The sequence below is a fragment of the Trachurus japonicus genome, chromosome 18 (genome assembly GCF_045865225.1).
Source record: "Trachurus japonicus isolate A0001 chromosome 18, Traja_1.0".
NCBI classification, from domain to species: Eukaryota; Metazoa; Chordata; class Actinopteri; order Carangiformes; family Carangidae; genus Trachurus; species Trachurus japonicus.
In genome coordinates, this window is record NC_140924.1 from 10,002,822 (window position 1) to 10,074,910 (window position 72,089).

Sequence of the window (72,089 nt, forward strand, 5' to 3'; positions counted from 1 at the left end):
CATGAGGATCCATACAGGAGAGAGACCGTTTGACTGTGTTACTTGTGGTAGAAAATTTCGACGACTGCATCATCTTCATAGACACAAAAGGACCCATACAGGAGAGAAACCATTTGAATGTGCACCTGGGTCAGGTTTGAACAGTGAAGCCGTTCATGTGAGTGATGGAGAATGTGACACTGGTAAGAAGTCTCGCTGTAAGAAGTCTCACTGCTGCTCAGAGTGTGGGAAAACTTTTAATGCACCCTCGATGTTGAAGATACACATGAGGATCCATACAGGAGAGAAACCATTTGACTGTGCTACCTGTGGTAAACTATTTAGTCGAAGAGCTCATCTTCAACTCCACATGAGGATCCATACAGGAGAGAAACCATTTGACTGTGCTACCTGTGGTAAAACATTTAGTCGAATAACTCATCTTAAACTCCACATGAGGATCCATACAGGAGAGAAACCATTTCCCTGTGCTACCTGTGGTAAAACATTTAGACAAAAAGGTAGTCTTAAACTCCACATGAGGATCCATACAGGAGAGAAACCACTTGAATGTCCTACCTGTGGGAAACATTTTAGACATTCAGCGAGTTTAAATGTGCACTTCAGACGACACATACAGGAGAAGCCATTTAGTTGTGCTATTTGTGGGAAAGGATTTGCCCAGAACTTTCATGTTTTGGTTCACACAAAAGTCCATTCAAAAGAGAAGCCATTTGGTTGCAGTGTTTGTGGGGAAACATTTATGGAGCTGCAGAATTTGGCGACACACATGAAATCCCATAAAGGAGGGAAACTTCAGTTGTTGTCTTGAGCGGCACATTAAAGTCCATACAAAGGTTAAACCTTGTATTGTGTAGAGTACATGTAAGGCAGTAGGTAGTGTTAAGACACCTTAAATCATTTAGTTGCAGTTTTGTGATGAGACATTTTGTCAACAGGAAGATCTTTACGTGTTCACAAGAATCCATGAAGGAGAGTAAACGACAGTTGAAGTTTTTGTTGCCGTCAATTCTCAGATGTTTCTGGCAAGAAGAGACGTATGAATGTATGTAAACTCAGGACTGTTACTGAAGGTAGCAGCAGTGTGTGTGTGAGGCTGCAGTTATTGAACTGTAACAGCTCATCGCAACACAGTGAAGATTAATTTCACATGTAAAATATTTTGTTAAAGTTCATGATTTTAAAATTGTTCATTAAAGTAATGCTACAAATAAATGACAGCAGTAAGTGAGGCTGCAGAGTTGTTGGTTGAGCTGAACTGTAACAGCTCATTCCAACACAATAAAATGTCATTGTTTTTATTAAAGTGTCGTAAATTCTGTAAAAATCTCTTTCTGGTGTAGTGGTACTTGGTGGAAACATCTTTTGTTTTTGGTACTGGTTGAGGATAAAATTTTACTATTTAAAGAGGAACTAAGCAGGATTTTTCCCGTGGTTATGCTACATTTTTACCTTAATTAAAAAGCTCTGGAGTAATTGTGACTCGTTACAGGTGAGAATAGAGGCTCTCTGCCTTCCACCTGGCGTCTCATGACTGAAAACCACACAAACACAAACACCACACAAACACGCTCCGTAACCGGTTGTCTTTTGTTTATCTAAGATGAGACAGATATACACAGAAACAGTGGAAAAGCGACCAGACTTTTGCTATAAATCCTCCACTGTTTCTTGTTTACCAAATTAAAGCTGGAAATCTATACAAAAAAAAATCATCCCTGAGGGGGTGTTTAATTAAAATTCACTAAGGTCCAGTTGCGAAATTTGGTCTGGAACATCATAATGTCTATTATTTTTCAGCGCCTTTAAGTTTGTAAGATTGTAGTTGCATCAGAATCCATCTGTGTATTTGATGTGAGTTTTCCATTTCTGTTCCACACACTCTTAGGCTCTGTTTATACGTACCGGCTATTTAAAAAAATGATGGAGTGACTTTATCACCTTAAAACTCCTGCTAATAAGGCAGCAAAAGGTGTGGTGGAGTTTCTGTAGCACTGCTGTGTACACAAACGTCACGTTGATAAAGTTGTTATTTGGGCCGAGTAGGAACTTTTGTTCTCCTGATAATCTTGAATTAAACCTTTTTAACCTTGAACTGTGGAACTCTGGATAATCAGGATGGTCAGCTTTAATCAGTAAATGTGTCTCTGAACCGTCAGATTGTCCTTCAGTCAGTACGGACACGTCAGTCCAGACTGAAACATCTCAGCAGCCGTTGGACGGACTGAGATGAAACCACACAGAAACCTTTTTGAGTTCAGGAGGAGAAACAGCAGAGGTTTCACATGAAATTTGACAACACACATAGAGACGACACCGTTCAGTGATGTAGAAAGTACAAAGGTTTGATACTAAGCTACATTCACAGTGTGATGTCCTTTTGTCAAACTTAGGTTTTGGTGTTTGTAATGTGAGTTCACTTTACAGCAGCTCACACTAAAACTGTCACTGTTGTTGCTGTGCATTGTGGGAAATCACCGCTGTCAGTCTTGGATCAATGGTTGTTGATAGTTGAGCTGAATCTCAGCGTCTCAAACCAATGGAGCGACTCTGACTCCTTTAAACAGAACATCATGTTTACAGTTCATACAATGAGACAACAGTTAAATATGGCAGAGGACAGTGTGTATAGTGTTAGTTCTGATAGATGGTCAGCAGGGGGCGCTCTAAACCTAAAGCTTTTGAAGTCTTGGTAACTGATCCTTTGACGTTCAGACTTTGACACACAGAAGAGTCAGAACAACTTCACTCTGAAAACTAAAGATTTATTTACAGGATATTTACATTAAAGACTTACAGGAAAGTTTATTGTGACCGTTTCATCAACTCTCTCACTCTCACATAGCCTGACAAGCCAGACTATATCATTAAAATGTATATATAATATCAATATATTTGCTGCCGCTATAGTGCGTCTAGATTTCTAGGCTAACTCTCACAGGCACTGAAAGCCAAAAACGTCGGAAAATATAAAGTGCAAAGCTTCAGAACAAGTGATGAATTTCCTGATTAAATGGAAACATGATTTACAGTAGTATCACCTGTAGATGCTGCTGATGCTGAGGTTCAACACTAAAACAATATGCGTCTAATTCAGTACAGAAGACTATATAATATATTTTATGTCAGTTCATGTCTCCATCAGTAGCTTAAACTTAAAACTTAAACTTAAAAGACTTTTATTGTCCTTACGGAAATTTGTGCTGCACAGCAGCTCAACAATCATCACAATCCCACTCAACACATATCATGCTTAGAAAAATCATACATTAAAAAGAAACATCATACGTATAAATAGAAGTAAAAGTCAAGGTGTGTGCAAGAGTCCAGGGATCCCGTAATGTGTGAATGGGAATGTGTGTGCATGATTAAGGGGAGGGGGGGGTCAGCACGAGTTGTTTAGTAGAGCCGCGGAGTAAGGGACAAAGGAAAACTTAAATTTGTTTTTCCTGCAGCGTGGAACCCTAAAGCGTCTCCCAGAGCTGATCCAGAGTCAGTCCTGGTTCTGTCCCTTGGTTCTTTGACTCAGGTTCTGTTGATACGACAGAGGACGGTGGTTCAGACAGAGACCTGTTAGATCTGATGGACTGAATCTTTTAGAGAGACTCTGAGTCTCTGCAGCTGTGTTGGTGTTTTCTCTCTTATAGAATAAACAAAGCCAGAGAACAAAGAACAGACAGAGAATCAGTAAAACTGCTTCTGCCACCTGCTGTCCTGGTCTCTCTGGTTCTGATCTCTGTTCCTGGTCCTGGTTCAGCAACAGCTTCTGTAAAAGACATAAAAACACTTGTTGGTCCTTCAGGTCCAAAGTTCAGATGTGGACTGTTTGTGTTTGAAGCTCCTGATGTTTGTTTCCATGTGCAGTTTATTCTATGTTGTGTTCATTAATGACAGTCTTAGTAAATAATCTAGAGCTGAGCAGACAAACTCCATCAGGTCTAGTTCAGCAGCAGAGTCTGAACAACACTGGTGGTAACCTCCATCACCAGAGATCTACTGACTCTACTGACTCTACTGACTCTACTCACCAGTGACGTTCAGTCGACATTCATCAGATCCACTCCCATACTCAGTGAGAACTTCACACTGGTACCATCCTGAGTCTTCAGTCCTGAGTCTGGACACATGAAGTCTGACTCGTCCTTCTCTGAGGACGTCTCTGTCACTCTGGACTCGTCCTGAAAACTGGTTATCATGAGACGCTGAGACCTCATCACCCTCACGTAGATGATACAGGACTGAGACTCTGAGATCAGTGAAGAGTCGACACAAGACACCATGCAGCTCTATTGAACCCTGAATGTCTTTGAAGGTCCACTCATCACCTGTGGGCTTCTAGTCCTGTGTGGTGGGGGCTGTGTCTGCAGCGCCCCCTCCCCCTGCCTGTATTTTGGTCTTTTGCTTTGTTTTGTTTATGCACGTGGACGTTTCTGGGTGGAGAGCGAGAGAGTCTGTGTTTTCTCTCTCTCCAGCCAATGACGGAGCTCAGGTGAAGCTACGTGCAGCAGAGTAGGAGAGCTGCTAGCCGCACTAGCTGTCTCTGATGCTGCTCTCTCTCTCTCTCGCTCTCTCTAGCAGCAGGTTGAGTTTGTCTGTTGTAAGCTGATGTACCATCACAAAAGTACTGAAAATATTGTGTAGAGGTTGAAAGTTCTTTAGTGTTGGTTTTAAAAAGAAATTGAAGGTCCATTAAAGGTGTACAGAAAAGAAAATTGAATTTGAGCCCACTCTGGGTCATAAAATTAGTGTAATAACTCATCTATCAGACGATGTAGGCCAAACTTTGTGCAAAATTCTATTTTTGAGTAAATCCGTGATGAAAGTGTGTATTTTAGTGTAGTTTTTTTTTTTCGTATTGGATAATGCAGGCGCACGGATTATACGTCAGCCTGTACACGATTCACTAGCCACTGATATTGGATCCGTAATCCGTCATTCAAACGTCTGAGACACGCACACACACACACGGAGCTCGGTCTCGCCCCAAACTTTGAATGTCCCGCCCGCTCGATAACGACCAATCAAATTCATTTTCCTTACTCGGGTAAACTCGTGTTGCAGCTCGTGACAACTCGGCGCGACAAACGGGACAAACGGCCATTTCTGTACACCTTTAATAAATTGGAATACCGTTTTCTCTTAAGTTTTGCGATTAAACGAGCTGCACTGCAAAAACTCAAAATCTTACCAAGAATATTTGTCTTATTTTATGTCAAAATGTCATTTCTCGTCAAGACAAATCTCATTATACTTAAAATAAGACTCATCACATTAAAAAGGAGCTTGACAGTTTTTTTTTCCTTCTTTCAAGCATATTTTCACTTGAAATATGTAGAGAAATCTGATAGTGGAGCAAGTTTTTCTTTGCTATTACAAGCACAAAAAAACTTGTTTTCACTGGCAGATTTTCCTAGTTATTTCAAGTGAAAATTTGTTTGAAACAAGTAAATGATCTAAAACAAGTTAAAGCAGATATCAGTGGCACGGCCGTTTCGGCTAATGCTGTGTTCAAGGCAGGCTTTTGAAACCGTAAGTTACAGCTTCAAGTCACAACTACGACTTGGTAGCGTTCCAGGTAACCCGTAGCTCGTGTTTTTACCGTCCTGTTGTCTGTGAAAGTTCCCTATAACGGCCACTCGTAACTTCCGACCCGTGAACTCGTACCAGATCGAACTGGTATGACTTCACAGGAAGGAAAAACACAAAGTACGAGTTTCCTTGAACGCACCATGAGTTAGCAGCCCCCGCCCTTGTCAGGCATCAATTGGTCCTCGTGCTACGTCACCACATTCACGCGCATCCCTTGGCTGCACACACAGCCCTTCATGCCGTTCTCTCCCCTCATTGGATAACACTTGTATCCCACAAGGAAAATTTTCTCCTCGGGTTACAGCAGAGCAGAGTGACGGAGAGACTCGTGTTTAGGCTGAAATACTTCATGTAAGTGATTGCTGACGGAAAATAGGACTATTTAGGACTTATATTAACAAAAACATTCCACTGATATCTGCTTTAATCTTTAGGTGATGAGTCTTATTTTAAGTGGAAAGAGATTAGTTTTTACTAGAAATGAGACATTGTGACAAGAAATAAGACAAATATTCTTGGAAAGATTTTGAGTTTTGCTTCAGTCAAATTCAAAACACAGCAGTGTGTGACAGTGGCTCTGACGCAATTTATGCATGGTGAGTCCATCTCCTTTGTTAATGTTACAGTGCAGTAAGTAATGAGTTGTGTATAGTTGTAATGGAAATCAATTATGAATGAAAGGTGGCCTTACCTGCTTGTTTAAAATGTCAAGATGCCAAAAATAAAGTGACTAATCTGACTTGATGTAAAGCCACTCGATGGACAGTTGATTTTTCTCCATTTAAAACACAGCTCTGACCGGAAGTGACGGTTTGGTGGGCGTTCCTTCGGTTGCCGTGGTGACGTGCCCAAACGGTATGAGAGCCGAGCAGCGGGAAATGGCTCGGGTCTCCTCACTGCCAGGAACAACAAAGACTTTGAGTAAAATGTCTGAGGTGGAGTTTCTGAGAGGATTTGTTACCGAGAGACTCGCCGCCGCCTCCCAGGAAATCTTAGCGGCCGTGGACAGAGTCGTAGCCGGATACGAGGCGGAGGCTTCGGGCTTCAGACAGGAGATCGAGCGGCAGAGGAACCTGCTGGATGTTCTCCTGCAGCCTCGAGTCGTCCTCAACAAAACCGGTTGGTGATTCAGTTTTACATCATTTCACCTCAAAGTTGTGGTTTGTAGAGAAAGAGGACACGTTGTACTACATTTATCTTGGTAAAGTGAGCCGCTGTTTGATTTCCGTTGCGCCTGATCTAGAGTAATTAACGGTAAGCTCAGTCCTTGAGCAAAGTGAAGGTCCTAAAAGATACATAAAGCCTTGTGATTTTGCTGATATTTGTTATTTACGAAGATTGAGCATTTTTCTCGTGTTTAATCAGGTGCAACTGGGAGTTATTGAGCTTTAACGCTCATATTTACAGTAGGAAATACATAAAAAATTCAAAAAAAAAAATCAAATCGAAATATTAAAGCCCCAGTAAGTAGGAATTCCCCCCATCTAGCGGTGTGGTTGCATATCGGAACGTCTCCTTGATGTTGCATTCACGTGAACTCGGGCAGAAGTCAGAAAACAGATGCTGCACAGGATAAACAAGCTTCTATGTAAAGAAGTGGTCCGCCAGCACAAAACAATACAGGAGTGACAATATGTTGTCATTGTGATGTCGTATTGTTTACCTGACCCACGTTTTATTTTTATTTTTTTTACCGTCGAGTAAAATGACATCTGATTGGTTTGCCGACGGCGTCATTCAGGTGTCTGACTGCACCTGAATGCAACATCAGTGCCTCCGTCCTTCCTCACTCTACACAGTGGTGACAGTTTTAACAGGCGCTACCTGGAAAACTTTCTCCCCGAGCCGACAGCTCCGGTGAGTTGTGGTTACCTACAGTCACGCTGACACTGAACGTAAAAAATAGCAATTCAACATTTATTTTTTTTATTTATTTTACCTTTATTTTAACAGGGTAGATCCATTGAGAGCAAGCTCTCTTTTTCAAGGATGCCCTGTAGCATACAGAGTTCACAGAAATGAAACATCAAACATCAATACAACACAATAAAATACAGTTATGAAAACAGGAGTAGTGAAATTACTAACTAAAGCAAGTGCACGTCTGAGCCCCCAAAACTGCGGTGAGAAGTAGGTTTTTGAAAGCCTCAAGTGAGATAAGTCTATCGATTTTCAGTGAGTTTTGTAATTTGTTCCATCGGTGTGGGGCATAGAAGGAGAAGGCAGTTTTTCCTAGCTCTGAGTTTGTGTAAGGGAGATGGAGTCTGATATGGGACTGGGAGCGGGTAGGGAGACCTGTAGAGCGAGAATGCAAAAGTGAAGTTAAATACGGGGGAAGCATTCCGAGTAGAGCTTTGTAGATGAATAGTAGACAATGCTGTTCTCTGCGGGTGGTGAGTGATGGCCAACCCACCTTGCTATATAAAGAGCAGTGGTGTGTTAAATATGGGTCCCCGGTGATAAAGCGTAGGGCACTATGAAAGATAGAGTCTAGGGGTTTCAGTGCTGAGGCTGAGGCATGCATATATATCACATCATTGAAATCAAGAACAGACATTACAGTGGCATGAACAATAATCTTCTTGCTCTGTGATGAGAAGCAAGACTTGTTTCTGTATAGAAAACCAATTCTGGACCTAAGTTTGTTGATAAGGTGGTCTACGTGGTTACGAAAGGAAAGCCTGGAGTCCAGCCAGATGCCTAAGTATTTGTAAGCGTTGACCGTTTCAATAAGCTGACCATCTAATGTGTGGATACTGAGAGGGGAGATGCTTTCATGGGACCTTGTGAACAACATACATTTAGTTTTGCTGGAGTTCAGTACAAGTTTATAAGCTACAAGAGATGACTGGAAATGGTTGAAGGTAGATTGTAAATTAACAACAGCTGAGGTGAGAGTAGGGGCAATGCTATATAAGATAGTATCGTCTGCGTAATAATGGACATTGCAGGCTGGGGATGGGGTAACAATATTATTGACATAAAGAGAGAATAGAAGGGGACCAAGAATGGACCCTTGCGGAACACCTTTTTGCAATGAGAGCGAGCTGGATCTAAATCCATCTACAGCAACTGCTTGCGTTCTCCCAGTGAGATAATTGGAGAACCAGTTGAGAGACGGGCTATCAAGGCCGATGGACGAGAGCTTGTGTAACAGGATGTTATGGTCTACAGTGTCAAAAGCTTTTGACAAATCAATGAAAAGAGCTGTGCAATGCTGGTGAGAGTCTAACCCATTAATGATGTTATTAATAACAAGTGCTGTAGCTGTGGTAGTGCTGTGACCCGGTCTGAAACCTGACTGTTCTAGTTGAAGAAAGTTGTTTGAGTCCAAAAAGGCTCGCAGTTGGGAGTTTACAAGGGATTCTAAAATTTTGGCTAAACAGCAGAGCTTTGAGATTGGTCGATAGTTATCTAAATTATTAGCAATACCACCCTTGAATAATGGAACAACCTGCGCAGCCTTCCACACAGCAGGGATTTTACCAGATGAAAATGTCATATTAAAGATGTGTGTAAGCGGTGCGGCAATTAAGGGGGCACTCAAGTGCAGAAGATATGGATCAAGGTCATCTTCACCTTTGGATTTCTTGCAGTCAAGGTGAATGATTGCTTTCATTACCTCGGCATGGCTTACCGGTCTCATTGTAAAGACTGCTAGTGGGTTGGATGCAGTCACGAATACTGGGTCAGGAGGAGCTGGGACAATGTTGTTATCAAACAAATGACTAGAGGCTATGAAATGGTGATTAAAAGCATCACACATATCCGATTTATTAGAAATGCAGGAGTTACCACAAGTTATTTGCGAGGGGAGAGTAGAGATAGGTGTGGAATTTAGAGATTTAATGGTTTTCCAAAATTTGGTAGCATCACCTTGGCTGGAAGCAAGAGAGGATAAATAGAAAGTGGATTTAGCCCTCCTGATTGAGCTGATGCATTTGTTGCGCAGCTTTCTGAAGAGCAGCCAATCAGATGGGCTGTTAGAGAGTCTGGCCTTAGACCAGGCCAGATCTCTGACATGGATAGCTTCAGATAGGTCAGGAGTGAACCAGGGATTGGACCGGTTTTTTATACGGAATTTCTTGTACGGGGCATGTTTATCTATGAGAGAGCTAAAAACACTCCGAAAATACTCAAAGGCCAGCTCAGAGTCCGGGATTAAGTCAACCTTTTTTAGGTCAACATGAGACAAGTCATTTATAAAAGCTTGCTCATTGAAGTTTTTAAAGTTGCGCTTTCTGATGGTACGTCCCCTGGAACTCTGACTTTTGGTCATTCTAACACAGGCTATAGGACAGTGGTCACTGATATCCTGAGCGAGAACTCCGCTACATGGATATTTCTGCGGCCTGTTAGTCAGAATAAGATCAATCAACGTGGATTTAGAGTTATCCTTATTATTAGGCCTAGTGGGATAGGAGATCAGCTGGGACAAATTTAATTCGAGGCATAACTCTTTAAGCTTAGATGAACAGGGAGACAACCAATCTAAATTCAGATCACCCAGTATAACTAACTCAGAGGAAATATAGGGAGAGAATAGTTTTCCTAGCTCTTCTAAGGCTGAGATAGGGGCAGAGGGTGGACGATAAATCCCACTAATTGTGATATGACTATCGCCCCCAACACTGACATCCAGAATAATACATTCACAACAATTGGCACAGAGGCAGAGGAAATTACGTGCACTACCAGATGCTCTTTGATGTAGATTATGACCCCGCCCCCTCTTGATTTCCTGTCTGCTCTAAACAGATTGAAACCCTTAATGGCTACATCCGAGTCTGACACTTTTCCAGAGAGCCATGACTCTGATGACTAAAATGTCAAGGTTTGATTCGGTAATCAGCACATTAATAAAATCAAGCTTTGACAGCAAACTCCTTATGTTTAAATGCAGGAATTTAAGCCCATCACAGGTTTGAAATTCATGTATTGACCTGAGTTCACTGAGCTGGGGTGGAACTAATGACTCGGCAGTACTAGAGACTGGAGTGATAGCTGACAGGCAGGTTATAAGGCGAGAAGAAGATCTGACTGGAACCAGGTTGAGTGGATTTCTAGAATTAGTTGTAGGCAGAATGAATGATCTGTGTGGTCTATTTGTCACTCTTACAGGGATGCTCTTAGGTGTAGTGAAGCTGCTACAGAGGTAGGGGGAGCTATACGGGGTTACAGTGAGTCAGGCGGAGCATGATTGGAGAGTCAATTCAATGTTGGAGGCTAGGAGGCCTGAGCCTTCACGGTTTGGATGTAAGCCATCTCTTTTAAAGAACTGCGGTCTTTTCAGGAAGGCTGCGAAGTTATCCACAAAGGGGATACCTTTGTGCATACAGTAGCCTTTCAGCCAGGTGTGGAGCTGACGGAGGCGGCTGACATGGCAGTCAAGGTTCCATGCGCCCCGCCCCCCTTGCATATTTGTAACGACTTGTAACAACTCATTCTTAGGTACAAGAACGCTTTTGTTTGTATGCGGTGTGATTCGACTATAGTGAAATACGTATATGAAAGCAATATTTGATTTTTGCTAATAAAAAGCCAAATAAGTTGCTTACTGGGGCTTTAACTAAAATAAATACAGTTTTATAACACCAAATTAGTTTTGGGACCTTGTTGCTCGGTAGTAGGCTGTTCCCTCTGATCAGGCACAAATTACTGTCAGATACAGATTTCCTAAAGAAACTAACCAGCGTAACGCTTGGATTGCAGCACTCCGACGGGAAAACTGGACACCGACAGCAAACTGTATACTGTATCCCACAGCACCCATTTCGTTACAAAAAGTAAAAAACACTTCTAATAATGTAATGTAATTATAATTTATGGCACGCCGCATCAGGGCCGAGCTGCCTGCTTAGACTGTGCTAGCCTGCACTAACGTCAGCATAACAACCGTTAACTGACAAGACAGCTACTACTGAGCATTGCACAGGTCCAGGATTGTCATTTTTTTGAGCTAACACTGTTGCTAACTGGCGCTAGCTAATGATGAGATTCCCGGGGTTAGTAAATTAGCTAATCGGACTGAAAATCCAGCTGTTAAAAAATACTAATTGGTGCAAGCTAGCGATAATGTTAACTTGACAATCCCTGACAGACCTGAAGATCTGGTCACCGTGTTATTATTTGTCAGACTCAAGAAGTACTGGCTAGTCATTTCATATCGTACATCCACGGGCGAGCTAACTAGCGCTGTCACTGTAACCGGGTGTTTTAACTGTTGAAACAGTCTATAGCCTGTTTTATACAAACATCAGAACAATAGTGACTATTCTGTCCATGAGGAGGTAGTAGAAGTATAAGTTCTGTTCCCTTGATAAAATTTTACTTGAGTAAAAGTTTTTTTGAAGAAGCTCCCGCACATTGTGACTTACACATGACTTCAGTAAAGAAAAAGTGCACTTCTCGACATGTGGATTATGATCAATGAAAAAAAACTAGTCACCACTGAAGTATCAAAAAGACACTGTTGTTGGCCACTAGTGCAGATCCCACTTCACTCAAGAAGGGTCTTCCAAAAATCCAGTTTTACAGACTGAGGAGAGTTTGTCATACAACTGAGGATTTTGTAGAAAAATCTGGACCCGGAGAAACCCCGAAGTGACCTGCTGAACAAAACTCAGAAAAAAGAAAAACAATTTTCGGTCACATGTGCTACTACCTACTCTCCTCATAATCACATAGCCTAGTTAAAGCCACATTTATGAAATACTGGCACATATTAAAATCAGACCCAGAGCTCAGCTCCATCTTTAAAGACCCGCCCCTGTTCGTGCATAAAAGAGGACAAAACATTTAAGATCATTTGGTTCATGCAAATTCTGTTTAAAAAAAAAAGCATAACCAACTTAAACAAACCTGTTTAAGACCGCTCCCTAACGGAAGTTATAGATATGGGAACTGCGCACAGTGCAACAACACCTGTAAATCTACCTATTTTTGTCATCCTCTCACTGGAAAAAAGTTTCCCATTAAGTCCATTATCACCTGTGCGTCCACTCATGTTGTTTATATGATCCACTGCCCGTGTGGCCTTGCCTATGTAGGCAAGACCACTCGGAAACTTAAGCAGCGAATCAGTGAACATAAGAGCGCGATACACCGCGGGGATGAGGATCCAGTTGCGGTCCATTTCAATAAAATGAGACATGATGTGGCCTCCCTCCGCTTCTGTGGAATCAAACAACTTATGTTGCCACCTAGGGGTGGAGACCACGACCTTCTCTTAGAAGGGAAGCGTTCTGGATTTTCACTTTACAGACTTCGTCACCAAAGGGACTGAACGATGAATTGTTGCTAAATGTAATGTTGTAAATGCCTGCAGGAAGAGCACCTGTAGGAAGCGTCTTTTTTGTAGTCTCTCCTCCTGCCCCTGTTGGTGCATCCAGGGACCGCTGGAAATACTAATTTTTGTCATCTCTTCCCGGTGGGACTGGCCAATCAGCAGACCAGAGGGCTCAATCCTTTGCCCCAGCTCTGGATATTCTCCCCCCTCCTTTGTTATTGTATGGAATGCTGACGATTTATTTTTGATATTGTGGCCCATATAGTTGTTGTCTATATAAAAACCAAACAAATAGAACTTTTTAACAATTGGCATAGCTTCCCCTATTTATATATTGTTGATATGTGTGACTATGGTTCTATTTAAGAATGTCTTTAAAAATTTGTTTTTTAAATGATTGTTCTATATTATGTGATATTTCCTGATGTGTTTATGAGTTAATTGAATGTTGTCGCCCTCAGGTGATGCCCATCATGGGTTGAGCCATCTGGTCTGCTGATTGGCCAGTCCCACCGGGAAGAGATGTATATGAATCATGTTGGAAGTCTTTTCCATATGCCCTGATGAAGGTCATACTCCTGACCGAAACGTTGCTGCCTTGATAAAATAAGTGAAGAGTGAGACAGTGTGCGGGAGCTTCTTCAAAAAAACTTTGCATTCTGGGTTATGCCCCCCTCCTACGCACCTGCATCTTCAGGTGTGCTGAGACCTTCTTCTCTTGGAACTTGAGTAAAAGTAAAAGTACTAGTATAAAAATCACCACTCAAGTAAAAGTAAAATTTAGTTCAGAGACTTCCGGCCAATCAGAGGCTCATAGCGGGAGCAAAATTCCTTCAGCTCAGACTAGCGTCCACTAAGAAGATCATTGGGGTTCATAGAGACACCAGTTATATGACAGTGTATGACAGTGACAGTATGAAGACACTGTTGTTGTTCATGATGTGTTTGATTGTTTCTGCAGGTGATCAGCACCTTTTAAAGATTGAAGCAGAAGATCCTCCTGAGTTGACCTCTAGTCTGGATCAGGAGAACCCAGGTAGTCTACATCTTAAAGAAGAAAAGGAGGAACTATCGACCACTCTTGAGTTTCCCCTCACTTCTGTTCATGTGAAGAGTGAGGAGGAGGAGGAGAAACCCCAGTCCCTACAACCTCATCAAAGACAAACTGAGGCTGAGCATCCATCCAGCAGCTCAGCTGAACAGATAGAGGCCGATGGAGACGACTGTGGAGGATCTGAACCAGCCAGGAACTCAGATCAACCTGAAGATCTTCAACCAGATCCAGATGATGAGGTCTCAGAGTCGTCCTGTGAGACTGAAGACAGTGATGACTGGAGAGAAACCAGAGCACCTGAGTCAGGTTTGAACGGTGAAGCTGTTCATGTAAGTGATGAAGAATGTGACACTGGTAAGAAGTCTCGCTGTAAGAAGTCTAACCGCTGCTCAGAGTGTGGGAAAACTTTTATTACACCCTCGATATTGAAGAGACATATGAGACTCCATACAGGAGAGACACCATTTGACTGTGTTACCTGTGGTAAACAATTTAGTCAAAGAGGTACTCTTAAGGAACACATGAGGATCCATACAGGAGATAAACCATTTGACTGTGTTACATGTGGTAAACAATTTAGTCGAAGAGGTCATCTTAAACTCCACATGAGGATCCATAGAAGAGAGAAACCATTTGAATGTCCTACCTGTGGTAAAAAATTTAGTCAAAGAGGTACTCTTAAGGAACACATGAGGATCCATACAGGAGATAAACCATTTGACTGTGTTACATGTGGTAAACAATTTAGTAGAAGAAGTCATCTTAAACTCCACATGAGGATCCATACAGGAGAGAAACCATTTGACTGTGTTACATGTGGTAAACAATTTAGTCAAAGAGGTAATCTTAAACTCCACATGAGGATCCATACAGGAGAGAAACCATTTGACTGTGCCAGCTGTGGTAAAACATTTAGTCACAGATGTACTTTTAAGGAACACATGAGGATCCATACAGGAGAGAAACCCTTTGACTGTGCTAGCTGTGGTAAACAATTTAGTCACAGATGTAACCTTAAGGAACACATGAGGATTCATACAGGAGAGAAAACATTTGACTGTGCTACCTGTGGTAAAACATTTAGACTACGACATCATCTTCATCGACATAAGAGACGCCATACAGGAGAGAAACTATTTGAATGTGTTACATGTGGTAAACAATTTAGTCAAAGAGGTCATCTTAAGGAACACATGAGGATCCATACAGGAGAGAAACCATTTGACTGTGCTAGCTGTGGTAAACAATTTCGTCAAAGAGGTAATCTTAAAGAACACATGAGAGTCCATACAGGAGAGAAACCATTTGAATGTCCTACCTGTGCGAAACATTTTAGACATTCAGGGAGTTTGAATGTGCATTTGAGACTCCACACACAGGAGAAACCATTTAGTTGTGCTATTTGTGGGAATGGATTTACACAGAAGACAAAACTTTTGTTTCACACAAGAGTACATTCAAAAGAGAAGCCATTTGGTTGCAGTGTTTGTGGGAAAACATTTATGGAGCTGGAGAATTTGGCGACACACATGAAATCCCATAAAGGAGGGAAACTTCAGTTATCTTGAGCAGCACATTAAAGTCCATACAGAAGTTAAACCATTTTCATGTAGTGTGTGTGGAGTACATGTAAGGCAGTAGGTAGAGTTAAGACACCTTAAATCATTTAGTTGCAGTTTTGTGATGAGACATTTTGTCAACAGGAAGCTCTTAACATGTTCACAAGAATCCATGAAGGAGAGTAAACGTACAGTTGAAGTTTTTGTGGCCGTCAATTCTCTGATGTTTCTGGCAAGAAGAGACGTATGAGTGTATGTAAACTCAGGATTGTTACTGAAGGCAGCAGCAGTGTGTGTGAGGCTGCAGTTATTGAACTGTGACAGCTCATCACAACACAGTGAAAATGAATTTCATATGTAAACATTTTTTATATATTTTTATATAAATATTTTTGTTAAAATCTATGATTTTGATATGTAAGAAATTGATTGTTCATTAAATTAGTATTACAAATAAATAACAGCAGTAAGTGAGGCTGCAGAGTTGTTGGTTGGGCTGAACTGTAACAGCTCATTCCAACACAACACAAATTTTCATTGTTTTTTTTTTTATCAAAGTGTAGCAGATTCTGTAAAAAACATCTCTTTCTGGTATAGTTGTACTTGGTGGAAACATCTATTGTTTTTTGTTTGGAAAGCAATAAAAATAAACGTTAGACTTAAACAAATGAAATCTTTGTCTTTCATCATCACCTATGGGCTTCTAGTCTTGTGTGGTGGTGGCTGTGTCTGCAGCGCCCCCTCCCCCTGCCTGTATTTTGGTATTTTGCTTTGTTTTGTTATGCACGTGGATGTTTCTGGGTGGAGAGCGAGAGAGTCTGTGTTTTCTCTCCAGCCAATGACGGAGCTCAGGTGAAGCTACGTGCAGCAGAGTAGGAGAGCTGCTAGCCGCACTAGCTGTCTCTGATGCTGCTCTCTCTCTCTCTCAGCAGCAGCAGTCAGGACCGCAAAGAAAAAGAAATACAGTCTGAGTGAAGCGTTGGAGCCGCGGACCGATTCCCGACCGTCACCGACAAAGCCTCAGGGGGTGGGGTGGTGTTATATGCTCTTATTATATGTTACAAATAAGGTCCAGATTGTAAAAAACGGCAATTATCCTTTAAGAACTTTCATTTTTGGTTGAGCTTGGCGGCGCCTGCCAACGGAGGAAACTTTTTACCAAAGGTAAAGTGAACAGAGCTCAGTCTGAGTCTGATTACTGAGAGAATAACGTTAATGCTATGAATGTTATTAATGTTATTTATGTTTGTGTGGAGAATGTTTCTTCTAACCGGCTCCATGTTGGTCTTCAGTCTGATCAGTTCTGTGTCTTCACTTTCTGGTAAGTTGTTCTTGATCATTTATTAAGTGTGAAATGGATAGATATTGTACAGGAGCGGGGCACATCCTAACACGGACATTTCAAGAGGTTACACGGGGTCCCTCTCAAAATGCCTCTGGCCAGTTATTCATACAACTAATGGAAGTAGTGAATAGTGTAGTAGTAGTGTAGTGAATTCCTATACTTTTCTTTCCTTCGATTAGGCCTACTGCTTGTCACCAAATTCAACTATGTATGATCTTATTAATTGTCTTGTTGTCTAAAACACAACGTTAATTTAAATCACGTTACCAACTTATAAATACACACTACTTGTGACACAAGTACCAAAATTATTGTATGACAAACTACACTCCCATTTTGCCCAACACAGTTATTGAACAAGAAGTACATCAGAAGGGAGGTTCATATTGCCGAGAGTGAGAACAGGTATAATTCAGAGAACAGTTGCAATACTACTATTGTATTCCGAGGAATTCTTCTTTCTTTCTTTCTTCTTCCAAGGAAGTCATACTTCCCATGGGCGAAAACTCACCAAACTTTACAGAAACATCCAACCCCATGCCAGATTTACTCCACTCCAAGGACATGTGCCCCCCCTCCATGTATCTCCTCCCACAATTTTTGCTCAATTGACACCAAACTTGCTACAGAGCATCTCCAGACCGTCCTCCACAAAACTTGTTTCTCGGATTTTTGATTAAGCAAAAATTGAGCCTACAGTGCATGAAAACGTTTGACTGTAAACGGTACTGTAAACATATACCATCAAATTCTTGCTAAATACATTTTCAAACTTCCTGAAAAAAAATGAGAATATTCTGGAGTCATGGTTGATGAAGTTTGGCAAATATCAGAATTTTAATTCAAAAACTGAATTTTTGAGAACATTTTGAATTCTGCTCTCATGGGAACAACTGCAATCAATGTGAGTGTGGAATTTTTAAACATCAGATTTTCTCTTATGAAGCAAAACACTTATCATTAAAAACAAATCACCAACATTTCCATGCTGTCAAGATGCAATTTATGTATTATTAGATTTTTGTTTAGATGACTGAATTTCTGAAATTTTGACCATTTCATCACAACAGCTGCCCGGGCACTGACTCACCTGAGTGGATAAATGAAGCTACACAGCAGGTCTCACTACCAGCCAATTAGCTCAGCGAGTTAAGAGCTGGTTCTTGGTGTCAGAGATTGTGAGTTCGAGACCCAGTAAGGGAGATGATGATGATGACATATCAAAATGTGAGATGTCCTCAAGCTGTTTTGCTGTCTAAATGCAATTTATGTGTTAACTGATTTTTGTTTAGATAATAGAATTTCTGACTTTCTTAAATCTGCCTTGACAACAGCTGCCCGGGCACTGACTCACCTGAGTGGATAAATGAAGCTACACAGCAGGTCTCACTACCAGTCAATTAGCTCAGCAAGTTAGGAGCTGGTTCTTGGTGTCAGAGGTTGTGAGTTCGAGACCCAGCAAGGGTGATGATGATGATGACATATCAAAATGTTAGTTGTCCTCAGCATGAAACACAAGACAATTGTCCTAATGGTGGCATCACAGCAAGCCTCTAAATTTAAAAATTCAAATAGCTTGGACTGGACCATGTGCGAAGGCTCCTAACATCTTAGACTCATAGTTGATGTTTGACAAATACATATCATTATTTTACCTCAAAAACTGATTTTTCTTTAGGGTCCGGGCAGCTAAGCTGCCGGGACACTATTGTATTCCTAGGAATTCTTCTTCTTCTTTCTTTCTTCTTCTTCCAAGGAAGTCATACTTCCCATGGGCGAAAACTCACCAAACTTTGCACAAAGGTTCAGTCCCATGCCAGATTCACTCAACTCCAAGGACATGTGCCCCCCCCTCCTAGGGGGGGCACAATAAGCGTTTAAATTTAAAAACTTTAAAAATTCCTACCAAACCAACGGTAGATGCTACAGTGTTGAAACTTCACCACAATGTAGCCTCAATACTGCTGAAACTTTTGTCCACTTAAACTCATTACAAATTATGAAGTCCATCACTCAGTTTTTTTCAATAACTGTAAAACTTTTAAAATGTATCTCCTCCCACAATTTTTGCTCAATTGTCACCAAACTTGCTACAGAGCATCTCCAGACCGTCCTCCACAAAACTTGTTTCTCGGATTTTTGATTAAGCAAAAATTGAGCCTACAGTGCATGAAAACGTTTGACTGTAAACACTACTGTAAACATATACCATCAAATTCTTGCTAAATACATTTTCAAACTTCCTGAAAAAAAATGAGAATATTTTGGAGTCATGGTTAATGAAGTTTGGCAAATATCAGAATTTTAATTCAAAAACTGAATTTTTGAGAACATTTTGAATTCTGCTCTCATGGGAACAACTGCAGTCAATGTGAGTGTGGAATTTTTAAACATCAGATTTTCTCTTATGAAGCAAAACACTTATCATTAAAAACAAATCACCAACATTTTCATGCTGTCAAGATGCAATTTATGTATTATCAGATTTTTGTTTAGATGACTGAATTTCTGAAATTTTGACCATTTCATCACAACAGCTGCCCGGGCACTGACTCACCTGAGTGGATAAATGAAGCTACACAGCAGGTCTCACTACCAGCCAATTAGCTCAGCGAGTTAGGAGCTGGTTCTTGGTGTCAGAGATTGTGAGTTCGAGACCCAGCAAGGGTGATGATGATAATGATGACAGATCAAAATGTCAGTTGTCCTCAAGCTGTTTTGCTGTCTAGATGCAATTTATGTATTAACAGATTTTTGTTTAGATAACATAATTTCTGACTTTTTGACCATTTTTGAAATCTGCCTTTACAACAGCTGCCCGGGCATTGACTCCCTGAGTGGATAAATGAAGCTACACAGCAGGTCTCACTACCAGCCGATTAGCTCAGCGAGTTAGGAGCTGGTTCTTGGTGTCAGAGACTGTGGGTTCGAGTCCCAGCAAGGGTGATGATGATGATGATGACAGATCAAAATGTCAGTTGTCCTCAACACGAAACACAAGACAATTGTCCTAATGGTGGCATCACAGCAAGCTTCTAAGTTTAAAAATCCAAATAGCTTGGACTGGACCATGTGCGAAGGCTCCTAACATCTTAGAGTCACAGTAGATGTTTTACAAATACATATCATTATTTTACCTCAAAAACTGTTTTTTCTTTTACTGTGGTTTCAAATCTGCCTACACGACAGTGAATGGCTTACTCAATTTGTGAAGCCACTATTACACTGCCACTTGTCAATTAGCTCCGTGCGATAGACAATGGTCTTTGGTTCCCGAGGTTGTGGGTTCAATCCTCAACTGGTCCAAATTGAACATTATAAGGACAACTGTCTTGTCTTCCTATTCTCCTGTTTGTTGCTCAGAATTGCCTAAATTTGCCCAAAAGTAGCCCGGACCCGACCCATCGCTGCGCAGCAGCTATAATTTTATTTTATTTTTTTATTTACTTTGCGGTTGTACTTAAGGTATTGAAGTACTGAATGGAATCTGAGCAGAGAAATTATGACGTCTGTGTTGTCTGTCAAATGTCTTGTCAGATTTTTTTCTGTGGTTTGTTCATTATTAGGGAGCCTTGTTGTTTGTTTTTGTTGTGTCATGTATAAATGTGTGTTTTTTATGTGTATATGTGAATGTATGTTTCTTATGTGTTGATGTGAATGTTTATGTGTATGTTGTGTGTATGTCGGACCCCAGGAAGAATAGCCGATGCTGTGGCAGGTGCTAATGGGGATCCTAATAAAGAAAAGAAAAAAATAAACTCTTAGAAAATGCCAGATTGGCTTTAATAAAATGTCACACAGCGAAACCTGTTAAGTGTGATGATAATTAAACGTCCTACGGGTCAATTCAGACTCTCTCTCTCTCCATCAGATGAGGTTATCACAGCTCGTCCTGGAGACAGCGTCACTCTGACCTGTGGTGTTTTCACCAATGGCCCAATCAGAGCTGTGGCGGTAAACAAGACTGGTGTGGAGGACGGTTTTGTTCTCTTCTGGCGTGATTCAGAAAAAAAATATGTGTGTTTTTAAATGAAAAGGTTTATCTATTTGTGTTATTATAAATTTAAGTATATTATAAACATTTACTTGTGTGATTGTTTTCCTTCCATCCTTTTCTCTAAATTGTAAACACAAAACCCAGTTTTCAAACTACATTCACAAAACCTCTGACTCTTCCTGCAAAACCAAACTTGTCTAAAAACAGATCAAACTGAGCTCAAAACCGAACACTGTTGTCAGATCAGACCCCGAGTCATTCAAAATGAAAAACACCACTGAACAGAAAAAAACACAATGATCCAAACATAAAGCTGTGGAAATAATTTTCATTCTTCAATATAGGAAAATTAATTTTGTAAAACAAAACCAAAATCCTGTTACTTGTCAGGACACGGCATAGTACTTATTCTGCCCTCGCATTAGGTTAGCTAGACAGATAGATAACAATGATGAGGGACTCCGGAAGTCTTGTTGAGGTTTGTATTCTTTTTCCTCAGTTTTATTCGCAGAATTCTCTCATACTTTTTTGTAAGACTGCAAAACAGACAGAGAAATAAACATTACTAAATATAACGTCTGTTGTCTCTTTACAGCAATAAAATAAACACACTTTCACAAGATGAACAGATGTAAATAAATCTGTGTAGCGCCACGGCCCTCTGCTGGGCAAATTCGGTACTACGGCGGCAGCATGAGAAACACATTTACCGCGAGTGCAACTCGTAAAAACTGATACAATGAAAGTAATACACTGTATTAATTAAAGTAAACATATAAATCTCTCAATAACTATAATGTGGTTGTGTAATTACTTACAGACAAAGACTTAACCAGCGCTGTTTTGAAGCAGCTAGCCCAGTGTGATTTCTTTGTTGTCTGAGTAGGTCCGTCCCTCTAAAGGGTCCGACTAGGAACTTAAACTCAAAACGCCGCAAGGCGGAACAGTACTCTGTCTCTGCCTCTCTGAATGTTTCTATAGTGAAACTTCAACAACCAGATGAAAGACACACACATCTCATCAGAGAAGCGCAGGTGCTGAGTCAATTATGGTATCATGAGAAAAGGGATGAATGACTTGCAGCACTGCAGGACTTCTTGCAAAATAAATCATTTACATTTCGAGCTGAATATGCTCTTCGTCAGACAACAAAGTGGTGTGAGAGGCCATCTTACTGTAAAACATGACAGATAGTGTTAGTTCTGATAAATGGTCAGCAGGGGGCGCTCTAGACCTGCAGCTCACTCACTCTATTCATGCACCTGGAAAGTACTTGCAACGTTTCCTCTTGTTCTTGTTGTGAATGGACAGTGTTAAGTCTTGGTGACTCCTTTTGGGTTTCTGACATTATAAAGAAATTTAAGGTCCATTCATATTAAATTGGAATACCACTTTCTCTGATGTTTTGGGATTAAACGAGCTGCACTGCAAAAACTCAAAATCTTACTAAGAATATTTGTCTTATTTTTAGTCAAAATGTCATTTCTAGTCAAGACAAATCTAATTATACTTAAAATAAGACTCATCACATTAAAAAGGAGCTTGTTTTTTAGACACTTTTTCCTTCTTTCAATCATATTTTCACTTGAAATATGTAGAGAAATCTGATAGTGGAGCAAGTTTTTCTTTCTTATTACAAGCACAAAAAAACTTGTTTTCACTGGCAGATTTTTCTGCAGATTTCAAGTGAAAATTTGTTTGAAACAAGTAAAAATTATCTAAAAACAAGTTCATCTTTAGGTGATGAGTCTTATTTTAAGTGGAAAGAGATTAGTTTTGACTAGAAATGAGACATTGTGACAAGAAATAAGATAACTATTCTTGGAAAGATTTTGAGTTTTGCTTCAGTCAAATTCAAAACACAGCAGTGTGTGGCAGTGGCTCTGACGCAATTTATGCATGGTTAGTCCATCTCCTTTGTTAATGTTTCAGTGCAGTAAAAAATGAGTTAGTTGTAATGAAAATCAATTATGAATGAAAGGTGGCCTAACCTGCTTGTTTAAAATGTCAAGATGCCAAAAGTAAAGTGACTAATCTGACTTGATGTAAAAAAAATAAATAATAATAATTAAAAAAAAAAGCCACTCCTCGATGAACAGTTGATCTTACTCCCTCTAAAACACAGCTCTGACCGGAAGTGACGGTTTGGTGGGCGTCCCTTCGGTTGCCGACGTGACGTGCCCAACCCGGAAGAGAGTCGAGCAGCGGGAAACGGTTTGGGTTTCCTAGGCAGGAACAACAAAGAGTTTGAGTAAAATGTCTGAGGTGGAGTTTCTGAGAGGATTTGTTACCGAGAGACTCGCCGCCGCCTCCCAGGAAATCTTAGCGGCCGTGGACAGAGTCGTAGCCGGATACGAGGCGGAGGCTTCGGGCTTCAGACAGGAGATCGAGCGGCAGAGGAACCTGCTGGATGTTCTCCTGCAGCCTCGAGTCGTCCTCAACAAAACCGGTTGGTGATTCAGTTTTACATCATTTCACCTCAAAGTTGTGGTTTGTAGAGAAAGAGGACACGTTGTACTACATTTATCTTCTAACTTTTATGTGGCTATCAACAATTGTACAACAGGGAGTTACAAAATCTAAGAAGGTCTTTTAGTTGAGGCGACTGACTCTGTAAATTGACTTAGCTATTATCATCGACTAGCAAGTAGTACCTTTTTTTATTTGAATTTATCTTGAATTTATTCCCATAGTCCTGTTTTTGGAGCCATCGCCAAAACCAACAGATTAAAGGTTATTTTCCCCTCACGTTCTGTTGCTCTGTGATTAATTTGAAGATGTACAAAACACCTGTGCTTTAGGTTCAGATGTTGAATCGTGTCTTCATCACACACAAACTTAAAGCAGAAGTAAGTGGTCCGGTCGTTTTCGCTAATGCTGCGTTCCAGGCAGGCTTTTGAAATCGTAAATTACAGCTTCAAGTCACAACTTACGACTTTGTAGCGTTTCAGGCAACCCACTCGTGTTTTTCCGACCTGTTTTACCGGTGAAAGTCACTATAACGGCCACTCGTAACTTCCGACCGGTGAACTCGTACCAGATCGAACTGGTACCACTTCACGGTCGGAAAAATACGAGTTTCCTTGAACGCACCATAACAGTCCTCGTCCCTACGTCACCACATTCACGGCGTTCCTTGGCTGCACACACAGCCCTGCATGCCGTTCTCTCTCCTCATTGGATAAAAACTGTAGGATACGATAAATGTTTTCTCTTCGGCTCAGAGCAGAGCAGAGGGACTGACAGACCCGTGTTTCAGTCCAAACACTCTATGTAAGTGATTGCTGTAGGAAGATATAACTATTTAAGACTTATATTAACACAAATATATCACTTACTTCTGCTTTAAAGTTTAGGAATATTTATAGTCGTACATTATTGGAGTACCGTATTGCAATTCAGGATTTAACCACTGGTAACCTTACAACAGGACATGTTGGACACAAACATGTTCTACAAAATTGTAACAATGGTATTTTCTTTGTTTTTTGTTTTTTGACACACGGCTGTTTGTCAAAAAACAACGAAACCCCCCCCCCCAAAAAAAAACAACAACAACAAACAAACACCAGAAGCGACACTGGGAACGGCCGCGATGCAACGCAATGTCTCTGGTACAATTATGTTCCTGTTTTGACTTTTGTTAACACTAATGGAGGTGATCATGGGGTTCATAGAGACACCAGTTATATGAGTGACAGTATGAAGACACTGTTGTTCATGATGTATTTCATTGTTTCTGCAGGTGATCAGCACCTGTTGAAGATTGAAGCAGAGGATCCTCCTGAGTTGACCTCTAGTCTGGATCAGGAGAACCCAGAGAATCTACATATTAAAGAAGAAAATGAGGAACTATCGACCACTCCAGAGTTTCCCCTCACTTCTGTTCATGTGAAGAGTGAGGATGAGGAGGAGAATCCTCAGTCCCTACAACCTCATCAAAGACAAACTGAGGCTGAGCCTCCATCCAGCAGCTCAGCTGAACAGATAGAGGCCGATGGAGACGACTGTGGAGGATCTGAACCAGCCAGGAACTCAGATCAACATGAAGATCTTCAACCAGATCCAGATGATGAGGTCTCAGAGTCGTCCTGTGAGACTGAATACAGTGATGACTGGAGAGAAACCAGAGCACCTGAGTCAGGTTTGAACAGTGAAGCTGTTCATGGAAGTGATGGAGAATGTGACACTGGTAAGAAGTCTCACTGTAAGAAGTCTCACCGCTGCTCAGAGTGTGGGAAAACTTTTAATGCACCCTTTGATCTGAAGAGACACATGAGGATCCATACAGGAGAGAAACCATTTGACTGTGCTACCTGTGGTAAAACATTTAATCAAAGAGGTACTCTTAAACTCCACATGAGGATCCATACAGGAGAGAAACCATTTGAGTGTGCTACCTGTGGTAAAACATTTAGTCGAAGAGCTCAGCTTAAAGACCACATGAGACTCCATACAGAGGAGAAACCATTTGACTGTGCTACCTGTGGTAAAACATTTAGTCGAAGAGCTCATCTTAAAGACCACATGAGAGTCCATACAGGAGAGAAACCATTTGACTGTGCTACCTGTGGGAAACATTTTAGACATTCAGGGAGTTTGAGTGTGCATTTGAGACTCCACACACAGGAGAAACCATTCAGTTGTGCTATTTGTGGGAATGGATTTACACAGAAGACAACACTTTTGTTTCACACAAGAGTACATTCAAAAGAGAAGCCATTTGGTTGCAGTGTTTGTGGGGAAACATTTATGGAGCTGGAGAATTTGGCAACACACATGAAATCCCATAAAGGAGGGAAACTTCAGTTGTTATCTTGAGCAGCACATTAAAGTCCATACAGAAGTTAAACCATTTTCTTGTAGTGTGTGTGGAGTACATGTAAGGCAGGTAAGAGTTAAGACACCTTAAATCATTTAGTTGCAGTTTTGTGATGAGACATTTTGTCAACATGAAGATCTTTACGTGTTCACAAGAATCCATGAAGGAGAGTAAACGTACAGTTGAAGTTTTTGTGGCCGTCAATTCTCTGATGTTTCTGGCAAGAAGAGACGTATGAGTGTATGTAAACTCAGGACTGTTACTGAAGGCAGCAGCATTGTGTGTGAGGCTGCAGTTATTGAACTGTGACAGCTCATCACAACACAGTGAAAATGAATTTCATATGTAAAATATTTTTATATAAATATTTTTGTTAAAGTCTATGATTTTGATATGTAAGAAATTGATTGTTCATGAAATTAGTATTACAAATAAATAACCGCAGTAAGTGAGGCTGCAGAGTTGTTGGTTGGGCTGAACTGTAACAGCTCATTCCAACACAACACAAATGTTCATTTTTTTTTTTTTATCAAAGTGTAGCAGATTCTGTAAAAAACATCTCTTTCTGGTATAGTTGTACTTGGTGGAAACATCTATTGTTTTTTGTTTGGAAAGCAATAAAAATAAACGTTAGACTTAAACAAATGAAATCTTTGTCTTTTATCATCACCTATGGGCTTCTAGTCCTGTGTGGTGGTGACTGTGTCTGCAGCGCCCCCTCCCCCTGCCTGTATTTTGGTATTTTGCTTTGTTTTGTTATGCACGTGGATGTTTCTGGGTGGAGAGCGAGAGAGTCTGTGTTTTCTCTCCAGCCAATGACGGAGCTCAGGTGAAGCTACGTGCAGCAGAGTAGGAGAGCTGCTAGCCGCACTAGCTGTCTCTGATGCTGCTCTCTCTCTCTCTCAGTAGCAGCAATTAGGACCGCAAAGAAAAAGAAATACAGTCTGAGTGAAGCGTTGGAGCCGCGGACCGATTCCCGACCGTCACCGACAAAGCCTCAGGGGGTGGGGTGGTGTTATGTGCTCTTATTATATGTTACAAATAAGGTCCAGATTGTAAAAAACGGCAATTATCCTTTAAGAACTTTCATTTTTGGTTGAGCTTGGCGGTGCCTGCCAACGGAGGAAACTTTTTACCAAAGGTAAAGTGAACAGAGCTCAGTCTGAGTCTGATTACTGAGAGAATAACGTTAATGCTATGAATGTTATTAATGTTATTTATGTTTGTGTGGAGGATGTTTCTTCTAACCGGCTCCATGTTGGTCTTCAGTCTGATCAGTTCTGTGTCTTCACTTTCTGGTAAGTTGTTCTTGATCATTTATTAAGTGTGAAATGGATAGATTTTGTACAGGCGCGGGGCACATCCTAACACGGACATTTCAAGAGGTTACACGGGGTCCCTCTCAAAATGCCTCTGGCCAGTTATTCACACAACTAATGGAAGTAGTGAATAGTGTAGTAGTAGTGTAGTGAATTCCTATACTTTTCTTTCCTTTGATTAGGCCTACTGCTTGTCACCAAATTCAACTATGTATGATCTTATTAATTGTCTTGTTGTCTAAAACACAACGTTAATTTAAATCACGTTACCAACTTATACATACACACTACTTGTGACACAAGTACCAAAATTATTGTATGACAAACTACACTCCCATTTTGCCCAACATAGTTATCGAACAAGAAGTACATCAGAAGGGAGGTTCATATTGCCGAGAGTGAGAACAGGTATAATTCAGAGAACAGTTCTGTACAGAGCTATGGTTGCCTGGAACTCTCTACCAGTTCATATTGCTCATGAAAGTAACAAAGATCGGTTTAAATTGCTGTTAAAACAGTATCTCTTAGAATTTAATGAAATATGATTTAATATATTGAGGTTATTAGAGGACTCGCTACAGTTGTGGTTGTACCCTCTTTCTTGGAGTGTATTTGTGTGAGTTGTTGAAGTGCATGGTCACAGTTACTTCAGACAGTCAATGCTTATTATATGATCCATTTGTTGTTATCTTATTTTATTTTATTTTTTTATTTACTTTGCGGTTGTACTTAAGGTATTGAAGTACTGAATGGAATCTGAGCAGAGAAATTATGACGTCTGTGTTGTCTGTCAAATGTCTTGTCAGATTTTTTTCTGTGGTTTGTTCATTATTAGGGAGCCTTGTTGTTTGTTTTTGTTGTGTCATGTATAAATGTGTGTTTTCTATGTGTATATGTGAATGTATGTTTCTTATGTGTTGATGTGAATGTTTATTTGTATGTTGTGTGTATGTCGGACCCCAGGAAGAATAGCCGATGCTGTGGCAGGTGCTAATGGGGATCCTAATAAAGAAAAGAAAAAAAGAAACTCTTAGAAAATGCCAGATTGGCTTTAATAAAATGTCACACAGCGAAACCTGTTAAGTGTGATGATAATTAAACGCCCTACGGGTCAATTCAGACTCTCTCTCTCTCCATCAGATGAGGTTATCACAGCTCGTCCTGGAGACAGCGTCACTCTGACCTGTGGTGTTTTCACCAACGGCCCAATCAGAGCTGTGGCGGTAAACAAGACTGGTGTGGAGGACGGTTTTGTTCTCTTCTGGCGTGATGGACTTTGAGCTTCCATCTTTTCATGGTCGTGTAGAGCTTCGGGTGGAGAACAACAACGTGTCTGTGATCATCAATAATGTGACGATTAACGATGCAGGAGATTACGAGTGTCACATTTCCAATGGGACAATGGGCTCTAACCCAGACACCTCCTATGGGACCTGGCCCTACAAGACCTTCTACCTGATAGTTTCAGGTGAGTCTTGGTGAAATCTTCAATTAAGATAAGCATGAAATATATAAACAAGTTGTTTTTGATTGACTTCTGTACTTTACCATCTCTCTCTCTCTCCATCAGATCAGATCATCACAGCTCGACTTGGAGACGACGTCACTCTGACCTGTGATGTTCCTACAAACGTCTCATCTGATGCTGTGCAGTGGAACAAAGACGACCTTGAAGATCCGTCGGTCAATGAGCATGTGGAGCGTCACCTGAGCAACAACACCCTCTCTCTGATGATCAACAGCGTGAATCCAAACGACACAGGTTTTTACAAGTGTTGTATCAACAGCTCTTGCACCAGACCCATCAAGACCGTCTACCTGGATGTCTCAGGTGAGTCTTGGTGCAGCTACTTCCTGGTTGTTGATGTGATGCTTGAACCACAGACTCTGCTCTGATGTTCACTGATCACAGACCTGACAGCTGATCCCTGATCTCTGATCATCTGCTTCTGCTCCACAGGAGTTGAGAAGGAGACAGGAGGACCAGGTGAAGGAAACACCATAGAACTGCAGGAATTGAAAGTCTTATTGCTTCTGCTTTTGCTGCTGGTTTTGTTTATTGGTTTTATAAAAAAAAATGTAAGGGACAGGCAGAGCAGAAGTCAAACCAACCTCCTGCTGACGATGTAAATGAAACTCTGTGTCAGTCAACACACACGAGTCAGAATGAAGGGGAGGTCTGGGTCCTCCCTTCTTCAGTCTCTGGTGAAGAGAGCGACTAAAAACCACCTCAAACATCTGAGCTGTGGCTCCAGGTGTTTCTATTATTTTGTCCACTCCATGTATCCCAGTGGAAGTAGGCTCAGTAACAGAAACACCTCTCTGTACTGTATTATAAATCCACATATCAGTGGTTTCTATGTAGCTCTCACCTGAGAACCAGCTGTAGTACCAGTAGTAGTAGTTTGTTTATTCGATCTTGTGCACAAATTGTTTCCAGTCGAGCATCAATCACAATCAGTCAACCTTATATAATACAATCCTTAGTTCGACTAGTTCAAAGATAGATAGAAAAAGTGTTGGCTGAAGCCATCCAGCTTATAAATGCCTACCCTTTAATTCAATTCAGTAACTGAAAGAAGCAAGTATCCAATAATTAACAAATGAAACCAAAAAAGTAAATTATCCTTGGCTTAGTATCTGTGTAGTTTTAATTTTTACTAAGTCAGCAAACCTTACTCGCAATTTGATAAACAGATTATTGGTGTGGTGGTTGTATCCTGCATGGTTTACTATCCTTATGGCCCTTTTTTGCACAATGTAAATAGGTTGGAAGTTGGTTTTGTAGGTGTTTCCCCAGATCGGTATGACCGGTATGGTAATATGAGCATGTTATATAGTGTTTTTTGAGTCAACATACGTCTTGTTTTATACCTATACTCCTTGCCAGTTTCAACCTCGTTATCTATTTGGGGTTTCCAACTTAGATTTTGGTCAATAACGCCTTAAAAGTTGCAGGTATCAACAACAACCAACCTGTCAACAAACTAACGTGAACAGATAAACTTTTCAGTGCTGATTTATTGGCTACGACTCAGTGATTGTAACCAATCAGGAGCAGGCGACTACTTTGTATCCATTAAATTAATGAAATACAAGACAAAGTCAGTGTGAAGGTCTAAGAGGAAGTTATGATGCTGTGTAAACTCAGTGTCTGCACTTTAAATGTTACATTGTGGTGTTTACTTGACACTTGGTTTAACTATGTAGCCTACTGTAGTCATTGTTGACTTGTTTTGTCTTATATAAGTCTTGCTGGCAAGCGACTGTGTTCTTTTTATGAAAGATGAATTTCCTGCCTTGGCGGGACAATAAAGTTTTTCTATTTCTAATGTCTCTCTCTCTCTCTCTGCACAATTCAGAAAAAAATATGTGTGTTTTTAAATGAAAATGTTTATCTATTTGTGTTATTATAAATTTAAAGCAGATATCAGTGGAATGTTTTTGTTAATATAAGTCCTAAATAGTCCTATTTTCCGTCAGCAATCACTTACATGAAGTATTTCAGCCTAAACACGAGTCTCTCCGTCACTCTGCTCTGCTGTAACCCGAGGAGAAAATTTTCCTTGTGGGATACAAGTGTTATCCAATGAGGAGAGAGAACGGCATGAAGGGCTGTGTGTGCAGCCAAAGATATTCAATAAATGGAAAGATACTCCATGAGCGGCTGCTCCAATGATATGAAATGGTATACACTTCCTGTCTCTCTAAGTGGGCGTGGCCAACCGTCACCCCACCTCGTCTGTGAACGTGTGTGTGGATTTATACAATTTTTAGGTAGATGAAAGTGAGATATTTATATTTTCTTATGATAACATTAAATATTTACACTACTAACAGTAATATTTAGCATGCCAAAAATAATTTAAATCATTTTCACGGGAGTTCGCGGCCGTTTGTTTGACGTTGCCTAGGAGATCTGTGCCAAATCTCGCGAGAGTGTGTCGTAGAGACAGAGACAGGTCTTGAACAAAGTGGATTTTCTCCGGATCTCTCCGTCTGAAAATTACCATTTTGGTGTCAAACTGTTCAGAAGAGATGTGGCTTGTGAAAAATGAGTCCAAAATTTGCTTCAGTGACCGTGGGGAGAAAGGCCCGATCATAATCGGTGTTCACATTAAATTGTCCCATAGAGCTCCGGGAGCTGACGTCACGCTGACGTCACGCAGCCCCGAAACTGACAGCGACGCCATTTTGGCAGGAATCTGAAGATTTTCGTAGAGTAGATACAGGGGAGAGCCGGGTGCGGAACGAGAGTAACAAAGTGATTTTCTCCGAGCCCATACAAGTCTTACATGTCTAACTTTGTCAGCATGTAGTATGACCTAACAGAACTGCAAAACATATTGAGGATACGTCTTACTTTGACCGAGTTACGTTCAAGAACCAGCCGTTTTCAGTGACAGAAAAAATTCACTCCGGCGTAATTTTTTTCGATCGATCAGCTGTGTTTACCGTTTCAGGTGTCATAGTTATGATGGTTAGACCATAGACTGTGGGTTAGACGGATACATTAGTCCTCAAACACACCCTAAAGCTTGACATGTCAGGGTTTTTCAGTATAGAAGCAACTAGGTTTAAGTGTCGGGAGTCACTGTGGGGAGTAACAGCTGTCATTTCATCCCTCTGCACATTGACAATGAGTCTGCCTGTCACTCTGTCGGTACTGCGATCACACTGTGTGTGTTACAGGATTAATTAAAACACACAACGTAACGTAAACAATGTGACTGTACATGTAGATAGTGCGGGAGGAGGGCAGACGTGGATCGGTGGACCAGGAGAACAGCTGCATAACATTTTGGCAGTAAAATGGAAGATTTTAAGCTGTCTGTTCACATGATCTCACTTTAATTCCAACACATTGGACTTAATATATATAAAAACTAAATAGATTAAATATTACCTGTCATGTTCGTGTTCCAAGGATGAGGCCGTGTTGACAGCAAGTAACTTAGTTTAATGTCTCACGTTCTCAACAACATACATGTGGCTCCATGCAGTCTTGCTCTACTCCGTTATATGGTACGGTGAGCTGACTACTAACCAGTACTGCCGCCTAGCGGTCAACCATGTAATAACATCCAATCATAACATCCCCCCTTTTCTAAGGTAAAATGCATTAACATGAATTATCACATTAGCTGTGTCAGTTATTTTAACCATTTCACATTCAGCATAACTCTGCAACATATAAGCAGTATAAACAGTTTATATCAGATTGCATAACTCATATCTAAGCCAACACTAGACCATTTAGAACACATTCACAACATCAATCAATATACATTTTGTTCAACATCTTTAACATGCATATTGAATTTTCTTTGTTTATAAGTTCAGTCTATCAGGCTTTCTGATTTCTCTTGTGGACCTTCTTAACTCAGGTTCGCTTGGAGTAGGTGTGTGAGAGTCAGTGTTACAGTCCATAGCAGGTGTGGGAGTTACCTGAGATTCACCACAGGTTACACTGAGCTCACCAACAGTCCCTTGAGGAGTCTTTAACAGACTGCGACGATTGCGTCTGAGGAGTTGTCCATCATCAGTTTTCACCGTGTACGATCGTGGAGCAACTTCTTGCAGGACAGTTGCTTTTGTACTCCATCCATCAGCATCCTCAATCCTGACTGTGTCGTTGTTAGTCAGTGGAGGGAGATGCTTGGTTGTTCTGTCATAGAATGACTTTTGCATCATTTTCTGTTGTCGTAGCTTATGTTCAATCTTTGAGTGATTCTTTTGCTTTAATTTGTCGTTTTGATGACTCGGCAAAGTTGTTCGTAGCTTCCTCTTCATCAGCAGTTCAGCTGGTGATAGGCCGCACTGAAGAGGTGATGCTCTGTAGCTCAATAAAGCCAGATACGGATCCGAGTCACTGTCAGCTGCTTTCTTTAGGAGTTGCTTGAGAATGTGAACTCCTTTTTCAGCTTGCCCGTTTGACTGTGCATAGTGTGGGCTTGACGTCACATGCTTGAAATCATATTGCACTGCAAACTTCTGCCATTCTTTGCTGCTGAAGCAGGGGCCATTGTCGCTCACCACGATGTGTGGGATGCCATGCCTGGCGAAGATAGATTTAGCATGTGTTATGACACAAGTTGACGTTAAGCTTGCTAGTAGCGCCATCTCAGGGAAGTTTGAGTAGTAATCCATTACCACTAAATAGTCTTTACCTCTGAGATGAAACAAGTCCATTCCTACTTTGTGCCATGGTGCTGTTGGCACCTCAGCTACCACCATAGGCTCTTTGCTCTGCTTGTTCCTGTGTTTCTGGCATGTTTCACATTTACTTATAAGTGTTTCAATGTCTTTGTTCAGTCCGGGCCAGAAAACCGTGTCTCTCGCCCTCCTTTTGCACTTTTCGATGCCGAGATGGCCTTCATGTATCCTGTGCAACATGTCCATTCTCAAAGCCCGTGGAATAACAATCCTGCCCTTTTTCAACAGCAGACCATCCACAGTACTAAGCTCACCTCTGACATGGTAAAATTGTGGACACGAACCAGCTGGCCATCCCTCATCCATGTTCTTCATGACATGCTGTAGCTCAGCATCCGTTGCTGTAGCCTCCGCTATTTGTCTTGACTTTGTGTCCGACACAGGCAGTGTAGCCGACACCATGTTCACGTGACACTGTATGTCTTCGTCTGTTGCACTCACACTGTCGCCTGTAGTTGCTCTGGATAGGGCATCAGCAACGACTAGGTGTTTACCTGGAGTATATATCAGTTGATACACTCTTTCCACAAGCCCCAGTTCTTCACAGGCTCTGTCACCCAGAAGTGATTCCCGTCCCTCATTCACAACAAAGAAGGATAGGTGGTGCACTTTTCCTTTAACTGTGACATTCAACCTGCATGTGCCCAAACATTTGATTGGCCGCCCATTGTAGTCTTTCAGTCCAGATTCTTTTCTTTTTATTTGTGGCTTATTTTTCATTGCCTTCACATCACACATGCTTATGAGATTTGCTTTCGCACCAGTGTCCAATCTCATGGTGACTACAGTCCCATTTATCATTAGAGGAGCTATCCACTTATCTTCTGTAGTGACATCATTTACATTGTCTGGCTTATTTATTTGTTCACTTTCACAATTCACCATTCCAACAAAGAACGTGTCACTTAGATCAGGCTCGTCTATTAAGTTTACAGTTTTTTCTTTTTTTCCACTCTTTCCGTTTGGAGAAGCATTGTTTAGCAAAATGATTCTTGCCTTGGCAAGTGGAGCATTGCTTACCAAACGCTGGACACTGTCTAGGCTTGTGCTGTGAGCCGCAGCGCTTGCAGTTTATCACCACGTCCTCCTGCTGTGCAGGCCGGGTCTGTGTGCGTCGTCTCCGCTGATACGACACTGCTCCAACCGCTGCCGCGCTGTCGCTCTGCGCCGAGGCGACTGCAGACATCTCGCTGAACGTCCTCACGTGCCTCTGGGACAGCTCACTGGCCTGGCAGATCTTAATGGCTCCTGCCAGCGTCAGCTCCATCTCCCGTAGTAGCCTCTCTCTGACCTTTTTATCCTCCACGCCGTAGACAATCTGGTCCCGGACCATGGAGTCCGACAGCGCCGCGAAGTTGCAGGACTGCGCCTTTAGCCGCAAGTCCGTCAGGAAGCTATCGAAGGGCTCATGCTGCAGCTGTGTACGAGACCGAAACACGTACCTCTCGTACGTCTCGTTCTTCTTCGGAGAACAGTGAGTATCAAACTTGCTAAGCACTACATCCAACTTTTCATTATCTTCAGGACTGTCAAACACGAACGTGTTAAATACTTCTATGGCCTGTGGCCCTGCTATCGTTAGCAGCAGCGCTACCTTTCTTGCTTCTGGCTTCGCCTCGAGTCCCGTAGCAGCGACATACAGGTGAAACCGCTATTTGAAGGTGCGCCAGTTCTCGTCGACATTCCCCGTCAGTTTCAAACTTTCCGGTGGTTTTAAATCCATGTCGCCCATTCGAGTTTACTCCTGGTACCATGTCATGTTCGTGTTCCAAGGATGAGGCCGTGTTGATAGCAAGTAACTTAGTTTAATGTCTCACGTTCTCAACAACATACATGTGGCTCCATGCAGTCTTGCTCTACTCCGTTATATGGTACGGTGAGCTGACTACTAACCAGTACTGCCGCCTAGCGGTCAACCATGTAATAACATCCAATCATAACATTACCGACCCTTATAATGCCCCTGGGGTGCTTTTCAAAAGTATCTCCGGCCGCCGGCGGACGTCCCAGACCTGCAGTATCCGGACACAGCTAAGTTAGGCTACCTGATCAACTTTGCATAGCGCTGCTCTAAAAGCATACAGAAGCCTGGAGGGTTACACATGGACACAGTCTGGCTTTGTGATGAACGTCCAGCTGTGGAATCTACCAGCATAACCTGCTGTATCCTCACTAGAAGGGTAAGTGTCGTATCATCCCAGTTAATGCAGTGTAGCATGGCTAACGTTAGCTCGTAGCTGTCCGGGGTGCTACCGGGGTGCCGGCCGGGAGCTCTCCCCGGTGCTGATCAGCCCGCGGCGGATGCGGCGGTGCGCTGCGACCGGCTCTGGGTCAGCTTGGAAAGGCTGGAGGCGAAGGAGACTCACAGCTTATATGTGTTTGCCTCTTTCTTTTCTTTTTGTCACCGTCTTTCCTGCTTGTGTCATTTTGTGGAGCACAAAGAGCATAAAGCCGGCTTTTGTATGCTTGTAGAGTAGTTGATCAGGTAGCTGTGTCCAGATACTGCAGGTCTAGGACGTCCTGTTCGGCGAAAATATTTTTGAAAAGCACCCCGGGGGCATTATAAGGGTCGGTAATATTTAATCCATTTAGTTTTTTTTATATTAAGTCCAATGTGTTGGAATTAAAGTGAGATCATGTGAACTCAGACGGCTTCGGCGCTTACAGTCAATGCTTCGGAGCTGGTCAGTTTCCTGCCAAAATGGCCGCTCGAACGCTGGAGGTCACGTGGGGTCCGGAGCTCTATAGGAATCAATACACTCCAAACTGCCTCTGGTCTCTCTAAAGGGGCGTGGCCGTGCAGAAGCCCACGTGACATGCATACAGGAAGCTGACTCGTCATGAAAGGTCTTGGTTTATAAACCGTCTTTGGTGCAGCCAAGGGATGCGCGTGAATGTGGTGACGTAGCACGAGGACCAATTGATGCCTGACAAGGGCGGGGGCTGCTAACTCATGGTGCGTTCAAAGAAACTCGTACTTTGTGTTTTTCCTTCCTGTGAAGTCATACCAGTTCGATCTGGTACGAGTTCACGGGTCGGAAGTTACGAGTGGCCGTTATAGGGAACTTTCACAGACAACAGGACGGTAAAAACACGAGCTACGGGTTACCTGGAACGCTACCAAGTCGTAGTTGTGACTTGAAGCTGTAACTTACGGTTTCAAAAGCCTGCCTTGAACGCAGCATTAGCCGAAACGGCCGTGAAGCTGATATCTGCTTTAGTTGTAATGAAAATCAATTATGAATGAAAGGTGGCCTAACCTAGCCTGGTTGGCACGACTTTCTAATGTTGATACTCAGCATTAGGTCTGGCCAAGACGTTAAGAGAATCCATTTCTCAAAGCGCATCCTTCAAACCTGGTTTACCCGCCCCCCTCAAATGCCTCAGTCTGCTATTGGTCGAAGCCAGAATAGGCGGTGTCGAAGCTTAAACCAATTACAATGAGGTTCCGGTCGCTGCTCCAAAGACGGTTTGGCTGCTCTACTGCGTCACTTACTTGAACACGCCTCTACCCAGAGCCGTTGGAGAGGCTCGACGTTGATTGGCTCTCGAAAAAGAGTGTGGAGTTCCCGAAAATTCGGGAGAAAGAAATCCAGTTGCATGCACGGTTGGCCAGACTAGTGTCAGCAGCGCTTATTTTGCGAGGCGTGACGTAATAGTGTGGGCGCGACCAGGCTAGGCCTAACCTGCTTGTTTAAAATGTCAAGATGCCAAAAATAAAGTGACTAATATGACTTGATGTAAAAAAAAAAAAAAAAAAGCCACTCCTCGATGAACAGTTGATCTTACTCCCTCTAAAACACAGCTCTGACCGGAAGTGACGGTTTGGTGGGCGTCCCTTCGGTTGCCGACGTGACGTGCCCAACCCGGAAGAGAGTCGAGCAGCGGGAAACGGTTTGGGTTTCCTAGGCAGGAACAACAAAGAGTTTGAGTAAAATGTCTGAGGTGGAGTTTCTGAGAGGATTTGTTACCGAGAGACTCGCCGCCGCCTCCCAGGAAATCTTAGCGGCCGTGGACAGAGTCGTAGCCGGATACGTATGGAGGTTATTTTCTATCATAAATCAAGAGCATATTATGTTGATTTGAGAGCATTACTTTTTGATTTGACGTTCAGAAAACTCTGCTCTCATATTCAAATTTACTCTGCTCGCGCTCAAACTATGTGCTCGATGTTTAAACCTGTGCTCTCGGATTCAAAGTTGCCCTGCTCGTGCTCAAACTTTGCTTTCGCATTCAAGTTTGCCCTGCTCGTGCTCAAACTGTGTGCTCGCACTTGGTCACAGCTGCCTGCGCAGAGTGTTTCCTCTTGCGCGGAGGAAAGTCCTGCTCTCGGATCTCTGCTCTGCTCACGGAGTTTCTGTCAACTGTCAACCAATAGAAGACCGGCTACTGTTGACCAATCAGATCATCCCTACTTCTATGCTTCTTTGTGGGTGCGTTCACTGTAATTCAAGGAGCGTCACATACGGGCGGGCACTCTTTCTACCGGGTTTATCTATTTCTGCCCCACAGGCTGTTAAATGTGGCGGCTCCCTTTATGTTTTAACAACTTTTGGAATAAAATATCAGTTAATTAATACACAAGCGCCCGTGCTTTTCATTACAATAGGTAGCTATATAAACATAAACTAGCAGTAGTAGCGGATGGGTGCCTTATGTATGTTTTTTTTTTTTATCCACGTTCATCGGTATATATGTTTTATAGTCTAAATGCCAAGAGTCACTTGTAAGTGCTGTGATGGAACAGTGGTTAAGGCAGATGACAGTAGCTCTTTTTGTTGATCATGGGACCGCTGGTTCGAATCCCGGCCCTGCAGGCACCCTCATGTTATGCTATTGATTTTTTTTTTTTCATTGAAACGCTTAACAAGAGATGGTGGGTTACCATGCGTGATTAAAAACATGATGAAATGAAAATTAAAAAAATATGCCATGATGATAATAATTTTGGTGCGTGACACCCGGGGGTCAAAGCCAGGGGGCGCACTACTTTGGATCAGTGCAACGCAAGTGTGTGTTTTGAAAGCGAGGCTGATTTATGCATGGCCACATTAGGCTTAGCATTAGCTTCCCTGACACTACAAATTGTAGCCTATATTGAAACGATATGGAAGCATAGACTGTAAAAAGATGAAAGAGGTACAATATAGTAGGTATCTGGCAACATGAAACAATAAACTTACTTGAGTACTTCGGTCGGCCATGGTGACTGTCTCCCCGCTCACTCAGTCTCTTTCTTCTTGGGAAAGCACTGATTATTACTATTATCATCATGGCATATTTGGCATACCCACCATCTCTTGTTAAGCGTTTCAATGAAAAAAAAAATCATAAAAATCAAATAGCATAACATGAGGGTGCCGGCAGGGCCGGGATTCGAACCAGCGGTCCCATGATCAACAAAAAGAGCTACTGTCATCTGCCTTAACCACTGTTCCATCACAGCACTTACAAGTGACTCTTGGCATTTAGACTATAAAACATATATACCGATGAACGTGGATAAAAAAAAAAAACATACATAAGGCACCCATCCGCTACTACTGCTAGTTTATGTTTATATAGCTACCTATTGTAATGAAAAGCACGGGCGCTCGTGTATTAATTAACTGATATTTTATTCCAAAAGTTGTCAAAACATAAAGGGAGCCGCCACATTTAACAGCCTGTGGGGCGGAAATAGATAAACCCGGTAGAAAGAGTGCCCGCCCGTATGTGACGCTCCTTGAATTACAGTGAACGCACCCACAAAGAAGCATAGAAGTAGGGATGATCTGATTGGTCAACAGTAGCCGGTCTTCTATTGGTTGACAGTTGACAGAAACTCCGTGAGCAGAGCAGAGATCCGAGAGCAGGACTTTCCTCCGCGCAAGAGGAAACACTCTGCGCAGGCAGCTGTGACCAAGTGCGAGCACACAGTTTGAGCACGAGCAGGGCAAACTTGAATGCGAAAGCAAAGTTTGAGCACGAGCAGGGCAACTTTGAATCCGAGAGCACAGGTTTAAACATCGAGCACATAGTTTGAGCGCGAGCAGAGTAAATTTGAATATGAGAGCAGAGTTTTCTGAACGTCAAATCAAAAAGTAATGCTCTCAAATCAACATAATATGCTCTTGATTTATGATAGAAAATAACCTCCATAGATACGAGGCGGAGGCTTCGGGCTTCGGGCTTCAGACAGGAGATCGAGCGGCAGAGGAACCTGCTGGATGTTCTCCTGCAGTCTCGAGTCGTCCTCAACAAAACCGGTTGGTGATTCAGTTTTAGATCATTTCACCTCAAAGTTGTGGTTTGTAGAGAAAGAGGACACGTTGTACTACATTTATCTTCTAACTTTTATGTGGCTATCAACAATTGTACAACAGGGAGTTACAAAATCTAAGAAGGTCTTTTAGTTGAGGCGACTGACTCTGTAAATTGACTTAGCTATTATCATCGACTAGCAAGTAGTACCTTTTTTTATTTGAATTTATCTTGAATTTATTCCCATAGTCCTGTTTTTGGAGCCATCGCCAAAACCAACAGATTAAAGGTTATTTTCCCCGCGTTCTGTTGCTCTGTGATTAATTTGAAGATGTAAAACACCTGTGCTTTAGGTTCAGATGTTGAATCGTGTCTTCATCACACACAAACTTAAAGCAGAAGTAAGTGGTCCGGTCGTTTTCGCTAATGCTGCGTTCCAGGCAGGCTTTTGAAATCGTAAATTACAGCTTCAAGTCACAACTTACGACTTTGTAGCGTTTCTGGCAACCCACTCGTGTTTTTCCGACCTGTTTTACCGGTGAAAGTCACTATAACGGCCACTCGTAACTTCTGACCCGTGAACTCGTACCAGATCGAACTGGTACCACTTCACGGTCGGAAAAATACGAGTTTCCTTGAACGCACCATAACAGTCCTCGTCCCTACGTCGCCACATTCACGGCGTTCCTTGGCTGCACAAACAGCCCTGCATGCCGTTCTCTCTCCTCATTGGATAAAAACTGTAGGATACGATAAATGTTTTCTCTTCGGCTCAGAGCAGAGCAGAGGGACTGACAGACCCGTGTTTCAGTCCAAACACTCTATGTAAGTGATTGCTGTCGGAAGATATAACTATTTAAGACTTATATTAACACAAATATATCACTTACTTCTGCTTTAAAGTTTAGGAATATTTATAGTCGTACATTATTGGAGTACCGTATTGCAATTCAGGATTTAACCACTGGTAACCTTACAACAGGACATGTTGGACACAAACATGTTCTACAAAATTGTAACAATGGTATTTTCTTTGTTTTTTGTTTTTTGACACACGGCTGTTTGTCAAAAAACAACGAAACCCCCCCCCCAAAAAAAAACAACAACAACAAACAAACACCAGAAGCGACACTGGGAACGGCCGCGATGCAACGCAATGTCTCTGGTACAATTATGTTCCTGTTTTGACTTTTGTTAACACTAATGGAGGTGATCATGGGGTTCATAGAGACACCAGTTATATGAGTGACAGTATGAAGACACTGTTGTTCATGATGTGTTTCATTGTTTCTGCAGGTGATCAGCACCTGTTGAAGATTGAAGCAGAGGATCCTCCTGAGTTGACCTCTAGTCTGGATCAGGAGAACCCAGAGAATCTACATATTAAAGAAGAAAATGAGGAACTATCGACCACTCCAGAGTTTCCCCTCACTTCTGTCCATGTGAAGAGTGAGGATGAGGAGGAGAAACCTCAGTCCCTACAACCTCATCAAAGACAAACTGAGGCTGAGCCTCCATCAAGCAGCTCAGCTGAACAGATGGAGGCCGATGGAGACGACTGTGGAGGATCTGAACCAGCCAGGAACTCAGATCAACCTGAAGATCTTCAACCAGATACAGATTATGAGGTCTCAGAGTCGTCCTGTGAGACTGAATACAGTGATGACTGGAGAGAAACCAGAGCACCTGAGTCAGGTTTGAACAGTGAAGCTGTTCATGGAAGTGATGGAGAATGTGACACTGGTAAGAAGTCTCACTGTAAGAAGTCTCACCGCTGCTCAGAGTGTGGGAAAACTTTTAATGCACCCTTTGATCTGAAGAGACACATGAGGATCCATACAGGAGAGAAACCATTTGACTGTGCTACCTGTGGTAAAACATTTAATCAAAGAGGTACTCTTAAACTCCACATGAGGATCCATACAGGAGAGAAACCATTTGAGTGTGCTACCTGTGGTAAAACATTTAGTCGAAGAGCTCAGCTTAAAGACCACATGAGACTCCATACAGAGGAGAAACCATTTGACTGTGCTACCTGTGGTAAAACATTTAGTCGAAGAGCTCATCTTAAAGACCACATGAGAGTCCATACAGGAGAGAAACCATTTGACTGTGCTACCTGTGGGAAACATTTTAGACATTCAGGGAGTTTGAGTGTGCATTTGAGACTCCACACACAGGAGAAACCATTCAGTTGTGCTATTTGTGGGAATGGATTTACACAGAAGACAACACTTTTGTTTCACACAAGAGTACATTCAAAAGAGAAGCCATTTGGTTGCAGTGTTTGTGGGGAAACATTTATGGAGCTGGAGAATTTGGCAACACACATGAAATCCCATAAAGGAGGGAAACTTCAGTTGTTATCTTGAGCAGCACATTAAAGTCCATACAGAAGTTAAACCATTTTCTTGTAGTGTGTACATGGAGTACATGTAAGGCAGGTAAGAGTTAAGACACCTTAAATCATTTAGTTGCAGTTTTGTGATGAGACATTTTGTCAACATGAAGATCTTTACGTGTTCACAAGAATCCATGAAGGAGAGTAAACGTACAGTTGAAGTTTTTGTGGCCGTCAATTCTCTGATGTTTCTGGCAAGAAGAGACGTATGAGTGTATGTAAACTCAGGACTGTTACTGAAGGCAGCAGCATTGTGTGTGAGGCTGCAGTTATTGAACTGTGACAGCTCATCACAACACAGTGAAAATGAATTTCATATGTAAAATATTTTTATATAAATATTTTTGTTAAAGTCTATGATTTTGATATGTAAGAAATTGATTGTTCATGAAATTAGTATTACAAATAAATAACCGCAGTAAGTGAGGCTGCAGAGTTGTTGGTTGGGCTGAACTGTAACAGCTCATTCCAACACAACACAAATGTTCATTTTTTTTTTTTTATCAAAGTGTAGCAGATTCTGTAAAAAACATCTCTTTCTGGTATAGTTGTACTTGGTGGAAACATCTATTGTTTTTTGTTTGGAAAGCAATAAAAATAAACGTTAGACTTAAACAAATGAAATCTTTGTCTTTTATCATCACCTATGGGCTTCTAGTCCTGTGTGGTGGTGACTGTGTCTGCAGCGCCCCCTCCCCCTGCCTGTATTTTGGTATTTTGCTTTGTTTTGTTATGCACGTGGATGTTTCTGGGTGGAGAGCGAGAGAGTCTGTGTTTTCTCTCCAGCCAATGACGGAGCTCAGGTGAAGCTACGTGCAGCAGAGTAGGAGAGCTGCTAGCCGCACTAGCTGTCTCTGATGCTGCTCTCTCTCTCTCTCAGCAGCAGTCAGGACCGCAAAGAAAAAGAAATACAGTCTGAGTGAAGCGCTGGAGCCGCGGACCGATTCCCGACCGTCACCGACAAAGCCTCAGGGGGTGGGGTGGTGTTATATGCTCTTATTATATGTTACAAATAAGGTCCAGATTGTAAAAAACGGCAATTATCCTTTAAGAACTTTCATTTTTGGTTGAGTGTGGCGGCGCCTGCCAACGGAGGAAACTTTTTACCAAAGGTAAAGTGAACAGAGCTCAGTCTGAGTCTGATTACTGAGAGAATAATGTTAATGCTATGAATGTTATTAATGTTATTTATGTTTGTGTGGAGAATGTTTCTTCTAACCGGCTCCATGTTGGTCTTCAGTCTGATCAGTTCTGTGTCTTCACTTTCTGGTAAGTTGTTCTTGATCATTTATTAAGTGTGAAATGGATAGATTTTGTACAGGCGCGGGGCACATCCTAACACGGACATTTCAAGAGGTTACATGGGGTCCCTCTCAAAATGCCTCTGGCCAGTTATTCACACAACTAATGGAAGTAGTGAATAGTGTAGTAGTAGTGTAGTGAATTCCTATACTTTTCTTTCCTTTGATTAGGCCTACTGCTTGTCACCAAATTCAACTATGTATGATCTTATTAATTGTCTTGTTGTCTAAAACACAACGTTAATTTAAATCACGTTACCAACTTATACATACACACTACTTGTGACACAAGTACCAAAATTATTGTATGACAAACTACACTCCCATTTTGCCCAACATAGTTATCGAACAAGAAGTACATCAGAAGGGAGGTTCATATTGCCGAGTGAGAACAGGTATAATTCAGAGAACAGTTCTGTACAGAGCTATGGTTGCCTGGAACTCTCTACCAGTTCATATTGCTCATGAAAGTAACAAAGATCGGTTTAAATTGCTGTTAAAACAGTATCTCTTAGAATTTAATGAAATATGATTTAATATATTGAGGTTATTAGAGGACTCGCTACAGTTGTGGTTGTACCCTCTTTCTTGGAGTGTATTTGTGTGAGTTGTTGAAGTGCATGGTCACAGTTACTTCAGACAGTCAATGCTTATTATATGATCCATTTGTTGTTATCTTATTTTATTTTATTTTTTTATTTACTTTGCGGTTGTACTTAAGGTATTGAAGTACTGAATGGAATCTGAGCAGAGAAATTATGACGTCTGTGTTGTCTGTCAAATGTCTTGTCAGATTTTTTTCTGTGGTTTGTTCATTATTAGGGAGCCTTGTTGTTTGTTTTTGTTGTGTCATGTATAAATGTGTGTTTTCTATGTGTATATGTGAATGTATGTTTCTTATGTGTTGATGTGAATGTTTATTTGTATGTTGTGTGTATGTCGGACCCCAGGAAGAATAGCCGATGCTGTGGCAGGTGCTAATGGGGATCCTAATAAAGAAAAGAAAAAAAGAAACTCTTAGAAAATGCCAGATTGGCTTTAATAAAATGTCACACAGCGAAACCTGTAAAGTGTGATGATAATTAAACGTCCTACGGGTCAATTCAGACTCTCTCTCTCTCCATCAGATGAGGTTATCACAGCTCGTCCTGGAGACAGCGTCACTCTGACCTGTGGTGTTTTCACCAACGGCCCAATCAGAGCTGTGGCGGTAAACAAGACTGGTGTGGAGGACGGTTTTGTTCTCTTCTGGCGTGATGGACTTTGAGCTTCCATCTTTTCATGGTCGTGTAGAGCTCCGGGTGGAGAACAACAACGTGTCTGTGATCATCAATAATGTGACGATTAACGATGCAGGAGATTACGAGTGTCACATTTCCAATGGGACAATGGGCTCTAACCCAGACACCTCCTATGGGACCTGGCCCTACAAGACCTTCTACCTGATAGTTTCAGGTGAGTCTTGGTGAAATCTTCAATTAAGATAAGCATGAAATATATAAACAAGTTGTTTTTGATTGACTTCTGTACTTTACCATCTCTCTCTCTCTCCATCAGATCAGATCATCACAGCTCGACTTGGAGACGACGTCACTCTGACCTGTGATGTTCCCACGAACGTCTCATCTGATGCTGTGCAGTGGAACAAAGACGACCTTGAAGATCCGTCGGTCAGGGAGCATGTGGAGCGTCACCTGAGCAACAACACCCTCTCTCTGATGATCAACAGCGTGAATCCAAACGACACAGGATTTTACAAGTGTTGTATCAACAGCTCTTGCACTGAGCCCATCAAGACCGTCTACCTGGATGTCTCAGGTGAGTCTTGGTGCAGCTACTTCCTGGTTGTTGATGTGATGATTGAACCACAGACTCTGCTCTGATGTTCACTGATCACAGACCTGACAGCTGATCCCTGATCTCTGATCATCTGCTTCTGCTCCACAGGAGTTGAGAAGGAGACAGGAGGACCTGGTGAAGGAAACACCATAGAACTGCAGGAATTGAAAGTCTTATTGCTTCTGCTTTTGCTGCTGGTTTTGTTTATTGGTTTTATAAAAAAAAAAGTAAGGGACAGGCAGAGCAGAAGTCAAACCAACCTCCTGCTGACGATGTAAATGAAACTCTGTGTCAGTCAACATACACGAGTCAGAATGAAGGGGAGGTCTGGGTCCTGCCTTCTTCAGTCTCTGGTGAAGAGAACGACTAAAAACCACCTCAAACATCTGAGCTGTGGCTCCAGGTGTTTCTATTATTTTGTCCACTCCATGTATCCCAGTGGAAGTAGGCTCAGTAACAGAAACACCTCTCTGTACTGTATTATAAATCCACATATCAGTGGTTTCTATGTAGCTCTCACCTGAGAACCAGCTGTAGTACCAGTAGTAGTTTGTTTATTCGATCTTGTGCACAAATTGTTTCCAGTCGAGCATCAATCACAATCAGTCAACCTTATATAATACAATCCTTAGTTCGACTAGTTCAAAAATAGATCGAAAAAGTGTTGGCTGAAGCCATCCAGCTTATAAATGCCTACCCTTTAATTCAATTCAGTAACTGAAAGAAGCAAGTATCCAATAATTAACAAATGAAGCCAAAAAAGTAAATTATCCTTGGCTTAGTATCTGTGTAGTTTTAATTTTTACTAAGTCAGCAAACCTTAATACTCGCAATTTGATAAACAGATTATTGGTGTGGTTTATTTGTTTATTATACAACAAGTAGTTCCGACCAAGCAATCTGATTGGTCAATAAGACATTTAGAACGTGCTCAAATCAGCATTACAGCACGGCTGACTCATCACTGAAAATATTACTTCGCCATGTCATGTTGTTTACACATCTCCATGGCAACATGGACTTTTCCCCCTTTTATTTTGAAAAACGTCATGTATTACTCGTGAAAATAAATCACAACTACATTGACCTCTTGTAGGTTGTTCCTGACAGCTGCCAAAGTCACATTTATAGAACAATTATGTTATTTTATTTTTTGTTAATATATTGTAAACTTCCCCGTTACAGCAGAGAGGATTGTCTCCCTCCCATGTGTGTAACGTTACAAAGTCGGAGAGACACGAGTTGTGATCGCGGTGAATATGTTTTTTAAAATATGGCCTGGAGCTGAATATTTCATTGGATAAAACGGAGGTGATTACCTGTATGTTTCTCTCTCTCCCTCTCTCTTGCTTGCGCCTTTTGGGCTTTTAAATAATCTGGAGTAATCGTTTGTCTTTCTCTATCAGCTGTGTCGGCAACACGGCGCTATAACTTCATTTATATGCAGAGTTTGCGGTTGTAGAAGCTACATCTGTGAAAGGAAAAAAACGGCATCTTTGTTATAACTTGGGCGAGTTTGTGCAGTGTTGATTTAGTTCAGGAAAGTCCGAGACCGCGTTAAAACATGAACGTCAGCTCAGAGTTCACTCATCTGGGACTAGAAAATCATTTCTGTTGCTAGGTCGTTACTAAGGTTCGGACTATTTGCTGTAGAGGTGAACTAGGTTCCATTACACATAGGAGTCTACTGACGTGACTGATTGTGTTTCAGTTATTAGTCAGACCCCATTTATTTCCATGGAAACGGGAAGCACACTCGCAAAAAATTTTAAATTTTGAGAGCAAAACGTCCATCAACATGAATATTTATTTAATTATACGCTTTATTTTGTTGGTAATTGTTGTATAATCGCAATATTACCCTCGAGGGTGTGCTTAAACGTAATTTGAGCACTTCGGTGATGCTTGCGGACCTCGGCGCAAGCGCCTCGGTCCTGACCGCATCACCGTCGTGCTCAAATGACGTTAAAGCACACCCTCTCGGGTAATATTGCTTAATTAAGATCCCCATTAGCTGCAGCAACGCCACAGCTATTCTTCCTGGGGTCCAACAGTATCAAATATACAAATATAATATTATATATATATATATATATATATATATAATATTATATTATATATCAAATATAATATTGAAAAACAAAACATAAACATTATAAAAATTTAAAACAAAAAAAACAAGTGAGCGATATGCTTAACCTAACAAAACAAAAACAGAATAAGTGTTTACATTTCTTAACTGTGCTTCATTCATTCTTCGTTATATTAATTGTTCACATACTAATCCTGGTGGTTGTATCCTGCATGGTTTACTATCCTTATGGCCCTTTTTTGCACAATGTAAATAGGTTTTGTAAGTTGGTTTTGTAGGTGTTTCCCCAGATCAGTATGGCCGGTATGGTAATATGAGCATGTTATATAGTGTTTTTTGAGTCAACATACGTCTTGTTTTATACCTATTCTCCTTGCCAGTTTCAACCTCGTTATCTATTTGGGGTTTCCAACTTAGATCTTGGTCAATAACGCCTTAAAAGTTGCAGGTATCAACACCAACCAACCTGTCAACAAACTAACGTGAACAGATAAACTTTTCAGTGCTGATTGATTGGCTACGACTCAGTGATTGTAACCAATCAGGAGCAGGCGACTACTTTGTATCCATTAAATTAATGAAATACAAGACAAAGTCAGTGTGAAGGTCTAAGAGGAAGTTGTTATGATGCTGTGTAAACTCAGTGTCTGCACTTTAAATGTTACATTGTGGTGTTTACTTGACACTTGGTTTAACTATGTACTGTAGTCGTTGTTGACTTGTTTTGTCTTATATAAGTCTTGCTGGCAAGCGACTGTGTTCTTTTTATGAAAGATGAATTTCCTGCCTTGGCGGGACAATAAAGTTTTTCTATTTCTAACGTCTCTCTCTCTCTCTCTGCACAATTCAGAAAAAAATATGTGTGTTTTTAAATGAAAAGGTTTATCTATTTGTGTTATTATAAATTTAAGTATATTATAAACATTTACTTGTGTGATTGTTTTCCTTCCATCCTTTTCTCTAAATTGTAAACACAAAACCCAGTTTTCAAACTACATTCACAAAACCTCTGACTCTTCCTGCAAAACCAAACTGTTGTCTAAAAACAGATCAAACTGAGCTCAAAACCAAACACTGTTGTCAGATCAGACCCCGAGTCATTCAAAATGAAAAACACCACTGAACAGAAAAAAACACAACACAGTCCTCAACGCAGGCGTCCCCGGTTCGAATCCCGTGTCGGGCAGACCTTTCCTGCATGTCATTCCCCCTCTCTCTGCCTCCCCCTTTCCTGTCTATCTATACTGTGTGCTATCAAATAAAGGCAAAAACGCCCAAAAAAACACACCCCAGATAGCAAATTTCTTTTGGCCCATATCTGGCCCACACCTGACATGTTCATCCGGTCCACATACCGCATGGAATGATGGCACTTGGGAGGTCCGCTCCTGTTTGCCAAAAGTGGGCCACAACCAAGCCATCACAATGCCAGATGTCAACCAAAAACTGGCCAAATAAACCAGCACTCAACCGAATGTGGGCCACTGTACACTTTTATTCTGGCCCAAGTACGGCATGGGAAGATGGCACAAGGGTGGTCCACAGCTGTTTGCCAGAAGTGGGCCACAACCAAACCAACACAGTGCCAAATGTCAGCCGACACCAAATAAACCAGCACTCACCCAAAAGTGGGCCACCACTGTACATTTTTATTCTGGCCCACATCCCACATGGAATGATGGCACATGGGTGGTCCACAGCTGTTTGCCAGAAGTCGGCCACAACCAAACCAACACAGTGCCAAATGTCAGCCGACACCAAATAAACCAGCACTCACCCAAATGTGGGCCACCACTGTACATTTTTATTCTGGCCCACATCCCACTTGGAATGATGGCACATGGGTGGTCCACAGTTGTTTGCCAGATGTGGGCCACAACCAAACCAACACAGTGCCAAATGTCAGCCAAGAAGAGACCAAATAAACCAGCACTCACCCAAATGTGGGCCACCACTGTACATTTTTATTCTGGCCCACATCCCACTTGGAATGGTGGCACATGGGTGGTCCACAGCTGTTTGCCAGATGTGGGCCACAGCCAAACCAACACAGTGCCAAATGTCAGCCAAGAAGAGAACAAATAAACCAGCACTCACCCAAATGTGGGCCACCACTGTACATTTTTATTCTGGCCCGCAATCCACTTGGAATGATGGCACATGGGTGGTCCACAGCTGTTTGCCAGATGTGGGCCACAACCAAACCAACACAGTGCCAAATGTCAGCCAAGAAGAGACCAAATAAACCAGCACTCACCCAAATGTGGGCCACCACTGTACATTTTTATTCTGGCCCACAATCCACTTGGAATGATGGCACATGGGTGGTCCACAGCTGTTTGCCAGATGTGGGCCACAACCAAACCAACACAGTGCCAAATGTCAGCCAAGAAGAGACCAAATAAACCAGCACTCACCCAAATGTGGGCCACCACTGTACATTTTTATTCTGGCCCACAATCCACTTGGAATGATGGCACATGGGTGGTCCACAGCTGTTTGCCAGATGTGGGCCACAACCAAACCAACACAGTGCCAAATGTCAGCCAAGAAGAGACAAAAAAAAACAGCACTCACCCAAATGTGGGCCACCACTGTACATTTTTATTCTGGCCCATATACCACTTGGAATGGACATTAGAACTAGCTTTCAGACTTACCCAGAACTGGTTTAGAGTCTATGATCTTGTCTAGCCTGCACACTTTGGAGTCACAACCAAACCATGACAAAGTTATATGTCAAATATGAACACATCATATAAATAAACCTGAACTGGTCTGAATTTGTGGCTACTGTACATGTCATTATGGTACCTCCAGATACTGTGTTAAATGGTGACATGCAGTGGTCCAGTCTTGTTGGTCTCAGGGTCAAAGATGAAGATACCTACTGAAGAATTGAAGAAATAACCAGACATGAGAAACAACTTATGAACAGTAGTGAACAGTCTTTATTTTGAAACAACTTATGAACAGTAGTGAACAGTCTTTATTTTATTCAACACAACACAAACAAAACAAACATGAAGAACACGTGCGGAACATGCTCACTCATGGCCCCAGCATTGTCTCGTCTTCATCTGGCCCTTTAAGAAATGCACAAAAGAACATATTTTGTTGACTCAGTAAAGCAGTACTGTGGTTACTGTATATGGTTGCAGTGCAAAACACAAAACCTTATCAGGAGACCAAACAAAAAAGGCCCCATAAAGTGATATGAAGTTATACAATATTGTGTTGATGTCTTTCAATACTTAAATCCATAGTCTATTTTTAATTACAATTGATCTGAAGCTATAATTGATATAGTGTTTGATCACTGACCCAATATCTGCTTGCTCAACCTCATTCTGTTCAGACAACAATGAAAGATGGTACTGATAACAAGCAAAGTGAACTGGAGTAAAGCAGCTTCATCAAACACTCTGACAAACGTCACATTTAACCTGAAGTTACAGTAATAAAACATAATGTATATTTGAGTTTGTCTTCATGTTAAAGGAGAATAGTGCACAGCCATTTGATTTTTTGCTATTTTGCTAACCTTTCCTCAGCATTTGTTGGTTCAATGAAGCAAGCCAGAATGCAATTAATGGAGCGTATCATATACATGTTGCAATGTGTGTATTTGTGTGGTTCTAGCTGTCATAAAAAGAGGTGTTTTGGTGTGTCATGATGCTGCCAGCACGAGAGCTGGGACACCGGGTCGGAGGCTCTGATCTTACAAGGTTGGTTTTCAGCCAAGTGACGCTAGGTGGAAGACAGAGACCCTCCATTCTCACTGGAACAAGCCAACAACATTACTCTGAAGCTGTTTCATTAAGTAAAAAGTAGATAAAAATCTTGAATATTTCCTCTTTAATAACTCCCCATGGGGACCCCCAAGATAGCTGTCAGTCTGGTGGTGTGTAATAGGTATCCACAAAACTGGACATTTACTGGACCAGAGGTCTGTGTGCTATGGCACGGTGCTCTGGCGGAACACTGGGGCCATACTCGGATCTAAAAGCCCTCACAAGAGGAGAGAGTTGGGATAAAAGTAGAGGTGAGGTCTCTCTGTCCTGGTTCTGGAGCTGGGGAGCAGAGCACCAGTGGACATGCACAACCTGTGTGGCTTATAGGCCTTTTAACACATCTGAAAAACTGCTACAGTAGCTAGTAGGTATTAAAGCTATTCTTACCTTTCTGGAACTTTTACACATTTTTTTTTGTTTTAGCTAAAATGCTATTAATCTAATGACTCACTAAAATGTAAGAGAAATTCACCAGGGATAAAAACTCATCATTACTGCATTTTCATATAATTCTGAGAAAAGTCTGACCAATCATTACATTAAAATGAAAGGCAACTTCCTGGAGCATCCTGGAAACCTGCCTGATTTTGGAGATATGCAGTGTTTGTTTGCCATTACTTTCATTATTTGCGCTACGATCGCCCCCACGCCCTACCCCTGGTCAGACCTTACGGTCGCCACCCCACCGGCCGTCGAAGCTTCGATTAAAATCGATTTTATGTCTGCAAAGCTTCGATTATCAAAATATGATAATCAGGTCAGCCCTAGTTTTTATCGTTCAATCGTTTTTCCAACCCAGTTTAGCCCACTTCTGCAGTATGGAAGCTGAAACGCCGTCGTTCATGAAAACTAAAATTTCTTCTCAAACATGTTATTTTTATTATGCATGGTGAAAAACAATAATCTAGAAGTAGTGTTGGGCAAATTATTCTGGTTAAGTATTTTTAAAATGAGTGATTGTTCCTTTTGTGATTGCTACAGATCGGCTCACCTCGCTCTGCCAGTCTGCTGTCCTGTTATTTTTAAAAGTAGCCTAATAAATACTGTTCTGATCATTCTAAAAAAAAAAAAAGGGCAGAGTTGACAGCCCAGGACGGGTGCTGAAGTGTGAGGTGAAAGGAGTGGAAAGACTGGGCTGGAGCAAGTGCTCTGCTTGACTCGCAGGATTTTGGCCAAACAAGAGTAGACTCTGGGTGTCTTGGTCTCGCTGCTTTCCGTGGTCTGTGGCACAGGTAGGCGAGCCTGTCTACCTCGGCCAGCGGACACCGGTGTTCCCCAAGACCCGAAGATCAGGCAGTCTCCACTATTCTCACATTCACACACTAACTTGATTAGGTTACTGGAGTAATCAGTCAAGAAAATACTTTCCCAGAATAATTTGCCCAACACTGCTTCTAGATTCTTGTTTTTCACCACGCGTGTTGTTATACAGTAACCTCTGAATCAGAATCAGAAACGTCTTGTTCCAGTGTCACTCGCTTTCCCCTTCTGTTTACCATGCCAACGCATGCACGGGTGAGGGAGGGGGGCACGTGGATGTGAGGCAGGAGGAAGAGGTGGGTGGGCTTGTGTGAAATGCCAGAACGGTAAGAATAGTTTTAACTAACTCATTCATGTGAGTGGCTCCACATCAGCATTTACTTCATCCAGCAGCTCCAACATGGCCTGTTTTATACTGTCTAAATCTTTTTTTTTTCTTTTCTGACGTTCCCAAAATATAAACAGATTGGTTGTTTTACAGGTGGAGATGGTGTTTATTTTTTATATATTATGCCAAATTATATTCCATTGCAACATGGCTGAGGCTCTAAGTTGGAAGCAACTCCATCCTACATATTAAACCTACCACATATCAAGTCTGAGAGTCAGCTAGCCTCTTTCACACAATCGCTGTGTATTTACACCAGTTGACCACATGGTGGAGCTGAAGACCATGAATGCAGCAGTAATGGGAAAAGTTTGAGGTTAAGACCACATCTTAAGACTCAAAACTTCATACACTCATGTTAACATTAGAAGTTTGTTTTTGTCTTTCATTCCAGCTCAATTTAGCATGGAGGTGGCATGTAATATTAATATGTAAAAATGTATTTCAGCTGTTGCTTCATATTCATGAATTTATTTTGTAGATAGAATATTACACTAAAGTCAAATACAGTTCTCATTAAAGATGTGTTTCTAACTGAAATGTGATTTCCCTACTTTTCAGACCCATGAACTGGCTTTTAAGAAAGGCAATGGGTGACAATTCCAGTTACAGTTTACATTACTGTCCCATCACTGCCAAGAGAAATCTTTACATTTACAAGAAAAAGGCTATGCTTGCTGCATGGTGGCTGAACAAGCTTCTTATTCCTAATTGACCATAGCGGAAAAAATGGCAAAAATCACAACACTGCCTTTTTTAATTGTATTTGTTCATTTAGAATTGGGGAGATTTGTTCTGTAGTTTGCCCTGTTTTTTTGTTGTTGTTTTTTTTACATAATGCTGACAGCTTCATCTTGATTTCTGCTGTAGAACAGTATCACACATATTGCAAAATAGGTATTGTAGCTGACTTACGTGCGAGCTGTGTGGCACGCCTTTTCTCCTCTCTCTCTCTCCTCCCACCGTCCCTATCTCCAGCGAGATGAAGCCACCTTTTGATGTAGGCCTCCACCTCCTGGTCTTTCGCAGTGGCCGTCAACTGATTTTTTCTGACTGTTCCTAAAAATTGAGAAAACTGTAAAGCTTAGGATAGATTGCTTGTACAGTGGTGAGAAATGGCTAACTGCATGGCATGCTATATCCTGCCCATAGTTGGGCAGCAATGAATGTAGTATGAAAACAGTCTAGCCAATTACTAAAATTGTAGGAGGAAAACTCTCGCCTTCAGCTGATGAACTGATTGCGGACTGGTGCATCTTAGAGCAGGGGACAGATAAATAGCTGGAGAAGATGGTGAAGCACATAGTTTTAGAAATTTTTATTACGGTGCAGGTTGCTGACATTTCGGCACAGTATGTGCCACAGAGTATGTCTTCTTCAAAGCAAACAGAGCAATTTAAGAATGGCAGCTTTAAACTGGTGCCTCATAAAATGTGACTGGGTGTATATGTTGTTGTATTAGAGAAAACAAACACGGCTTTGAATGCGGAGTAAAATGTTGGATTCACAGTCAGAACTTCCACAATAAAACCAAAGATTACCTGTTCAACAGAAACTCCGCTGTATTAGCACCGCCGCTGCTGCCTGACTGGGGTCGCTCTGCACTGCGGCACCGTGGAGCTAGAGACCCCCACATACAGTCTCCCTGTAGCTCTGAGGCTGTGCCCGTTGCCGCCGCTGTGCACCAGCTGCCGGTAATGAGGCGGTGCCAGTTGCCGTCGTCGCCGTAATTACTGGTAGCCTGGTGGCGGCAACAGGACCGCGGCGACCGCTGGTACTGCTGGAGCTGGAGGGAGGCTGGTCTCTAGCTCCGCGGTGCTGCAGTGCAGAGTGACCCTGCTCAGGCTGCAGCTGCGGCTGGAAGCGGCTTTGTGTTGGGGAGAGGATCAGGGAGACTCGACGCGGCACCGGTAACGGTAATAACGGCGGCAACACATTCTGTGCTTCTGTACTGTGCTTCTCTGAATCCTAGTGGGGCTTTCAGCAGCAGACTGGCCAGGGGTGGAGGGCTGCAGGCGCTGAATGGGTTCATGTGTCTGTGGCTGAGCAGCTCAGAGCGGTTACAACTACTTGTAGTTTCTAAGCAGAGGGGGTGGGGACGAGGCGGGACGAGGAGGAGCAGGGGAGACGAGGGGATTGGATGGAGGGTACGAGCCAATGCGAGCTTACCGTGTCGGTTGGATAGCATTGGTCAATTTCTATGCAGGCCCACGGCTGATAGACTGAATGGATTTTTTTGGTTCTTTTTGCTATACATATTGTGTAGATTGGACTACAGGACCATAATCGTCGTATAAACGATGTTAATAATAATTACCAATCTTCCAAATCGTAAACCATAGCTTTAAGTGTTGTGTCGTGACATGAGCTGTTTTATATTATGCAGCTTACCTGCTCCTCCAGTCAGACATGCTTCACTGAGTTGGCACCCTTAATATGCCCTGAAGAAGACTTACTCGTGCAGAAATGTCAGCAACTGGCAATGTAATAAAAACTTCTAAAACTGACCGTGTGCTCCAGTATCTTCTCCCTGCCAGCCATTACTAAAACTCATGTAGTCATGCACTTAAACAAATTTAAACACACATGGAACATGATCGAACAGCCTTCACTATTTGCCTGTCACTGTGAGACTTGGTTTTGTAGCTGCAGCAAGAAAATCAACAAGTAATGGCATTCTATTAGAATACATTAGAATATTCTCTGCTACCACACTGATGCATAATCATTCACATCTGCATCTTGATAAATTGATTATATGATTAATTTCAGCACCCCTATCTACTCACAAGCATGAAAGAAAAGGAAGGAAGGATTCATCAAGAAACATCACTAAGAAATATAACCCACAATTAACACTCACCAGTAATTACATCTTTTAACTGGAGGCTGTGGAAGGCCGTCTTCCCGTTCACGCCACGCCAGTTCAGTTGTTTGGCCAGGGAGTTTGTGAATAGGTTTTTCATGATCCGCCACACGGTGTCCTTGATATCGACCCCACCGATGACACTCAAAGCAGTAATCTCGGCAAAAAAAGAACATACATGATCTATATGAGCAGTATTAAACCGGGCATACAATGTATGATTTTTGAAAATCTTGTGGTTTATACCAGCACTGCACACTGTACAAGTAAATCGTCTACGATTTACGGTCAACGCTAACGATTTATGTACTCACACTGTACAGTCTGATCATCGAATGCGACCACAGTGCTCACACTTTACGGGTGAAAAATGCCCAAAGACTGACTGCCCTGTCTATTGACAGCTGTCAATAAAGATTTATTTAAATAAATCAATACATTTCAGTAAAGTAATTTCAGTGTGCTGTGGTTTATCTTTATTTTTCACCTGAGATGTCCCTGTAAACAGCTGATCTTCATTTTGGCTGTGCAGGAGGAATTTTGTTTCCCACAGATGTACAAAACATGTATCCAAACACTCTTTACTTTTGAATAGTCCTCACTCCAATAAAAAAGAATCTAGCATAAACACTGACATACACAAAATAGTTCTAGAGTGAGAAATGCATTGTTACCATTTTCTGTTTAAAGTCCGCCTCCTCTCTGACCCGCTTCTCCAAAGCCAGTAAAGAGCTGGTGTCCTTAAGTGGGAAGACATCCTTTTCAAGGACCTCCTGCCCACCAACAGGCTGTCCTTGGATCTTATTCAGGGTCAGGGTAATAATTTTGAGCTGCTCCATGATAAGCTCCTGGTTCGTCAGGAGCCTATGCAGAAGAGCTAAAAATAACGACATACAGTAAAATAATTAAAACCAAAAAGGCATTGTAAGATGATTTTATGCAGAGACAGAGAAAACGATAGTGAGACAGAGAGGGTATGTGCATTAGTGTGCAAATATAATCACTTATGAGTGAAGGTTTGAAGCACCTGAAGCTGACGGCCGTTCATTGGCACCTGAAGCTGACGGCCGTTCATTGGCACCTGAAGCTGACGGCCGTTCATTGCCCCGACTGGTCACTGGCTGTTGTGGGCTGTCAGTGGGCAGTGGGCTTGCCACTGATGCAGGTTGTTGGGGGCTAGGGGCCCTTCTTGGTGTTATATTGAAGTCTGGCCGTTGAATTTTTGGGGCTGCTGGCAGTGATGATTTTTGTACAGTTGAGTCGCTGTCACTATCGCTTTGAAAGCGAATTTTTGGTCTTGTGTGTGCATATAGGGGATTGAGATGGGAAGAGGAAGAAATTGAAAGTATAAAGCATTTGTCATTGGTAAGTTGTTGCACTGAACTTGTATTGCTTAAAGGGATAGTTCAACATTTTGGCAAATTGGCCCATCGCCATGATCCCCCTAGTAATAGCAGTAGGTTCGTTACCTTTAATTGTTGGTCCAAGCTGCTTTTAGATCGGGGGAGAAGAATACCGAGCGGCGCAGCTACGCTACGGAGGCTAATGGAATTTCTTGGTTTTGCGCATCAAACTCAGCAAATACACAACCAAAAAACTCAAAAACGCTGTGGTGGACAAGTTGTGACCTGCACATTCACCACGCTATGAGATAATAGCGGAAAGTTAGCTATATATTAAGAGAAGTGAAGCAAATACTCGGAACTACTTTCTTCAGTGAACCACTGGTCGGAGGGACACAGTGTGCGCACCTCAGCCAGTGCCGTAGCCGTAGGTAGGATTTACCTGGATTCGACTGGACTTGGACTATCATCGCGGGGCGTATTAGAATTAATTCGAATTTTTTTCAGAGTGTCGTGCATTAATCATGGTTTACACGTGCATAGTAAAAGGTTGTTGTAACAAGCCGAAAAAATGGAGCAGCGTCAAGTTTCACCATGTACCAACGACAGATGAAGACAGGATGAAACAATGGCTGACAGTGCTGGACATCGATCCCAACACTCCTGTAGAAGTGGTCGGGCAAATGTTTGTGTGCTCTGACCACTTTCTCCCCGAGGACTACGGGAAGACACGCCGAGGAAAGCCTGGAGTGTACTTGAGCAATACTGCCATACCATCCGTCAATATTACAGAGCAAGCAGACATGGTAAGTGACTGCTGTTTTTCACTCACTAATCTCTCTGCTATAGCTTTATGTTGAGTAACATTAGCCTAGCCTACAACTGCCTAGCAGGGTGAATGACACTAAAATACACATTTTGTTGTTGTCTTTATGAATAAGTGCTTGAGCACATAAGTTAGTGAAGTGACTGTCATTACTTCTCATTTTTGGAAAAGTGAGGAGTGTGTAGTTAGCATGTTCCCCTTTTTATGAATGTGGTGAGCCAGTTTGTGTACATCAGTGCAGTCTAATGCAGTCAAATCCCTTTATTTACCTGGTGTCAAAATATTTCCTTCATGCTATGTATCTCAATACTCATAAGATGGCATTATAATTTTCATATGATGTTGAAAGGGTGAGAAAGAAAGAAAAGCATTATGTGTATAAAAAAATAAACCTTTTATCCATTTCTTTTTTCTTTTCTTTTTTGATCAATCGTCTGTTGTTCAGAGTTTGGAGAGAGAGGTCCAACAGGACCTACAAGTGGAGGGTGCTGTGAGTCTTTTAGCTGCTGTACCACAATCAACCCCCAAAAAAGCACATCCTACCGAGGGACACCTGGCAACTTTACTGCTTACCAGTCCTGAGCAGACAGAGCCACGGTCAAAGCCCTCCAGATCAGGAAAATATCTTGCACTGGCACCAAGCTGGACAAGGCGATCGGTGGGCCAAATAATCTATTCTCATGTCATGATTTTATGTCTGTCATGTGACGATTTAGCCATATTTGAAATCCATTTCTTTGCAGGACACTGGATCCTTGTCCACCATGGTGACTTCATGCAAGGCACAAACAAGGCTATATTTTCCTGTGAGTGTATGAAAACAATGTAAAATCTACTTGTTACATTACATTTCAATTCCATTTTTCTCATGTATTTGATACTTATCCAGAATACAATGAAATGTAACACTAAAGCTGGCAGATATTTGTTTGTTCATAGCCTGATAAATAATAGTGGTGAACTGCAGCTAGTGTAGTAAACATTTGTGAGGGAGAAAATTAAAAACTGTCTTGTTGGTTTTACAGCAGGAAACGAGTGAAATGGAAGCATGTGAGATGGATGTCAGTCAAGAGTCTTCTGCCCTGGACATCAGCATGTCATCTGCGCCAGCCACTGATCGTGCAGATTCCAGCTTTGTACCTCCAAGCTGTTCCACCTCAGAGAAAAGCTCAGGAAGCTCAGCAAGTATTCCAGAACAACTGACAGGATGGGCTGAGAAGAAATGGATCGTGAATGAGTCCAAACTCATGGAACTATTTCAGAAATGCACTACTTGCGGTGATGCCCTGTCTGAACCACACATACAAATCAACACATCTGGAAGCAGAATAAAAATAACATGGAATTGCAACAATGGTCACTCTGGAAAGTGGGAGTCCTGTCCAAATGTATGTGGGATGGCTGAAAACAACCTTCTTACAGCAGCAGCTACACTATTCACTGGTAAAACCTACACACAAATTTCTGAATGGGCATCACTTTTGAACCTTCAACTACCCCAGAAAACAACATATTACAGTATACAGTCCAGCTACCTGATTCCAGTCATCGAAGAAGCATACAGGAAACAGCAGAATGGTATCCTAGCTAGGCTCATTGGACAGACTATCGATGGTGAAGGTGTCCAGGTCTGCGGAGATGGGAGAAGTGACAGCCCAGGCCATTCCTGCAAATACACCACCTACTCCTTCTTAGATGACTCAACCAATGAGATTATCCTTTTTGATTTGATTCAGGTAAAAAAAAAAACTGAGCACAACAACAGACAAAATACTACAGCTACTGTGAAAGTAAAACATGTCTAAAATGTAACTGCCACTAAACATTTATCCCTGCTTCATCCCCTAGGTGACCCAGGCCAAAAATTCAGTTGCAATGGAGCCATTGGGTTTCAAGAAAGGACTGGACAGGCTTCTGGATGAAGGGATTGATGTGAAGGTTGTCACCACTGACAGACATCCCTCCATCAGGAAAATTATGAGAGAGTCGTATGCAGATATAAAACACGAGTTTGATCCATGGCATACATCAAAAGGTGAGTGTAATTCTAAAGTATCATATCAGGTTTTAGAGCACAACCCCTGGGCAATTTGTTCTCAAACACTAAAAGTATTGTATGCCTTTTCTGAAGGGAAATTTCATTATTCAACCATATTTTTCATCCATTACTTTAGGAATAAAGAAGAAATTGGTTTTAGCATCTAATCACAGGGACTGCAAGGACCTTGGTCCCTGGGTGAAGAGTATTACCAATCACATGTGGTGGTGCTGTAGCTCATCCAAAGGAGATAAAGAGGTACACACAAAGACACACACCTTGTTGCAGATGGCTGAGCAACATATTGGTCTTGAGCAACTAACCAATGCAGTACTTGATATAATGCAACAATAACACCATTTAGCGTGCATCTGTTTTATAACAAGCAATGATTATACTATTACTTCGTTCTAATGGATAATTCACAAAAAATGTTATGGTAACTCTAAAATGAATTCTGCATGTGCTATAATGTTATTGTCAGGAGTTGATCCGACGATGGAAGTCACTTCTCTTGCATATCACTGGGGTACATCGCTGGGAAGAAGATGGCATACAACACAGATGTTACCACAAAGAGCTGTCACCGGAAGAGCAGAGGAACAGAAAATGGTTGACCAAAGACTCGCCAGCCTATAAAGCCCTTCATGATGTGGTAATGAGTAAACGCCTCCTCCAAGACCTGGAACACATGACGCTGTTCAAACACACAGGTATGTCTATCAATGAGTATAATGTGCTCACTGAAATATGTTGATACTGTGTGTGTGAGAGAAATGACTCAAACTGACTGACAGTATAAAGGGGGTTAAAATATTATTACAAACTACACTAGCGTTAGTTTACATCCCCATTATTTATCTTCTTTTTTTTTGCTTATGAAAGTTATTATTCCACAATGCCAAACATAAGAAACCTCTCTAGTAAGTGTTCATGTAGTACATTGCTAATATTTTCCTTTTTCTAATACCAATTATGTTTTTACAGGACAACTGGAGGTGTTTCATAATGCCCTTCTCAAGTATACTCCCAAGAGACTACATTTTGAGTATTCATCGATGCAGGCGCGGACAATGCTGGCCATACTTGACCACAATGAAAACCACAACACAAAGCGTGAACAGGCTACGACTGCTGCAGGTAAATTCCCAGAATAAAAGAGAAAAAAGAGTGATGTGTAATATGCCCTGAGTATGTACCATAGCTATACCATAAATAATTTAGTCTACAAGTCATAATTATAACAGACACAGATATATGTCTCTATCATGCTATATCATTTCAGGCCTTCCGAGACACAACGTTGTATTTCAAAGGCAGTCAAAGCAATGGATTTCCCGACCAATTTATGAAGCCACTACCCAATTATTCAGAGAAGAACTGATGGAACAGGTATTACAAAGACGGCTGGACACCACAGTCATCTTCCGGGACCCCTCATCACGTGTCCAAGTCCCTCATCTGCCTGCCAACATCGCTCCTATACTGAAACCCAACAAGGAGCATGTCATAGCCACCCACACTTCCAGATACAAAGGCTCAACAGAGCAATAAGTTACTGAAGGCAATATTTTGGTGACTGGTAAACAATATAATTATTGTGGCAGGCATCATGTAATGTACATCATTATATCAGGACTGCTGATTCACCTCCCTCCACCAAAAACATAACATGTGCATATTGTAAATAAAGTTTGGCTTGTGTATTCTGATTTGGTCTGTTATTTATGCTAATCTGCCATGCATACTCATTTGTTACCTTCACAGAGATTTACAGCATGTGGTCACAAAACTAATTGAAGATTTAGAAATAACACTACTTGAGATATTGCAGATCAGGTGTAGTTATCTTTTATATAACTGTACATGAATAAAAACTCAAAGTACAATCAAAAAAGGTTTATTGTGGAAAGTCAGATATTCAACAGTGTGGGGAAATAATGACAATACCTTGACAGGAGAGGGGATGAATTATATTATGTATAAATGTATTATAACTAAAAGGAAAAACAAGTGGTAAATACAGGGGTCACTACAACAAGTCCATTGCATCCTCTGCCTCTTTGAATCCTGTGTAGCTTCCAGTTATTGAGGGGTATCTCCGGCGAATGGCAACGACCACACATGATGGCAGGGGTCTTCTGTTCCCTTGTCCCAGCTGTTCTCCCCTCAGGCCCCACTCCAGCACTATGCGGTAGGACACCAATCTGTACTGGCTGAGAAAAAAAAAACACTTGAATGAATCAACTAACAAATAACAGAACCATTATGAAATTATTGTCCAGTGATACACAATTTATTTATACAATACAATAATACTGTGTGTGATTTATCAAGATAAATTACTTACTCCACGGACAACTGTCCATTTGCTCCGGCCGGCCTGGGTCGCTTCTTCCAGTTGATTTTTGGCAAGTGGAAAAATGTTTCAACCACAGCAGGGTTTGACAAGGCAGCAAAATCCTCCATCGTTGTGACACATGTTGTGCTTGTGCTATCTTCACCAGAGGCAGATAGATGAAGCCTTTCAAGTGACGGTAGCACGAGATGCCAATCACAACAGCACAGACACTCCATTTCTGTAGGCATAGGTTCGCATGCCCCACAATTACACCACCAGTTCATGCCGGCCCTGAGTCTCTCCTCAGCTCCTGGCTGTTCAGCAGCCTCAGCCTCTCTTCTCGCTCTCTCTTCTTCCAAAAGTTGCAGCTCTCCTTCTGTGTATTCCGGCTCAAATAAATACGGCTGTGGGTCTCCGTTGGATAAAAAGTCATCCTCGTCGTCAAACTCAAAGTCTGCCATGATCACACTCTTCTCAAGTTTTCTTGACGGACGTACAGGTATCTGCAGTAAACAGGCGCTTTTGAAATCACTCCGCCGAGCAGCCGTCTAGAGTGTAAAGTCCGACTTTGCCTCCAAAACAACTCCATCTCTTAACTTTCCGCTATTATCTCATAGCGTGGTGAATGTGCAGGTCACAACTTGTCCACCACAGCGTTTTTGAGTTTTTTGGTTGTGTATTTGCTGAGTTTGATGCGCAAAACCAAGAAATTCCATTAGCCTCCGTAGCGTAGCTGCGCCGCTCGGTATTCTTCTCCCCCGATCTAAAAGCAGCTTGGACCAACAATTAAAGGTAACGAACCTACTGCTATTACTAGGGGGATCATGGCGATGGGCCAATTTGCCAAAATGTTGAACTATCCCTTTAAGATATAGCACACATCAGACTACTTAGCCCTATTACTTTTGTTAGCATGGGCAGGAGAATGTGCCTGCCATAACCATTGACTAGGCATGAGTAAAAAACGATATGAGGAAGATAACTGCATCTGATGATAGACATTAATCTCAGACCACTACATCAAACTCTGAACTATAGGGAGACCGGTGTAAATTGAGTTCCTTCTCATATTCAGGATTACTACATTAAGACAATTGTAGTCACTGCAAACTGATGCAACTGTATACATTTTAGGGTGTTGTACATCCCTACACACAAACCTGTGTAACCTGTAACTTGAGTGTAACATTGTAGATAATATAGCCTGTCCAAAAAAAGTGGTCTGGTGGCACAACTTACCCCACGTATGGGATAAATTGAGCATAGGAGCAGGGTATGTTGAGCCACCCCCCTCCTTCCCCTTCATCCATCTCCCACCCCCCACTTTTCTCAATATTCCACCTGTCCAGGTTGCAGGTGAACACAAAACAGGGACCTGTTGCTGAGCTACCAACTCACTGAGATTTGGGTAATTTTGACATTACTTCGCATGGAAGAATCCATCCTCTTTCTCTTTGAAAGTAAAGCTTGGCTTACCATGAACAACTTTTCCTGTTTTCAGGTACATACTGTAATCATAAACATCCAGAATCTTGATGTAATAAGACATAAACAGCTTCCACTACATGGTACCGGCTCGACTCGGCCTTTTCGCGTTTCCATTACGTAAAAGTACCTGGAATCTGGTACCCGGTACTATTTTTTTAGTACCTGCCATGAGAGGCCAGGTAGAAGGCAGAGAGCCTCCGCTCTCACTCGTAACAAGTCACAAGTCATGTAGTTAACTATCAAATTACTCCAGAGCTTTTTAATTAAGGTAAAATGTGGCATAACCACGGGGAAAATCCTGCTAATAGTTTCATTTTATTTTGTTAAGCGCCGCCCGTTGCTATGATGACCGGCTACTCTAAAGGCGGTACTATCCTGTAATGGAAACGCTCTCTAGAATAGTACCTGGTACCAGAGCCGAGTCGAGTCGAGTTGAGTCGAGCCGGTACCATGTAGTGGAAACATGGCTTAAGTGTATAGGGCAGGTGGCTCAACTCATCCCACACCTACGTTATGGACTTTATTCTTCCCCACAGCTAAAATGGTGCATTTTCACACAGGTTCACAACTCATGTATAAAACAAATTTATAATGATGTCTTTAGGTCTAAACACAACTTTCATAACACTTGATGATTGACTGAATTCACTCTCAAGAGTGAAAAATGTTTTTTTTTTCAAATTTTGGGACATAGAGTAAATGTCAAACCACTTTTATATGGTTCTTGCCTTCAAATACTCCATGAAATTATGCCTTTATCCTGAATTTTTGGTCACATCTTAATTTTTTTTTATCCTAGCAACAATGGGTGGCTCAACTTGTCCCTATGCTCAACTTACCCTGGTCTCCCCTATTGAGTGATTTTTCTACAACATAATGTGAATGAATAAAGAGATTCAGTTTTCAGAGCTAAATGTTATACTCCAGCCTCAAAACATGGCATACTGTGTAGTAGGTGTTTACAGCTCCAGTGTTTGCACCTTGAGCGTCATCAATATCATATAAGTAATGATATTATTATATCAATGTATGTATAACAATGTATGAATTTATATAAATTGCATCAGCTAAAGATTTACTTTCTAAACTGAACTGAAGTAGAATTAACTCTAAGTGAGGTGGTAGTTATTGACAGCGGATAATGTAGTAATAATTCTTAATGTCTCATAAATATAGTACTGTAGTGGCTTTGAATGCTTACAGTCTTTTTCGCTTTCTCTTTGGTATGTCATCATCTTCTTCTGCTGTCTGTAGGTCAGTGTGGATTTCTGCCAAGGGAAGTTTGAGGCGGGCAGTTGTGTAGTTTGCTGTAAATAAAGAAATTCAGACATCATAATTAATAGAGTGTATATGTTTTTAAATGACTGAATTCAGGTAAATATGTGGTGATGTGTATACCTGCTTTATATAAAATCTTAACTCCAAATTCTTCCCACGACGATCCCGGCTGCTCTGCATTTTTTACAGCCTTTACCAGTTCTTCAGGCTTGTAGTAAGACGGCCACTGACAAACGTCATCAGCCACCCAAGCTGCTGGCACCACCTCAACCTCTTGGGTCTCGTAAAATTCGACAATGTAAAACATTGCCTAGAAAAGGAAGGGGGTACAACAACACAAAGTTAGTTTTATAAACATAAACACTAACATTTAACTCTAGACAAATTCATGCACATTCCCAACGGAATAATTACTTTAAATATGGTCTACACACTTACACACAGATGGGTGAAGGCCGGTTGAACTGTCACCACTGTAACTTGCTGCTGAGCTGCACATAAAGTATACGAAGAATAAATTAAACTGAAAATGAAAATAAAAACAGATGCTGTGTGCGGCTAAGGTAGAATCAATCTGCATGGAGAAGAGGCACAACAACAAACCCCTCCTCCAAAGGTAAGCGAACACACTTCTGTATAGTGTCCAACCTCAAGCACATGAGGTGTGATGAGAGATCTGACACAAAAAAAATTCCCAAATTTGAAGAGTTAATGGGATAGTCAAAAAAGCTTGTTTTCTTTCTGTATTCTTTGCAAACCAGGTATTCCAGACCGTCAAAAACAACTATATTCTGGACCAGAAGTATCTTGCCATTCATTTTAATGCATCTGTCCCTCTCTGATGAATTAATGACAAATTTATCCATTTCCAGTTCTTTAAACTGGGAGACAGTTCCCACAAAGCCTTCTGGGACAGGTCCATCTGAATGCGACATTTTGAGATTTTTGCCAGTTTTCAGAGTTTCCTCTGGTAAACTTGTTGAGTCAAGTTCTGAAATCCTGCGTATCACTTGTTGCAGTGGTGAACTAGGCTTTCTAACCATGCCTTTAATGTTTTTTAAATAGTTCTCAAAAGGAAATCCAGATATTAGGTCCAAGTTCCCATGTACCCTAACATCTTCACTGAGGTGAATCAAGCCATGTATGTTGTACACTACAAATTCCTGACCATAGAGTTGCCCAAAATGTTTAACAAATGATCTGAGGAGTGTGTTTGCAAAGTCATTTAGCATCAAACAATAGGTTGGACTCGCCAGAATGTAAATGCTCACAGATAAGAGCATAAAGTTTTGATACACCTCAGGAGCCAGAACATCTTTCAAAACAACTGGGCCAGTGTAAAGCAAGAACTGCCTAAGTTCTGTTGCCTTCCATCTTAATCTTTCATCAAGCCCCCTTGGTCTTCGGGCAAATTCGGAGGGTATGTACATTCTGAGAGCAATTAACTTTGCAGAAATCAGAGAGACTTGCCTGGATGAAATGCGGGATTTTAACTTCCCACATGTGCCAATCCATAAATTAAGTAGACGACGCACCACACCTAAGCAAACTAAATGCATATAGTCGTGTGGGAAGCCACTGACCATAGGAACAGATGTTTCACAAAATGGCGAAGGTTTTATGTGGTGGTCCTCATCCTCTGCTTTTGAAAAAGATTCATCTGTCCTCACTCTGGCATTTGTCTCTGGGAATGTCATGCGGTTATTAACATATACGCCTGACTGTACACATTTGTCACAGCCACTGTAGCCATTGTGTGATTTAATACCTTTAACAAAGGCCCTTGCAGGAGCATCACAAATTACTGAGCACACAGTGAGGAAAAAGGTTTTACCATTAACAACAAATCCATTGCTCAGGGATCTCAGTTCACGAACCAGATCTCTTAGATATTCTGATAAAGACTGAGGCTTTGAGTTGCCACAGAAAATGGCAACTGGGACAGGTTTCCGACTAAACCCTTGCAGAATTCCCAAGATTGGCCAAAACTGAACAGCTGAACTTTTAAAAATTGGTAGACCGTCGATATTTAACTGCAATTTAAAGTTGTGCCTGTCTGGAACAATAAATGCAAGTCTCTGAAATATTTTAGTGAACATATTCTGTATCCCAAAATAATGGAATGAGCCACCTGCCAAGGAACTAACAGCATGGCAAATCTGTGTATTTAACAATGTTCTGGCATCTTTGGGCAATGAAGGATGATGAACTTTCAGAATAGACAAGAGGGCAGACAAAGCAATCAGTGAAATCCCAAATTGTGTGCTCCAGTCTCTCAAACAACTTGCTAAATCCCTTGTGTCATGAACATCATTTCTGTCATCATCATCATCACAACTTAATCCACCATCTCCACTGTCTATATCAAAGTTTGGTGGTGAATCAGCGATTGCTTCTGAGGTTGAAGCAATCGCTTCATCCTGAAAACTGCACTCCTCTTCAGTCTCAAGCTCAAGCTCAAGCTCATGCTTGTCATTTAAAGAGTCAAAGAACTGGTTAACTCTTTTGACAGCTCTTTTCCTTAAATTACTGCGTGTGGTATTCCACTGTTCTTTATCCATGGCACTACAATCACTAACCTATTTGGTGTTTGAAAACTTGTGCAGCTCAGCAGCAGAATGTTACTCTGAAAGAGAAAGAAAGAAACAAGTATTAGGCTACACATTGATACATCATATAGTATATCAGTACATTTATTTATTTATTTGTTTGTTTATTTGACAGGGACAGTGCAAAGGTAAACAACATGAGGGCAAGGCGGGCATTTGTAAAAAAAAAAAAATCTGTACTTCACCAGAGCTTACCTTTAATGAGTTCAATATTTCCACCAGCAAATTTCTGTAACAACAATAAGCACACTTAGCCTAGCCTATTGTAAAAATCATCATGACAGTATAATACACTGTAATTAAAAATGCATTAATGTAAATGGGTATTTTTCCTTCACAAAAATGAATTCATACAAACAAACAAAAAAGACACATTCACATTTCATTTTAGACAAATAGAAAACATGTATTTTTATTCCTGGGCATGTAGAGTTAGAGTTGCCAAACCAAGGAAATTGCCATACAGGTAAGGTAAAAAAAATAAAAAATAAAGGTAAGATATTAAATATTACCAGCCAAAATATGTTTACACTGGCCATTGAACTGCTCACACCACATTGTTTTAGAGGAACATGTGAGTTCAAACAGTGCATAATAGCAGAGACGTTATAATATGAGATAATAGTACATAAACTGAATAATTTAACCATTTCAATGTTTTTCCATATTCCATGTAAACTATTTTCTTGTCTGTGTAGTGTTTCACACAGGTTTGCAAGGAGACTGGCGGTAGCGGATCGTTCCGCTTTTACCATGCACTGCTGTTGTGTGTGTGCGTGTGTGTACACGTGTGTGCGTGTACGCGGAGATGAATGAACGGAACGATATTGCATTGATACAAAAAAAAAAAAAAGCAGAATCAATTTGTGGCGCTTGGTCTTGGTTCTGTGGCGCCGCGCCAGGTCTATGAATGGGAAACACCTAGGCCACGTCTGCCTGGTCACATTAAACTTGTAAAAACTGAATGTTAACTAGCTAACATTTTTTGCAGCACTGGCAACCGACAAAACAATGTTTAGTTCCAACAATAAGAGCTAAATGTTTCCCACAGAAATTCATTCATTTATGTTTCGTTCAGGGACTCACCTCACAGTGACTTCTGTTCTCTCCTGGATCTCCGGTTCGCGCACTTTTTTCTCCCTTGCTACCTTTCGTCAATACGAATATGATGCATTCAAAGAGACTCGTAATTTGGAAAACTCCAACTTGAAGCGGAAAAAAACATAACGGAAAGTAGAGTTTGAATAAAGATACGATCCTTGCAGACTTAATAACGTTGACTTAATAAAAATTTTAAAAAAAACTGTCACTGTGGGTGATATGTTCAGGTAAATGTAGGTCAATACATTTTTCAATGTCGACCTGCCAGTCATTTTCTATGTGACACAGAGAGCAGGTGGGAGCGCTTTCTGTTCACAAATGAACTGTCACTCTTGGCCTAGGCTATGCTCTTATTGGCACACTCTGTCAAGGAATGTACAGTATGTTGTGCATTTAATGAATTGAATTTATTCATTTAAAACAGGGACAATGCACAAAAAAACATTCATCTTGTAAGACAAGAAGAGATGCTTTGAGCCAGGTTATAGCAACAATTGCTCAAGTTCTGTCTGTAGTCCCTGGGCAGGTAAAGGTAAAGCAGATAGGCTAGGTAGCGTACAGTAATAAAATGATTGAAATATGAGTGACATGATGACCATAATATTTTAAAAATAGACAGAATACACTAGTAAAAGCAGGGAACAAGAGCACCAAATATATATATATATATATTATTTTTTATTTTTATAAATTAACTTTCATCAACAAACAACAAATTCATCACAGTCAGCAGATTATTTGTACTGATAGATAATATTGCACTAAGAGAAGAAAAAGTTAAACTTCACTATGCCTACTAATTCCTGCTGGTATGAGTGTCAGACGGATCTCTCTAACGACTCTCAGAATTCACCATCCACTTGTTGTGAACACACTTGAGGCAGTTCAGGCCTAAAAGTCTTCAGTCCTCTCACTGCTTCCATAGCAAGCTACAGCAAAGAAGCTGGACGGGGGCTCCATTATGGCGAGCTTCTTCCAGAATGAGTGAAGGAGCAATATTGCAGGTCGTTCCTGCTGCAACGTTGTCATTCATGCCCATCATGGAACATTTCCACTGAAAAAGGAATATCTAGCTATTATCTTATCTATTACCTTATGTTTAGGTTTAGGTTTATTTATTTAGCACAAAAATGCATTAAAACAGAGTGCAAGGAGGGAACAAAGTCATCATGGACTTGTACAAAGTTCCACCCCTATCAAGTTGACAACAACAGATGATCTGGACAAAAGAAGCACAAAGAATTAATAGCAGCGGGAGTTACAAATAGGAGCAACAAATTGTCATGGAGTTGTTTCCTGTTTTATTTTGAAGCTTCTGTCTTGTCTTCCTGTGTTCTCCCGCCTGTTTGATTACCCATTGTGTTTCACCTGTCCTGATTGCACCTCTTCCCTTGTGTATTTAACCTGTCTCCCTTTGTCCTTGTCGGATCGTCTGTGTTCATCCTCTGCATTATCCCCCGTGTTCCATGCCTGCCCATCCTGCATCCTTTTGTGTTTTCTTGTGAGTTCAAGTCTTGGTTACTTTGTTGTTTTTCTGTTGGATTCGTTGTTTTTCCCCTGTCCGAGACTCGTTGACTCTTTTTACTTTATTTCTGTTGGACTTTGATTATCTGTTTTTTTTTTTTTTTTTTTACCTCTTTCTAAAATAATAAACTGCTCCATAGTCTGCATTTGGGTCATGTTATCCCCCATACCCTGAATAGTGGACAGCAGAGAAGCAAACTAACTTAACTTGTCTTGTCTTTTCTTGTGCTGGCACATTTGTACTTCACAAAGTATGGAGTTACTGAACCATATGTGGGCCACTTTAGGCTCACATCCAGATTGGTCGATGCTTACTTGCCGTCTTTCGGCCAAAAGTGGCCCAATTGTGTTTCAACAAAGGTGGGCCACGTGTGCGGAACCATATGTGGACCACTTTAGGTTCACACCCAGATTAGTCGATGCTAATTTGCCGTCTTTCGGCCAAAAATGGCCCAATTGTGTTCCAGCAAAGGTGGGCCACGTGCGTTTTCTCATATGTGGGCCACTTTAGGCTCACATCCAGATTAGTCGATGCTTACTTGCCGTCTTTTGGCCATAAATAGCCCAAATGTGTTTAAGCAAAGGTGGGCCACGTGCGTTTTCTCATATGTGGGCCACTTTAGGCTCACATCCAGATTAGTCGATGCTAATGTGCCGTCTTTTGGCCATAAATGGCCCAAATGTGTTTAAGCAAAGGTGGGCCACGTGCGTTTTCTCATATGTGGGCCACTTTAGGCTCACATTCAGATTAGTCGATGATTACTTGCCGTCTTTCGGCCAAAAATGGCCCAATTGTGTTTCAGCAAAGGTGGGCCACGTGTACTGAACCATATGTGGGCCACTTTAGGCTCACATCCAGATTAGTCGATGCTAATTTGCCGTCTTTCGTCCAAAAATGGCCCAATTGTGTTTCAGCAAAGGTGGGCCACGTGTACTGAACCATATGTGGGCCACTTTAGGCTCACATCCAGATTAGTCGATGCTAATTTGCCGTCTTTCATCCAAAAATGGCCCAATTGTGTTTCAGCGAAGGTGGGCCACGTGAGTTTTCTCATATGTGGGCCACATTAGGCTCACATCCTGATTAGTCGATGCTAATGTGCCATCTTTCGGCCATAAAAGGCCCAATTGTGTTTCAGCAAAGGTGGGCCACATGAGTTTTCTCATATGTGGGCCACTTTAGGCTCACATCCAGATTAGTCGATGCTTACTTGCCGTCTTTCGGCCAAAACTGGCCCAATTGTGTTTCAGCAAAGGTGGGCCACGTGTACTGAACCACATGTGGGCCACTTTAGGCTCACATCCAGATTAGTCGATGCTAATTTGCCGTCTTTCAGCCAAAAATGGTCCAATTGTGTTTCAGCGAAGGTGGGCCACGTGAGTTTTCTCATATGTGGGCCACATTAGGCTCACATCCAGATTAGTCGATGCTAATGTGCCATCTTTCGGCCATAAAAGGCCCAATTGTGTTTCAGCAAAGGTGGGCCACATGAGTTTTCTCATATGTGGGCCACTTTAGGCTCACATCCAGATTAGTCGATGCTTACTTGCCGTCTTTCGGCCAAAACTGGCCCAATTGTGTTTCAGCAAAGGTGGGCCACGTGAGTTTTCTCATATGTGGGCCACATTAGGCTCACATCCAGATTAGTCGATGCTAATGTGCCATCTTTCGGCCATAAAAGGCCCAATTGTGTTTCAGCAAAGGTGGGCCACATGAGTTTTCTCATATGTGGGCCACTTTAGGCTCACATCCAGATTAGTCGATGCTTACTTGCCGTCTTTCGGCCAAAACTGGCCCAATTGTGTTTCAGCAAAGGTGGGCCACGTGTGCGAAACCATATGTGGGCCACTTTAGGCTCACATCCAGATTAGTCGATGCTAACTTGCCGTCATTCGGCCAAAAGTGGCCCAAATGTGTTTCAGCAAAGGTGGGCCACGTGTGCTGAACCATATGTGGCCCAGCCTTGGTTCACTTACAGAATAACGATTCCCTACTCTGCCACATATTTGCCAAAGATGGGCCATATTTGTTTTGTGATATGAGGGCCGAATGTAGCATTTACCAAATGGGCCAGTTTAGGCTCACATCTGTTTTGTGCGGGCCAGAAGAATGCCTACAGTGCCGCATTGTTGCCTGAAGTGGCCCACATCCGTATGCTATCTGGGAC

The 72,089-nt window shown here is 41.7% G+C and overlaps 3 protein-coding genes across 3 annotated transcripts; all 3 read left to right on the top strand.

The window, feature by feature from the left end:
- The first annotated feature begins 14,400 nt into the window (after positions 1-14,400).
- On the top strand, positions 14,401-23,061 carry LOC146968687 (uncharacterized). Its single transcript, XM_085759301.1, has 3 exons — positions 14,401-15,002; positions 15,057-15,251; positions 22,958-23,061. Exons 1-3 carry the CDS (start codon positions 14,453-14,455, stop codon positions 23,059-23,061), a joined length of 849 nt encoding a protein of 282 aa, XP_085615427.1. The 5' UTR covers positions 14,401-14,452.
- Positions 23,062-24,437: 1,376 nt separating this feature from the next.
- LOC146968688 (uncharacterized) lies at positions 24,438-25,653 on the top strand. Its single transcript, XM_085759302.1, has 3 exons — positions 24,438-24,446; positions 24,643-24,841; positions 24,902-25,653. The coding sequence occupies exons 1-3, from the start codon at positions 24,438-24,440 to the stop codon at positions 25,651-25,653; spliced, it is 960 nt and encodes a 319-aa protein (XP_085615428.1).
- A 2,589-nt stretch (positions 25,654-28,242) lies between these two features.
- Positions 28,243-41,804, top strand: LOC146968689 (uncharacterized). Its single transcript, XM_085759303.1, has 4 exons — positions 28,243-28,441; positions 28,544-28,804; positions 28,934-28,960; positions 41,164-41,804. The coding sequence occupies exons 1-4, from the start codon at positions 28,243-28,245 to the stop codon at positions 41,802-41,804; spliced, it is 1,128 nt and encodes a 375-aa protein (XP_085615429.1).
- The last annotated feature ends 30,285 nt before the right edge of the window (positions 41,805-72,089 follow it).

Excerpts from the sequence above, each read along its gene's own strand:
- LOC146968689 (XM_085759303.1), top strand. The coding sequence starts at position 28,243 with ATGGACTTTGAGCTTCCATCTTTTCATGGTCGTGTAGAGCTTCGGGTG. Across the intron at positions 28,442-28,543 it reads CTTCTACCTGATAGTTTCAG|ATCAGATCATCACAGCTCGA; the intron begins GTGAGTCTTGGT and ends TCTCTCCATCAG. Across the intron at positions 28,805-28,933 it reads CGTCTACCTGGATGTCTCAG|GAGTTGAGAAGGAGACAGGA; the intron begins GTGAGTCTTGGT and ends TCTGCTCCACAG.
- LOC146968687 (XM_085759301.1), top strand. The coding sequence starts at position 14,453 with ATGAGGATCCATACAGGAGATAAACCATTTGACTGTGTTACATGTGGT. Across the intron at positions 15,003-15,056 it reads ATTTGACTGTGCTACCTGTG|GAGAGAAACTATTTGAATGT; the intron begins GTAAAACATTTA and ends GACGCCATACAG. Across the intron at positions 15,252-22,957 it reads ACCATTTGAATGTCCTACCT|CTCTGACCGGAAGTGACGGT; the intron begins GTGCGAAACATT and ends TCTAAAACACAG.
- LOC146968688 (XM_085759302.1), top strand. Across the intron at positions 24,842-24,901 it reads AGAGGCCGATGGAGACGACT|ATGATGAGGTCTCAGAGTCG; the intron begins GTGGAGGATCTG and ends AACCAGATCCAG.